This window comes from Juglans regia, chromosome 16 (assembly GCF_001411555.2).
Source record: "Juglans regia cultivar Chandler chromosome 16, Walnut 2.0, whole genome shotgun sequence".
NCBI classification, from domain to species: Eukaryota; Viridiplantae; Streptophyta; class Magnoliopsida; order Fagales; family Juglandaceae; genus Juglans; species Juglans regia.
This window is the reverse complement of record NC_049916.1, coordinates 2,315,936-2,388,024: the sequence shown is the minus strand read 5'-3', so window position 1 is coordinate 2,388,024 and position 72,089 is coordinate 2,315,936. Positions and strand designations below refer to the sequence as shown.

The 72,089-nt window shown below is 35.6% G+C and overlaps 6 protein-coding genes across 6 annotated transcripts; 3 read left to right on the top strand and 3 right to left on the bottom strand.

The window, feature by feature from the left end:
• Nucleotides 1-12,397: 12,397 nt before the first annotated feature.
• LOC108979706 lies at nucleotides 12,398-13,108 on the bottom strand. Its single transcript, XM_018950428.2, has one exon. It carries the CDS (start codon nucleotides 12,975-12,977, stop codon nucleotides 12,522-12,524), a length of 456 nt encoding a protein of 151 aa, XP_018805973.1. The 5' UTR covers nucleotides 12,978-13,108; the 3' UTR covers nucleotides 12,398-12,521.
• Nucleotides 13,109-17,546: 4,438 nt separating this feature from the next.
• On the bottom strand, nucleotides 17,547-30,868 carry LOC108979708 (ABC transporter G family member 7). The gene is made up of 12 exons (XM_018950429.2): nucleotides 30,467-30,868; nucleotides 29,825-30,015; nucleotides 29,557-29,707; nucleotides 29,004-29,136; nucleotides 28,234-28,435; nucleotides 27,206-27,482; nucleotides 26,653-26,784; nucleotides 25,240-25,460; nucleotides 18,903-19,115; nucleotides 18,683-18,767; nucleotides 17,897-18,197; nucleotides 17,547-17,825 (listed from the first exon to the last, which is right to left on the bottom strand). The coding sequence occupies exons 1-12, from the start codon at nucleotides 30,755-30,757 to the stop codon at nucleotides 17,815-17,817; spliced, it is 2,208 nt and encodes a 735-aa protein (XP_018805974.2). The 5' UTR covers nucleotides 30,758-30,868; the 3' UTR covers nucleotides 17,547-17,814.
• Nucleotides 30,869-39,632: 8,764 nt separating this feature from the next.
• LOC108979709 (beta-glucuronosyltransferase GlcAT14A-like) lies at nucleotides 39,633-49,305 on the top strand. Its single transcript, XM_018950430.2, has 4 exons — nucleotides 39,633-40,790; nucleotides 48,043-48,118; nucleotides 48,206-48,321; nucleotides 48,427-49,305. The coding sequence occupies exons 1-4, from the start codon at nucleotides 40,304-40,306 to the stop codon at nucleotides 48,939-48,941; spliced, it is 1,194 nt and encodes a 397-aa protein (XP_018805975.1). The 5' UTR covers nucleotides 39,633-40,303; the 3' UTR covers nucleotides 48,942-49,305.
• Nucleotides 49,306-50,100: 795 nt separating this feature from the next.
• Nucleotides 50,101-52,033, top strand: LOC108979704 (pentatricopeptide repeat-containing protein At1g71060, mitochondrial-like). The gene has a single exon (XM_018950426.2). It carries the CDS (start codon nucleotides 50,222-50,224, stop codon nucleotides 51,914-51,916), a length of 1,695 nt encoding a protein of 564 aa, XP_018805971.1. The 5' UTR covers nucleotides 50,101-50,221; the 3' UTR covers nucleotides 51,917-52,033.
• On the bottom strand, nucleotides 52,003-53,777 carry LOC108979705 (putative fasciclin-like arabinogalactan protein 20). The gene has a single exon (XM_018950427.2). The coding sequence runs from the start codon at nucleotides 53,542-53,544 to the stop codon at nucleotides 52,342-52,344; it is 1,203 nt and encodes a 400-aa protein (XP_018805972.1). The 5' UTR covers nucleotides 53,545-53,777; the 3' UTR covers nucleotides 52,003-52,341.
• Nucleotides 53,778-65,961: 12,184 nt separating this feature from the next.
• LOC108986619 (heavy metal-associated isoprenylated plant protein 20-like) lies at nucleotides 65,962-67,936 on the top strand. Its single transcript, XM_018959296.2, has 3 exons — nucleotides 65,962-66,194; nucleotides 66,339-66,414; nucleotides 67,370-67,936. Exons 1-3 carry the CDS (start codon nucleotides 66,123-66,125, stop codon nucleotides 67,660-67,662), a joined length of 441 nt encoding a protein of 146 aa, XP_018814841.1. The 5' UTR covers nucleotides 65,962-66,122; the 3' UTR covers nucleotides 67,663-67,936.
• The last annotated feature ends 4,153 nt before the right edge of the window (nucleotides 67,937-72,089 follow it).

Below are 72,089 nucleotides of genomic sequence, written 5' to 3'. Positions count from 1 at the left end.
TGACTTTGTTTGATGACTCGGATAGGTAGATTGGATAGAGTTCAACTTTACCTTACCCTAGCAAAATAGTCTAGCCCGTGCATTTATCCTTCACAAAAGAGTGGGAGTCAGTCAAAAGGAACCAGCAAGAGTTGTCAGCACAAAATCTTTGTATGGATAATAAATTTTTAGCAACAGAAGGGCAATGGAGGATGCTATTCAATTTAAATGATTCATTGGAGTTATGAAGCACAGTGGAACCTCTATTGGCAATAGACAAACATGTACCATTACCTATGCCACCTCTTCATCACCTTTGTATGGTTCTTGAAGGGATAAGTTTTCCAAAACAGCTATTACATGGTTGTTGGCACCGCTATCTGCATACCAAGGCCACTCTTGAGTTTATTTTGTTGCACAGTTGGCTCTAGCTGCCATAACAACAAGATGGGCTGGTGGATGTTTGCCTTGATAGGCAAAATTCAAATGTTGGTAGCAATCTAAGGCTTGGTGGTAAGTTTTTCCACAAATTTGCCAGGGGCTCGATTGATTGAATCACCATGAAAAGGATTCTTGAAGGAGTTGTTGCTGTCTAATCTTTTTTGGTTATGTTTAAAGTGATTATTGTTCTATTCTGAAGACTTTCCTTTGTAATGAGAACCAAAGTACTTTGGCTTATGAGAGTAGAGTGCAAAGTTACCTGAGTTAGTGTTGGAAGGTTTCTGATTTCCCAGTAGAGCCTTGAAGTTGAGAAGTTCTGCTTGAAAGACTTGAAATGACATGGAGAACTCTCGAGTGGCAAAGTTGAATGATGTTATGAATGCTGTGTATACAGGGTTGAATCCACCAAGAATGTAGGAGATTAGATCATCATCTTCTACTGGCTTTCCCATAGCCATCAGTTGATCAGACCAGAATTTGGCTTGATCAAGATATTCAGAACAGGTTCAAGAACCTTGCTGCAATGTTTGAAGTTGGTGTTTTAAATAAGCAACTCTAGATCTTGATTGAGATGCAAACCTAGAAGCCAAAGATGTCCACACTTATTTTGAAGTGTTCAAACCATAGATGGAGGACAAAATACTGTCAGAAAATGTGGTAGTAAACCAGCCTAGGAGATACTGGTCTTTCTTTTGCCACATATCTGGGTTGATTACAGTGGTTATTTTTCCAAATTCATCAGAAAGGACTGGGGTGGGCATGGTTTTGAGCCATCGACAACACCCATAAGTTCATGGCTTTTGAGAATGGGCAAGAACTGTGACATCGAGTTCAAATAATTTGATACATCCAATTTGGTGAAAATGTGGTGTGTAATGCTAGATAAGGTGAATGTGGTTGTGGTGAGTGCAATAGGTGTGGTATGAGAAGATGATTTCATATTCAAAGTAGGATCAGAGGAGCTATCCTAGGACAACTTTGATGTCATGAAAGAATACAAAGCACATGATGAAGAATAATTTGGTTTCTGCACTACAGAACTAGTATTGCATTGATTCTAATTTTATACAAATTGTAGTGTACAAGAATAAGGGAATATACAATCAAGAGAGTAACTATGAATATTTTAGATCATGTACAACTATATACAAATCTAAGTATTAATGTAGCAAGTCAATGGTTGGATATTTTCTTGTGTGTCTTGTGTATCATTAGTGAATATATTACAGAGTTTTTTTCTCTGTTTCAGTGTTTTGCATCTTCTCTCAATCTCAATGCATAGTTTTTGTTGATTAACTAACCGTTAGGATAATTATCTTTATTCTATCTGGCGTTAGTTGGCATAAGAGATTTAGTGTTTTCTTGGAGTGATTTATCATCAGCTTTCATGGCTGGTGGTATAGGTCATGGTCGGAGTGGGCAGGTTCCGACTGAGGAAGCTTGTCACTGTGATCATAACTTATAGGACGTGATGATTTTAGATTTGTAAAAGCAGAAAGCGGAATTAACCCAACATCTAGAGGCACAAAACCTGGAAGATCAGATGTATGATCATGATTCTGACTCCAGTTTTGAAATCTCGTATCACATTCGTGCTCTATTTCGGGAGTACTGTTTGGGAGGAACAACACGAAGACCATGAACATTCTTCCATAGAGTGGAACTCTACACCTTTCTACGATATCCATCCCGATGAAGATGATTTAGTAAAAGATAAAACTATTTTTATTGAGAACTTAGAAAATTTTAAAAAATAAAAGGGTGAAGAAGTTTTGAAGTTTGAAGATGAAACAACTTTTGACACAATTAAATATGCTAATTTTCTTGGACTTGAGGGTTTTTTTTTTTTTTTTTTTATCAAACTTTAATTCTCCTATAAAAAAAAATGTTGTTTTTGGATTTGTGATGTGAGAAAGAAACTTGATTTTGAAGTATGAGAGATAATCATCCTTAGTCTATCTGGCATCAACTTCTTTTTTAAAAAATAAAATTTATAAATTAATATGAGTTGATATGATAAGTTAGATTATAAAAATCCTTTTACTATAAGTACATATATCTGATTTATCATATTATCACATCAGTTTATAAACCAGTTATTATAAAACTTATTTATAAATCTAGCACTTTCCTACAAATTTAAACTCGGTTGGCACGTCTTCCGCCATCTTTTCACTTTGATTCATCAATCCAAACCAAACGTGAACAATGTATATAACATCCTCTACGCACATTAACAATGGATGTATATGCAGGTCGAATCCAAAAATCTGCTTATCTAAGAACGTAAGAAATTACTATAGTTGTTTTAAAAAGATTTAACTTAAGAGAGAGGGTAATAAAATTTATTAATGTTTAAATGGTTACTGGTTTAAATACAATCTTTTGCCAATTATCATACAAAATCAGCTCGTATGGATAAATTACTTCATTGTTCTATATATGCACACATTAATAATCTATGATGATTTTAATTAGTAAACATGCAGTGGCATATGTTCAGTTTGTATATGTTTACTAGTATATGTTTACTAGCTATTTACTGAATTATTGATAACTCACCTATTTACTTCCATTATATAATATATTTATAGATGATCTTGATTGTTGAACTGGGAATAAAAAATAGGCAGCACGTGCGGGATTAATTTAGCTGTTAGCATAGTGGATTGAGTACTAAAGGGTACTATAATTATTGGACGGTCTTAACCAGTAGATTTATCTTGTTCTGTTGGTTAATTGGGTAGTTTGAGAGATTGACATTATTATTAAGATTTTGTGGAATTGTTGATTTATTACGTTGGATTATTCTATTGATGTCAATATATATACACACAACTATTTTTATAATAGCGCTTTAAATTAAGAATATTTTTATAAAAAATCTTGCATTTAAAATAAAATTACATAAAAATTTATAAAAATTGTATCTATATCATTTTATCGTAATATAGAGGTAACCCCCTAATATTGTTTTTGATGTTCGAGTACATATATATGGACTTGGGGTCGTAGGTTGCAGGACATCATGACTTGTATTATATTTTTGAATTTATATATATTTTTAATATTTCTCTGTTTTTTTAAAGAAAACCGTAGACATTCATTCATGAAGAAGATAATTACATAATTCATTACAGATCAATTACAAGGCAGCGTCTATAAGAACTCTAGAGTGAATAAATTTTGGGCAAGAATGCCACCATTGTAACATACCATCTATAAAATAAGCATGTCTTGCAATTAGGTGGGCAGCTTCATTCCCTTGGCGACCAATATGGAGTACATTGAATGGTACAAATCGAAAAAGAAGAATTTAAATTTCTGCAATCATAGAACCCTGGTTAGATAGATTATGTTCTTTTGAGTGAATGGCTTCAACAATATAGTAAAAGAATCTCCTCCCAAAATTAGATTAGTCACACCCAATTGTAAAATTAACTATAAATTCCTCATAATTGCTAAAACTTTAATATTATTAACTTCAAAAATACCATGTTCCTTACTACTGGAAGCCATCAAAATAGTTCCATGATCAACTTGTAAAATGATTCTAAGGTTGTGTTTAGATGTTGAAGTGAGTTGAGTTGAGATGATAAAATATTATTAGAATATTATTTTTTAATATTATTATTATTTTGAGATTTGAAAAAGTTGAATTGTTTATTATATTTTATGTTGAAATTTAAAAAAGTTATAATGATGAATTGAGATGAGTTGAGAGGAGTTAAATAACCAAACGAAACCTAATACTAGCCGATGCAAAGGAACGAAACAAAGCACAATCAAAATTAAGTACTTTCACCATACCTTGAGGAAGAGTTTTCCAAGAGAGCAATTTTTATTTATACACCACCTCATGCTAAATCTTCATGTCATGAAGATCATAACTTTCAACGTACGGAAAACTGTTATCAACTACTTCTAAAAGAAAGCAATCAGACTTCTAGAACATCTTAAGGCTACTCTATATTTCCAAATATCGCATGAAATGGTAGGGAAAATAGAAACTAACTTAATATCAAATTTCAAAAATACCATACTACCTTTGAAAAGCCCAACTTGTTATATTATTTTACGTACATATGATTAATGTCTTACGTGTTTGAGGATTATAGGAAAAACATAATCATAGCTACGATGCATAACCATTTTGTCTTATATCAAAAGAACTTACTTTTTTTTCGTTTTATGGCTCACACTTTTATAGAAAAAATATATATATATATTTATATATTTAAAACTTATACATAATATTATTCTATAATACTAAATAAAAGAAAAGAAAACAAAATAAAATATTTATGAAATCATGTGTTGTTATGATTACCTTTCAATTTACTCGTATTGAAAATCATCTTTATAGGCAGAAAAATTAGTAATAAAATATTTCAATACAAAAATATTAAGATATTTTTAACTGAAGTTACAATTGCTTTTTTTTTTTTTCATGCAATAATAGTTACAATTGCATATAAGTACGATAAAGCACGATAGTAAAAACTATTCTAGCCAAATATTTAATAAATATAATGCATGAACATTCACTCGGCATTTAGTTAAAATATCTCCTCCTATATATATATATATATATAAATTTTATTATATATTAATAACTATTTATTTTCACATTTTATATTTAACAGTTTTTTTTTAATAAGACATAAAATGTGAGATAATAAACACCGAAGAATTATTCATATTATAATCACTGCTGCCACTGGTATGAAAGACAAGCGTGAATGATTACGCAGAACTAAGTGAAATGACAAGACGTGGGTACTTTTGGTTAGAGATTCTTAGTTCTGTGATGAGTCCAATACAGTACGAGACTGTGAGTAAGACTGCGAGACATAACAAGTCACCCAACACATCAATGTCTCTAAAGAACGAGCTTCTGCATAATCTGCCAAAAGTAGAAATGTTTTTTCGCCCAGAACTTTGAACGATGTTGTCCTTTCTAATTTATATATGGTTGGAAAGGAACTAGCTTGGTTTGGTTGGGATGAAAATCAAACCAATAGCCATTTTGATAGCGGCTGTCTGTCAATCATGCACTGCATCGCTTCCAGGGGCTCTCAGGGCTTGGGATTGTAAATGGGAAAATGACTGTGGTTTTTGTGATGAAACTGGCCTGGTTGGGATCGAAATCCAATCATGGGTAGGTAAGCATGCAGAAGCCAGGCTGGAAATGGGGAAATGCCTGCTCCTGGGGAATGAAGTCGGAGAGCATGAGCTGCTTTTAGTTGGGCTTGGGAACAATATATAGCAGGTGGATGTCATCGAGTACATGTCTTTTGTCGATCTTCATGCATGAGCTGGCCTGTAAAAATAATATATTGGATGGAGAAATGATAACTAGCCAGCGCATGCATCCGGTAAAAATAAGGATAATCTACTTTACAATCTAATATCGTTACGATAAGGGTTGTAATTTTTTTTTTAAATAATATTTATTATTTAAAAAATATTTTTTCACATAAATCTTAAATATTTTTTTTTATTTTTTAAAAAATATATAAAATTTATACATTTTATAACTATAAATATAATCTCTCATTTTATAATTAACGTTAGAATCACCGCAGAAAATATGAGAAATATAAAGTAAAAAATTTATACAACCTCTTACTATTTACACAGTCTTTACACATCATATTTTTTTTAATTTTTATTATTTTTTTCTTTTTATCAAATATTTAATATATGAATAATAAATAAAAAAATTGAATTAGTTTAAAAAGAATAAACTTAAGAAAAGTTAAAAAAAATTAAAATTTTTTTAAAAATATAATATGTGAAGGTTGAAAAGTTGTATATCATTACTCAATATAAGGTACCTCTATTATTTACACAATTAATTGTCACTATATTTGATTAAAAATCATTAGTTTTATTTTTGGGTTCAAATCTCAAACAGTTTAAGACAATAAATGACTTGGAAGCTTAAGATATTGCTGACGTCCAATCTTAATTTATTGAGTTGGTTAAGGTTTGGAACCTCTGTATATAACAAATAATTGAGTTTTGGCTTTTAAAAAATGAACGTCCATTTAATTATAAGAAACTCAAACATAATTAAACATATTGTTCCATTCTACATTGTGTTATATAGTTATTTTACATATAAGATGGTATGGAAAATATATCTTTTACGCGGCTCGAGTGGTAATATTTAAGAGTAATATTAGATACAAGTCTCAAATAGATAAGTCTCATATAAGTCTTTTGTAAAAAAAAAAGTCTCACTAATAAAGAATAATTTTTTTTTACACTTTTTTAATTTAAGAGTCTACTTTTTTACAATGACTTGTATGAGACTTGTCTATTTGAAATTTGTATAAATCATTTCTCAATATTTAATATGTAAAATTCAGTACTTTTTTTTAATTTTTCTTACACATGTGTGCCCTCCAAACTAACTTACAAATATAAATTTTCTATATATATATATATTATATATATGTTCCTAGCAGATGCTCATGAAATCCACAAATTTATTACTTCCTCACATCTCTAGTACTAAGGCTTCTTCAAACATTTTTCAGAGAACATGAAAAAAAAAGGGTGGAAACAATTCAGAGTTATCGAACAGTACCAATCCACAAGAAGTAGCTAGAGATAATCCATTAATCCTTGAGTGATCAATCTGAGAATCAAAGAATCGATGAATGAATGTTGTTTAATTCCTAGTTCTTGCGTGTCACATAAAATCATTTTAGAATTATATATATGAACTCACAAAAGTCATAGTGCATGCAGGAGAGCATGCATGTGGCGGAGTACACGAGAGATTCTCATTCAAGTGGAAAAATCAAGGATCGATCCCGGAATATTATCAATGGACGAACAGTACTGGTGACCAGTAAATGCGAATCTCAAGGTATTGATCAGTTGATCCGCAAGTCTCTTACGAGCCTTTCTTTTTTTTTTTTTTTTTTTTTTTTTAAAGAATGAAACATACTTATTTCATTAATAAATCGAAATTACAAATGTGACTTATTAATATAAGAAATTCTAATACACAGAAAATCCAGTTATAAGCCAACTAACTCAACAGATCTGTAGCTTCCCCACACACAAATACATTTGCGGCGGATATTGTCTTAACTTCTAATCAAACTCTCTCGAAACAGAGAAAGCGCTCTGTAAAAACAGAGCTTAAAGGTCCTCTCTATCCTCCCAGGGAAGAAGAGTACGGGACACTGCTAAGGACATCAAATCTAAAGCCTATTCCTATTTTATTATAACTAAACTAACAAACAACTATCAAAAAACCACATTAACAACTACAAGACCACAAGCTCTGGTGAGACCTCAGACGACACGCCCACCGCAAGCATCGTCATTTCGAGCTCTGGTGGAACGAGCACCCAGCGTACATACAGACCACAACAGCCCGGCCGTATAACCACCGGCCGTAGCATCGCCCAACACTCTCGAAATCCTTGCCCCAGATTACGTCCGATCTAAAGGCCCAAACTTTACTCGGGTCAACAAAAACAACACCAACATCATAAACAAGACAAACTACAAAATACTGAAAAGGACAACATAGAAACGAAACAAAAGACAGTACAAAAAACACAAAACGGATGAACAGTACACAATGGTCGGCATTGTTTCGTGTAGAACTGTTCACGCTGGGAGGAAAGCCGACGGTCAGACTTGGAAGATCCGGAGCCAGCGGTTCCACAGCAACCGAGCGTGGTGTCGGTAGAGGGTTCCTCGGTGGCGCGTAAGGGCCACGCGCCAACGCTGCCCGGATTTTCATCCTGCGCGTGCGGTCTACGCGCCACTCCGATGGACGCCGGATTTGGAGGTTTTGAAGATCGGCGGCTGGGCGTCATGCCGGTGGGGCGCGTGTAGAGAACTGGTGGCCGGAAGGTCTCGAACGGCGATCCTCCCTTATTCGGCCTAAGAACACAAAAAGAAATAAAAACACTACACAGAAGTTCAAACTAGACAGAGAAGAGGGAGAGGGCAAGGGGAGGGGGCGAGGAGCTGAAGCTCCCACCCCCTTTCAGCAGTTCTCTACAAGAAAAATATATATATATATTTTTGAGCTGTAGTACTCGTATGCATGATCTTCATATTGTTGTAATATATATATATATATATGTATGTATATTACAAGAAAAATATTTATTTATAATAATAATGATTATTTATTACAAAAAAAACTACTTTAGACAATAAATAATTGTTTTAAATAAAAAATAACTGACTACAGATAAATAATTTTATTATAATGATATATATATATATATATGAGTAGTACTGTTAGAAAATATTTTGAAAAATAAAAGACATACTACACCTTTTACCAACTTTAATACAACTATGTTTTAAATTTCAACATTTACACCATTTACACATGTCATGATAATTTGATATGTAAAATTTAAATTTCAAAATTATTTTACAAATTAAATTATGTCGTGTGGATTAATGTATATGCTATAAAGACTTTCAAATAGAATTACATATATATATATATATATATATTACTCGCTAGATAAAGTTTTAGGATGTGTAAGTCTTGAGCATTCATTTTAAAAAAGGTGGAGTTCGCCATTAAAAAGTAATTTTTATGTAGGTATTCAATTTATATATTTTTTTCAAAGGGAGTGTACGAGATTTACACATTCTATGAGTGTAAATATCATTTATTTCTCTATATATAGAGAGAGTAAAGATAAACGTATAACTTTTTTTACAATTAATTTTTTAAATTGAAAGTATTTTTATAAAATGATGTTATTTTTATAAGTTATTTTATAAAAATACATCAACTTAAAACATAATTGTGTAAAAGATTGTGAAAAGAATTGTATGCGTATTATTTTATAAATATAGAAATATATATATATATATATATATATATAAAATTGCATTGAAATAGATTTCATTATTTTTCTATCCAAGTTATTATATATTTAACCTCATACAAAGCTGTTGTTGAAAACATTTATTTTATAAGTTATTTCTATTCATCGAGGGCTGGTATTGTGAAGTTAAGCCATGCTTGAAATAATTAATATAATTATTGTATATGTTGAAACATAATTGTAATAATTAGCTAATTTAGCATTTTACTCATCATGAGTTGGTTTAAATAACATCTTAATTGCATGTTATTGACAATGTGAGGAAAGGGCTATTAACACATTTTGCCAATGAGTATTCAATTCATGTCTAATATTGGGTTGTTATGCTAATATTACTTAAAAATGAAAAAGAAAAAATTGCAATATTGGATTGTCATCATACGATCGAGTGAAGGGGAACGCCTCTCTCTCTCTCTCTCTCTGATCTCCATCCATGACTTTACTAATATTGAATCAGTTAAAAGCAGTTGCAGAACCTGTTATAGCATTACCTGAGCTTTTCCTTTTTAGCCTGAACCGAGTAGACCCTAGTTCATGTCTTCTTCAGATGATGAACATTGTGCTCAAGTCTAGGGTTGTTTGAGCCACGGTGCTTAAGGAGAAAAGAATCACAAAGGAAGAAAAATCTAACAAATTAAAATCAAATAATCATTTTTATAAGTACAGAACCCACTCACGTAAGTATGTTTAAAAGTTATTAACGTTTATAATTGATTTGTTTTTAAATTAATTTTATATGTCTCTTTTGATGAACGGGTGATCTATTATTATAATAATAATAATAAAAAAAAAAAACCCACTACCACTCCACTAGGATAAACGTTGATAGAATTGAGTATATAAATATATATATATATATATATATATATAAATGTATGCGCTCTAAATATCAGGTGTACGGGCCATCCAGCTGTATGATAAGATATTACCAGAGTACGAAAAATGTAGAGTTGTCAACTTTATGTTGAAGGACACGAGCAGATAGTTCGTATATTCAAAAAACATATGATTTACATGATGCCACGGACATATCTCCATCTCAGGCTGCATCTAGATTTGCATGTCGGCGTTCACTTTCTTCCCATATATAGGCCACTTGCCTCCTCCGCATTCCTAGAAACCCCCTTCATGTTTCCTCTTGATCCTCAGGGCAGAACTTCATTTTTCCTCTTCGCAGCAGATAATATTGTTCCCCTTGTTTGTGCAGTCATGCAAGCAGCAAGCTTGATCAAGCTTCTGCTTGCATTGCTAAATAAAATATGAGAGAGAGTTAGTTTCAGGTTATGGGAGAAGGAGCTCTCTTCAGTCCAGTCCGAGGCAGTTCGAGGGGCTGACACTCAGCTGCTGACTCGTTGGTTCAAGAACTCATCAAAATGTACAAGGAAGGTGTGTTTTTGATTCAACGATGCAGGAGCTGTGTTCACTTGCAGCTGTCACGTCTTGGACTGAAGGGAGCTCCCTTTAGTTTCATAACCTTCACCCTTCTAGTTGTAGATCATGAAGTGTATAATTCATCACAATAAGTAGCTTGCATTTGAAACAGTAGTTTTGAGTTTTTAGGATGGGTTAGATCCTTTATTTTTATTTAATCTGTGTTCCTTGTAGATACTTTTGGTATTCTTTACATTATAGATTAGTAACGTGGAATAAAACTAATTACAGCGATCTTTCTAATTACTTTTTTGTATTATGCTATGTGTGATTATCAGAATCATGTTTGCATAATTTTCGAAAGAAAACGAAACTCATACGAGAAAATTTAACATGCATCAACACTCATTTATAGGATGTTAATCATGAATAACTCAAAACTAAAAGATACATAAGATGTTTTGATATGGAGTTGAGGTGAACATAGTTCTAACAATTTCTTTTTGTCTGATCTCAGATCATGTAAGGTCTACAGGCTACAGCAAAGCAAGGAGATGCAGCTATTTTACGATTTTATTTATTTATTTTTGTTTCGATCTCAGAAGTATTGGTCTACGTACGTACAGTAATGCAAGGAGGTGCAGCTATTTTAGGATGTTTGGCATAGCTGTGAAGCTTTGACTAGGTCAGATATGTTGCTGCAAGAGTTGCTCTACTTGTTGGGTCTCGCGCGTTGATCACATGAGTTTAGTACTGGTGAAAAGACCATCAGACTTTTTATCTTCTGAATTCCTTGTTTTTGGGTTGTTGTCTCTCCATTCCTCAGAACCTTCAAAGTTCGTATTTGCCATTTTTTTATCATAAATTCACGAATGGTGCATGCATGGATCAGCTAGCTGTTTCCGCCCTGCATCAAGTTTTCAGAGTCTGTTTCGATACTCTTCAATATTTAATGGAAGAAATATCGATCCTAATGTCCAATAATAGTCTCTGTTCATGGACATCGTAATACTCGTTTGTTTTGAATTACCTTCCAACTTCATTAATCATGAGTACTTCCGTTGATTTGCACAAGGCCGGGCAGGCTAGCTGTTCACAAGTTTTGCGCACAGGACATTATATATATTAATACACAGGCCAGACAGACTTCATAATGTTTTGTGGTGCATAACGGAGATGATACATCTTAGAACAGTACAGATTTTACACATATATTGTGACCCTTCATATAGGAATGTAGAAGGTGAATAGCCTTACTGTTAGATAACCATTATATATATATATATATATAGAGAGAGAGAGAGAGAGAGAGAGAGATCATAACAACTCTACATGACTCACTTCTTTTGTCATAATAATTTGCTTTGATTTGCATGCATAAATTTCCCAGTTCATCCATTCATTTTGCAAGCATTCCTTTAAGCTACGTCCATTTCAAAACTCATCTCTCTTTTAATATTACTCACTGGCTGGCCTACTCAATCATATTGATAAGGCTATATATTCAGGAAAAACGTAAACCTCAATCATATGCTATCGATCGATCGGCCATCAACTCGATCGATCGGAAGTAGTTGTGTACTGCAATTAAGCAAGTATTCATTATTTATTGGTTAAATAACTCAACAAACAGTACTTGGCCACATGTATATAGTAATTAGAAGATCAAATAATCATAGCTTAAAAGAAGTCAAAAGGGGAAAAAGAAAAAGAAATTAACCAAATCAATCATGCATGGTGTATGCTGGGTTGTCTGATGATCATACATTTAAATCAACATGCATACAGAATATATAAATTCTGATGCATGCACCAACTCCAATACTAGCTAATTAATTACTAAATGTGGTGAATCCCAGCCAAGATCCCCTTGGGAATAATCTCCATCAGATGAAAGAAAACCACAGCTGCCGAAGTTGGCACACTGAGAATGATTAAAACTAACATTCCCAAAGTCAAGCTTGGCCTGCTATTCATCATCTGGGATTGCAAGAAACCCATCACTCCGCATATAAACGAATCGTAGCTGGTGTAAATTCGCTTCTCCCAATCCATCCAATCCGACGGTGGCTCGTAGTTCCTCTCCACCATCTTCATCTCGTGGATTCGCTTACGAAGAACAATCATGTTTTCGTCCACCATTCGGCTGCTGTGGTTTTGGTCATGGGCTTCTTTTCTTGAAGCAAAAATTCTAGTCCTGGATGCTCTCTTTGGATCATGGAGGCCATGTTTGGAGCTACCCGGAAATGGGTGAAAAGAGAGAACAGATGAAGAAAGAATAGAAGTCGACACCATTGCTTGCTGTAGAAGTAAGAAAACAACAGTACTAATGATTCTCAAGAACGAATTGTGGATATATCTCGGCTTGGCTAGGAACTATACATGATATACATATATATATATATACACACATATGTAATTTTTCTTTCCTATGCTGCTTATAAATTATACTTTTCCATATAGATATAAGAAGAGAGAATTCTTCAAAAAGTAAAGAAAAGAGCATTAATTGGACATGTGATTGAACGAATAATTTAATTAGCCAACAAGGAATCATTCAAAACCGTGTGATCAATAACCGGCCACAGCCGAACTTTTAGCGTGCACGTAAACTAACTAGTTAGCTATTTTGATTAAGAAGCACTCTCAATGGCTTTTATATTATATAAAGAATTATTCTAAAAAAGAGTTTCATACCATTATGCAAAATGAACTTTAAAATACAATTAGCTATAGTAACCCGCTACATGTAGCGGGTACTATTTATCTTGTAATTTTTTTTTTTATTATTATTGATATTTCATTTACTCCATCATTTTCTTTTATTTTAATTTTTATCATGTAAGCAAATCCTTTTTATCGTTCATTATTTAAAATACATATATTTCATTCTCTTATAAAAAATATCTTGGAAATCTTTTTAAACCAATTTTTTTCATAATTTGATTGTATTTTTAATTTTGATTAGGCTTATATATATATATTTTTTACGTGTATAGGACTGAATTATTTTACATTGTATATAAAAAATTGCAAATATAAAAAAATATATAGATATTGTAAATTTATTGGTAGAAATGAAATATTTAAGAAGAATAAAAAAGAACAAATATTTTGAGCGCCTTGTAGTATATAGAGAAATAATAGATAAGTTGATGGATGACATATTGTATAAGTCAGTATGTAAAATAGAAAAAGTAAGTTTTGATGATGTATTTTAAAGGATATGATAATTAATAATCCATTGGGAGTGCTGTAGACAAGTGTTATACAAGCTTTTAATTAAAAACTTGATTCCATTAATAAAAAATAATTTTTTTTATACTTTTTTATAAGAATTTGTATCAAGTTTGTTTATTTAGAGCTTGTACATAAATAATTTCTTTTTGATTAATGGAGAAGGTGTCATGTACTTCACCTGGCCGGTGACGTGTTGGGCATATCTGTGTGGAGCTTGATTATGTTTTGTGACGGCTTAATTGATAACTCGACTTAACAATAATATAATATGGGTGAAAGAATTTTGATGTATTTGGACTTGATCCGGCCCAACTATGTATAGGCTTTGCTTTATATATATATATATATATATATATATATATATATATATATATATATTGTATTATTTCACGTCTGCTGAGCTGCCGCATTGTATTAGCTAATCATCTGAAATAAAATCTTCTACAACTGATCCGTGGATATAGATATATTGTCGAACCACATAAATTTGTATCGGGTGTAATTGATTCTACTTATTTTCTTTTTCTCTTATGGTCCTTAACATGATGACATACAGATGCTTGGATGCAATCAATATCACATTCATCGGATCAAAATGAAGGAAGGTTATCCTCTTAATTAATTTGAAGTACCTAATTGCGCCGATCTCAATGTTTCAACGTATACATAAATTTTGATAATTTAGTATTGAAATTCCAACAAAAATATATTACTAAAACTAAAATTAAAATGTCTAAACGGTGCATGATTATATAATTTACTCGTATATGATTCATGAGTTTATATATGCTGGTTTTGACAAGAGGGATCATAAGCGAAACAATAAAATTTCAAATTAAAATCTGAATTACAAATACTATTTAAGGCCAAAGTTTAGGAAGAAGCAATGAATGGAGCTAGCTAGCGGCCTCCTTTGCAAATTCCTCATACTTCAAAGGCCGAATTTTATGGTAGAAAATGTTTTAATAATAATTGAAAAATGTTAAATGTATTTAAGAAAAACTTAAAAAAAAAAACTTATTTTTCCATATGTCAGTTAATCATGATATGCTGAAAATCATGAAATCTGAAATTCAAAATTTGAATTTTAAAAGAAAACTAACAAAATGAGTCTTGTAAATAAAATTGCAAGTAAAAATATAATACATGTAGCACTACTCATAATAATTTAGCCACCAATTGAGGAATAATGAATATTGCAAAGGAGGCTCAATATTATTTCCTTCCATCTAGCATAAATAAATAGTTGCTAAAAGCATAAGTCTTACATTGTTATTATTATTATCAGTTCTGCTGAGTACAAGCAGGGTGTGCAAGCGGCAGGTAACCGGTTGTTTATTCGGTCTTATGTGGAATAAAAAAATAAAACAGAGAGCAAAAAAGAAAAAGTAAAAAAAGAAAAATAAGACCTCTCTCTTTTTCCTTCCCATGGCGGCTTGACTTTGCAGCATTCGAAGATTGTTCCATCTCATACATTTGCACTCATAGAACTAGTCCAAAAGCCTAAACCCAGAATCAAGAAAAGTTAGAGAAACTTCATAGGCTTAGATCGAGAGCTCTTTCAACCTTGAGTTCGCCTTCACTCCCTTAAATCCTATGCTAAATACCAAAACGTTAGAAAGCAAAACAAAATCCAATCTTTTAGTTACTCTGTGCTCAAATGCAAATAAAGAAACACCGAAAAAGAAAAAAGAAAAATAGTAATTAAAGTTTGTTTAGAATGGTGGCTATCTGCTTATATGGAGAGGGAGAGGGTGGATGGAGGAGAAAGGAGAAGGATCGGTCGGTCGGAAGCAAGGAGAGGGAGGGGTTACAACTGAAAATCTCGAAGGAGATAGAGAGAATGAATTAAGAGAGAGAAGGAAAAATGACAACACACTAACATGGCTACGCCGATTGCATGCCGTTTACACCATGTGCTTGCAATTAACATTTTTCTACTATTACTAGAGAAAATATATTTGCAACCGTAAATTGTACAATCACCACGTAATCACTTTGAAAAAAGTGAATAAAATATTAGATCCACATGAAAAAAATTAATTTTTTAATAATAGATCCCATTATTTTTCAAAACGATTATGCAACGTTTACATATTTCACCGTTGATTATAGAAATACTCATTAATTATTATTATTTTATTATTGTTAATTTAAAGCAGAAGTCTTCCTGACTCGATGACCCTAGAAAGGACTGGACGGCGTTTGTTTATATTTATTAGGACCCTGAACGGCGGTATCGTTGCTATTATATTATTACATTACTTTTCTTAAGTCGGCCGGCTTCAATTTTCTTGGAATAAATAGTGGGATTGGCGTCAGAGATCGGAACAAATTATGGAAGTGGTGAATGAATGGTAGGGGGCGAGACTTGGGATAGCTTTTGCTTGGATCAGACAAGTAATTAAGATTGTCATTGTGATATTTATCTCCCACATTCGTCATCTCTTGATTCATAATGATGGGTTGCTGCTGACTTTCTTTCTTCAAATTACTGCCCATAATGATTTTATATAATACTGATAATCTATGTTGTCACGTGTTAATCGGATTACACCAAGTTCAATTCAAATTTGTTTATTTTTAATCAGTTATTTTTGTAAAATAATTTATTCTTGTTAAAATGATTTTTTTTTTATTAAAAATAACCATTCTCATCGTAAATAACTATTATAAATACTCATTTAATTATTTAATCGATGTCATAAAATTACATAGTTTACTTTTATATAATCTCTTTGTGTCTATAATAATTCTCTTCAATTAAATAGTCAGACCCATCTAGTTCTATGAATTTCAGTTACATTTGTGAGTTGGGACAAAATTTGTTTGAGTTTATTCGACACATTTAATTTTGAGACGTGTCAAGTATTATTTTTGGATCATCTATGAATCAATTTAATTCGAACCATCTGATTAAAGGGGTCAAATCTCTCAATCCTAACCATTAATTTTTGTATTGAATTTATGTCCGGTATCCTCTAACAATGAGACAAAGCGGGCCCTTAAACGGGCATTTGTATGATTCTCCAAAATAATAATAATAATATATATATATATATATAAATATATATATCTCTATATATATAAAGAGCCTATAAAACAAAATTTTCTTGTTTTAACATAAATTTCTTGTTTTAACGGAATATACTGATTTTCATTAACTTTCCATCGGTTTGTAATAATTACAGAACACAAGGATACAATTATATTTTCATTTACATTCTATTTATGGCTACTTTTATGATTTTTGTTGATTTCTATTCCACTATTAATATCTTTAAATATGCTAATAAAACAGATTTATTATAATAATAATCATGGATTCAATTTTCAATTTAAAAATACGTTATAACAGGAAAACAGATTTATGTAGATTTGTCTTTTCGTATTTATTATAATAGGAAAGAATTATAATAATTTACAAATAGCCTATATTTCAATAGCTTTTAAGATATATATTAGTAATAAAATAATAAGATATATGTACTTTATTTTTATTTTAATAAAATATATTAGTGCTTTGAACTGCGCATACATGCCTCAGGCACGTAACATCTTACTAGTATATATATATATATATATATATATATGTATATATGTTTTGACTTTTGCTCAACAAGATAGGAAGCATATAAAATCTACATTAGGTCCTGAATACCGATGGCCAATAGTTTTAAGTACCTTTTCCTCTCCAGCCGTAATGCTTAGGGTGAGACGTTAAGATTGGAATTATGAGCCATTACATGTACCATTCATTCTAGAAGAACTTCCCAAGCCAATGAGAAAGCATCCACAATCAAGACATGAATGTTTCCAAAAGTACTATAAAACAACAGGTCATTAGCTCATGAAATTCACGAGGCTCTCCTTTATTGCAAAGACATCTTCTCTATTTAGCACCTGTATGAGATAAATCAATGAATAGTTGTACATCTAATAACGACATTATTAATACCCAAGTAACTACAAACCTTCTAGGATAAATGGTCGGACTTGGTCAATTGAAGGTGATTCAAGCTTCGGGTTTGATTCGACTTGTTTGAGCAAAGAAGGTTCGAGTGGGCTGTTTTTTTCGACTAAATCGGTATCAAGAGGCTCGTGCTGTGGCTCTGGTTGGATTTGGTCAGGAGGGGGCAGTTCAAGCCGCTGGTACTTAGGCCTGTTTTTCTCGAGGAGAAGGTAAGTGGTGCAATACCAAAATAAGAGTATCCTACTCTGAGCGATAACTGTCTCCTTAATGCTACTACCTCCAAAGGAGAGCCGCTCCAGTGCCTGCAAAATGCAAAGGAACTTATTCTAATACACGCTGTATCTAACACAATAAAGAAAACAAAGTATAGCAAGAAATAATTGTTTCTGAAATGGATTTGAATGTAAAGAACTCATAAATTCTAATGTAAAGAATGCTGTGAAGATGAGCCAATGAAGATTTAACGCGAATCTTCATGGGCTCATCTAATTTCACAATTATTTAAACTACAAAATTAAACCCAGTACTGCAATGGTCATGTTCCAATTTCCCAAGATTCAGCTCCGTACTTATTCCCAGGTGACTTGTTTCCAATTTTTTCATCTGGTATCTTGCAATATGTGCTAAGGTTGGAAGATGTACGAAAGTTTAGTTATACACGATGCAAATAGCTGCACTATTTTCAATATAGGGCACACATTGTTACATGAGTGTTCTGTTCTCTTAAGGACAGGATATCTATTTCATTACAAGTTATAACAGCACAATATTATGTGCACCCCCTTACCTGTTCTCCACTTTGAATATCAAAAGAATTCTGATGGTCAAACTGAAGGCCACTAAACTCATTGATGCAAAGCCCTTGAAAGGCCCTGAAAGTGCAAGATGAATAGAGGGGTCATCAATAAGAAAATATGAACATATTCGACCTTAATACCTACTATAAAAATACAAATTTTGTATAAATAATGCTCCTTTTTTAAACCTGGAAAATAACGATATATTACCATCTTATAAGAGAAACGCGAGGAATCCAACGAAATATTATTGGTGTGTTGTCAGCATTGACATAATAACCTCCAAACACAAGAAAAACCGTCATAAGAGATGGCCCAACTGCCATAGCTGCTTCAGTGGTTGGGACCATTGCCCCAACCGTGAGACCCATGGCAGATGCAGCAAACGATTCCACAGTCACGATTCCACAAAACTTCCCAAACCTAGATGTTAGAGTTCTGAGTCAGTAACTTGAAATAGATATAGAGTTCACAAAGATCAAACAGTAAAGAAAGAAGTACGCAGCTAGTGAACTATATAGAGTGTCTACTTAGAGGTCTTAATAAGAGACAGAGACACCTTTATCAATTCAGCAAATACTGTAATGGACAAGTCAAGCTTTTATAAACAATTCTAATACATCTTATTTGTTTACATCTCTTATGGGTCTTTTAGCGATGCTTTCACATGATGAAACACCTAGGCCTCCTAGACCCAAGCCTCAACTTTCATATCCCAAGAACTAAGTATTACCTTTCTGCTCATATAAGCAAATCTGCCTACTGTCCCCCACAACCTAAAGACATGGAAAAACGTATGCCTCATTCTAAAGCTACCTTACACTGCAAGCGCCAATGCGTGAGAGATGGAACTGCGACTAAACAGCTTCCAAACGACTCATTTTAAAACTCTTACCTAGGTCCTACACTTGAGTGAAGCAACCTGACTTTTTACCCTGATAGTGTAGTCAATACTTAAGTTGTAACAGCTTGAGAAATTTATCAGGCCCAGATGTACGACACTTTGTATTTCAGGCAGATGGAGGGGAATATATCAATCTGTAGGGCCACAAATAGAGAACAATATATGTTGTTGGTAACGTGCAGAATGGCTTCAAGTCTCCTTGTGCTTAGGGATAAAGCAGTGTCTTCACCTTCAATTTCACTCCTCACTCACCTAACCTTCCCACCTAGGGGGGAGAATAATGGAAACGACGAAAGTGGGAGCCATTCCTAGCCTTTCCAGACATTTTTATATCTTTTCCATCAAGCAGCTGTTTATGAATTTTGCAAAAGAAGAACTAAATGGCATATCCACTTAATATAGTCATCAATCTATTCTAACCCTGAGGGGTAGCTCAGCTGGTCCGGCCTTGGGTTTGCTCCCCAATGGTCACTAGTTCGAGTCCCCTTAGGGCCACTGGAGGTTTTCCTGGTCGTTAACTTCAAGGCCTCATGGGATTAGTTGAGGTGCACGCAAGTTGGCCAGGACACCCACAGTTATATGAAAAAAAAAAAAAAAAAAAACTATTCTGGAATATATTTGGAGGAACTATTTTCTATACCATTTAAACCATGCTTTCAAAGCAATCATTGCATTATTGGGAGTCCTTATTTATTTATTTATTTATAAAGTAAACAATTGTATTAATAGAATAGGCATAGCCCAACGTACACAAGATGATATACAAGAGGAAAACACTTATCTAGGATGAAGGGAAGGAAACAAGAAATTCATTCAGGTCTAAACCATTAAAATCTATAGCTATAGATCATATGTATAACATTCTAACAAAAAAAGATCTAAGATCCTCAAAAGATCTCTCATTGTCTTCGAACATCCTGTCATTTCGCTCTTGCTATAAGCACCATAGAATACAAATAGGAACCATCTTCCACACGGCTTTGATTTTTGGAATACCTCCTAGATTTGTCCAACAAGCCAAGAGTGCCTCCACTGTGGCAGGCATAACCCAAGCTAACTCTAATCGGCTGAACACCTTAACCCATAGCGCTCTAGCAACATCACAATGCAGTAGAAGATGACCCACAATTTCACCACTCTTCTTGCACATCCAACACTATTATGATCACCCCACGTCTTCTTAGATTATCCGTCGTCAAGATCTTTCCAAGTGAAGCTGTCCATGCAAAGAAAGTTGCTTTCGGAGGCGCCTTATTCCGCTAGATCCTCTTCCATGGAAAATGAGTGTTTTGCACCTACGTGAGAGACTTGTAGAACGATCGAGCTGAGAATGTGTCTTTACCAACTGGTACCCACCACAACTTGTCATTTCCTTGGATGCTCAGTCTCACAGAATACAAAAATTTGAAGAACTCCTCAAAGCTACCAACTTCCCAGTCTTGAGCCACCCTGCTAAAGACGATGCTCCACTGTATTTGATCTCTAGCTATCACCATAAAATCAGCCACTGAAGCTTCTTTCTCACATGCAATCCTAAATATTGAGGGGAATAAATCTCTTAGTGTATTATTTTCACACCATATGCCGCTCCAGAATTTTATTCTAGAACTATCTCCCAACACAAGTCTAGTATGAAGAACACCACCTCCAATCCCCGACTAATATGCTTCCAAGTCCCCATTCTGTGAGGCCCATTTACCTCTCTGCTACAACAACCCCCCACACTTCCATATTTATAATCAATCACCGACTTCCATAGAGCTTCCGGTTCCATATTATATTGCTACAACCATTTCTCAAGTAGCGCCCTGTTGAAAATCTTTAGGTTTCTAATACCCAACCCTTCCACGGGAAGTGGGGAACATACCTTATTCCATTTGAGAAGATGAAATTTAAAGTCACCCCCCATGCCACTCCAAAGGAAGTCCTTATACAATTTCTCAATCTGGATCACCACACTTGCTAGAATTGGGAATAGAGATAAAAAATACGTTGGTAGATTAGAGAGAGTACTTTTGATTAAAGTGATCCTACCCCCTTTCGACAAGTACAATCTCTTCCAACTAATCAATCTACGTTCGATCTTCTCGATCACTGTATCCCATATTGTTATATTCCTTGAGGCAGCCCCCAACGGTAGACCCAGGTAATTCATAGGTAGGGCAGCCACCTTGCATCCTAGAGTGTTAGCTAGTTTTCTGATATTACGAACATTATCAACTAGAACCAATTCTGATTTTCAAGGTTCACTTTTAACCTCAATGCCGCTTCAAAGCAAAGGAGTGCCCACAATTGGTTTTGTTCTGCCTCACAGAATAAGCGTATCATCTACAAATAACCAATGAGAAATGTTAATAATACCCCTAGAGAGGTCACCCACTGAGAATCCAGTCATGAAGCCACTGCAAACCAACGTCAAAGTCATCTTGCTTAGTGCCTCCATAACAATGACAAAGAGGAGTGGGGACAGTAGATCCCCTTGTCTCAGATCTCGAGAACTGTTGAAGAAGCCAATTGGACTACCATTTACTAAGCACAGAGAATCTCAATGTTGATATGCACCATCTAATCCATGAGCACCATCTCTCTCCAAATCCACACCTCCCAAACAAGTAGAGTAAGAAATCTCAATTAACATTATCATAAGCCTTCTCCATATCTAACTTACATAAGATCCCCGAGTTACAAGATTTTTGTCTGCTATCTAGACACTCATTGGTAATAAGGACTGAATCTAGGATTTGCCTTCCTCGTAGAAATGCGTTTTGGGGTTTTGTAATAATCTTTCCCCAACACCTCCCCTAAACGGTTTACAAGCATCTTAAAGATGATCTTATACACCCCACTAACAAGACTAATGGGCCGAAATCTTTGACATTCGATGCTCCAATCTTCTTAGGAATTAGTGTTATGAATGTGGCGTTAAGGCTTTTTTCAGATTTTCGAGCCATGAACAGTTCCCAATACACCTTCATCAAGTCCTCCTTCACCACTTCCCAACAAGTTTGGAAAAATCCCATAGAAAAACCGTCCGGCCCAAGTGCTTTGTCTTTGGCCATTTTCCTCACCACATCATGAACCTCCATCTCCTTGAAAGGCCTCTCCAACCTCAAGACATCCTGTGGGTCAATAGAATCAAAAGCCAAACCATTGATTTTGAGCCGCCACCCCCTTTGGTTTGTAAGCAAATGTTCAAAAAATCTAACAACATGATCTCTAATTACAGGGGCCTCGGTACATGCTGCACCCTCTATATTCAGCATTTCTATAGTATTGTTCCTCCTGTGAGAATTGGCCATTCTGTGAAATTTTTTTTTACTTCGATCCCCCTTTTTCAACCACAAACCTCTAGATTTTTGGCGCCACGAAATCTCTTCCAGCAAGATAACCCTTTCTAATTCAGTAACCACCTTTGAATTTCGAGAAATTTCTTCCAAGGAAAGAACCCAGCCCTCTTGTGTCCTCACTAGCTCTTGAAGCTCTTCCAATATGGACTTCTTTCGTTCCCCTATATTGCCAAAAGAATGTGTGTTCCAAATCTTCAAATCATTTTTTAAAGCTTTCAGTTTACATGCAAGAATGAAACTAGGGGTTCCATCAAACTGATATGAGGACCAACATTGCCGAACCCTATCCACAAAACCTTCAGTCTTCAGCCACATTTTTGAATTTAAAATACTGACGCCCTCCTTGGATACTATAATCAAGCAAAATTGAAAAATGATCCGAGCATAGACGAGACAGCCTCCTTTGACATACTTCCGGATATTGAGCTTCCCAATCCGAGGATACTAAAAATCTGTCCAATCTAGACTACGTATGATTATTTGACCACGTGAATGCCCCTCCCATGAAAGGGATGTCCACCATATTCAAGTCAAAAATAAATTTTGAAAATTCTCTTATTGCTGGTCGCATTCTACTATCTCCTGAGCATTCACTTAGAAATCTTACAACATTGAAGTCACCACCTATACACCATGGTAATTCCCACCAGCTAAATACTCCAGCTAATTCTTCCCATAACATAGTTCTATTGTTGTCTAAATTTGGCCCGTAAATACCAGCAAAGGCCCACATAAAGTTATCTTCCACACTTCTAAAAGAAACTGCCACTATGTACTCCCTTATTAAGTCCTCCATTCTCTGCACCACTCTTCTATCCCACATCACTAATACATCCCCCGAAGCCCCATCAGCTGCAAGACAAGCCCAATCCACATATGTACAGCTCCAAATACTTCTAACAATTCTTCTTGTAACATGTTTCAATTTGGTTTCCTGTAAGCATACGATGTCCGCTCTCCATTCACAAAACAAATTTTTTATACGAATACGTTTATTTGTCTTGTTAAGCCCTCAGACATTCCAAGAAACAATTTTAGGCTTCATAGAACGGGTGTTATACCCTTCTGTTTAGATCTCTCACGACTTGCACTTCCATCTTAATTAGTTAGCCTCTTTAACTCCCTTTGTTTTTTAGAAACTGATTTTTTAGGATGACTAGCTTCAATGGTTGTAAGCAGTGCCATAAATTGCTCCTCAAAACCTTCACACTCCATCCCTACACAATACTGAATTTCTTTTATCTTCTGTAGAACCCAATTCGAAGCATTAAACTGCTCTGGAAGCATACAGTTTAGAGGAAAGGGTTCCCCCTCCCTGTTGAGCCATTGCGAAGCTATCGGCATCCTCAACTCACCCGCCACATAAAAATTCCCATACTCCCATTCTGAATGACCTTGTATCGGTATGAGGCTCTTAGAAGACCTTAAATCTGCACCCACGTCCCTTTTTTCCTCTAGAAAAATGTCTCGGTTAACATCTGTATCTTCCATTTGCTGCGTAACCTTCGCCGGAGAAGATGCCGTCGTCAGAGGGGTGGCAGCTGCCGCCTCATCCTCGTCATTCGTCGGCGTTGTCTGGCTTAGATGCGCCGAAGATCCAGCACCCAGGCCCTCATCGGCGTTATTTGGCTCGGAAGAGCCGTTAGGTACCATGGCAGGGGCCTCTGTCAACACCTCTCCCGCCATTGCCTTCACCATCGGCATCTCCGACGAAGACTCCTCAGCCTATCGCACGGTCAACAGTGCTTTTACCGGCGGGGATACCAGCCTCCCGTTGGACAAGGGCCCATGGTCATCCTTTGGCCTAATTCTCCACACAAGCTTCACCAAACTGGCTCACGGACTTGAGCCCAACCCCATGGCCCGTCTGCTGGTGCCCATTAGTGACGCTGGTTCCAGTGTACGAGCCCACGCCCACTGTGGGTCTAGTATGCAACAAGCCCATGCCCACGCCAACACCCAAGTTTGTTGGTAGCACGCAAGGCCCCCTATCGCCTTCGCTTAGCCCATCACCCAGACCCAAGCCCACCCCCACCCCTTTTTCCGTCTCTGTCTTCCATAAAGGTTGGATGCATGTCTATTTCTAGTCATTTTTTATCATTTTAAAGAAAAACTCAAACTATCATGAAAATGTTTACCCACATTAATGTTGAGATTGAAGAATTGCACTTTGTGTCTGAAAACCAAAAAGGTCGACTTAATACTGAAATACATGTTTACCCACACTTGGTTTATAGAATAATGCAGACAATGCAAAACAACATCTTATGTCAGTTGGTAGACTTATCATACTCACCTGGCCAACCCTGGATGAAGACGAGCCATGGGATACAAAACAGCACCAAATATCAAAGGAAATGCAGCTCCAACAGGAATCTCAGCCAACAATTTAGAAAGCAGATAGGGTCCTAACTTGTAAGATCCCTTTGCACGCTCTCTCTCTACTATTGCACGTTCCTTGGGAAAGACACCCACAGTCTTTGTAAGAGCAGCCATCGCAGTGTTTATTGCTGTAACCTAAGAAACAATGAAAAGTACATTTGAATTAACCAAGAAATATTGCCATTTAAGAAAATGGACATGCAGGCTTATGGGAGAAGTTTCTGACTTTTAGTATGACAGCATCACATGATTGAATTTTCAACAACGGATGAGCTGCAGGAGAATTAGGAGGTTTATGGACATGAAAGGGTATCAAAGAAAGTACAGAAGTGTGATAATTCCTAAATACACTTGAAACAACTTAGTCATGGTTTTCTGAAATTCTTGAATTAGCCAAGTCTATTGAATACAGCTGGCTAATATATCTATGATCAGAGAGCTCCGATATGTTCTTTTTTTGTTTACTGTGTACTTCAACATAGAGTATTTTGAAAGATGGTGCTACCACTCTGCATTCCACCAACAAACACATGCACACGATTATCACGCATACAAATCACTTCAAAGTATGATCTAGCAAGAGACATCTCCAAAGCAGAAAATTCATAGATTCAAGAGATGCCATTTGGAAGTGTATAACCACTTTTTGTTTATGAGATGACATTTTTTGACAATATGCAAGTAAAATTTTTTATCAACATGGTTGAACTATGGTTGATATCATCAGGTAACGCTCTTTTTACCCTTCTAAATTTTCTGATTCAAACTTTTTACCACTTATTTCAAATTAAAGGATGCTTGGGGAATGAGATGAGATGAGAATTATGTGAATAGTAGTAAAATGATTTGTAAATAATAGTGAAGTTTAAGTTAAGATGTTTTATTGAGTTTTGAGAAATGAAAGAGAAAAAATTGAATACAAATATTATAAAGTTAAAATATTGTTAGAATATAATCTTTTAATATTATTTTTGTTTTAAAATTTGAAAAAGTTGTATTATTTTTTGTGTTTTGTTTGAAAATTTGGGAAAGTTGTAATGATCAGGTAATCATTAGATGAAAAGGTTGATGATTTGAAATTGAAAAGTGTTTGTGTTTGAGTGATGTCAGCCAAGCATACCATAGAACAGAATAATGTCACCAATTATGCAACAATAGGAAGCACTACAGTTGAAAATAGTTCCAAGGCTCTGCCAAATCACACTCATCGGAGTAGCTACCAAATAGCAAGGTGACCAAATACTGCACAATTACTTGTGTAAGCTTGCAGCAAAATAAATCACAAAAAGGAGCAGGGAATTCCAAGGGTATTGAGAACATTCCACACCTGAAGCAATCCCATTCTGTCTTGTATCGATGTCTGAGATCTTGACATTCTCCAGAAAACTGATCCAAATATGATTGCTGATGCAATTGACATTCTTGCCCGAACTTTATTTGTCGGTCCATCACGAGAAGCCTAGTCAGCCATTGAAAAGCATCAATCAATAGAACCTAGAGCTGAAGTTTCATTCACATGGGAACAACCTAACTCATCATAAAACCAAATATGCATCTCTCTAATTGTAGGTCCAGTGCAAAATATTTGAGTAATTGAAGATATAAATGTGACTTAAAGTTGTCAGAGACTTTGCCTGACTTGTTAAAGGATAGGTCTATAAAACAATATAAAAATAAAGTACACAACAGTGAATCAATTCAATGCCATCATAGTAATTCATGCCTTGTCTCATTGATTGAGAATAACTGCAAGAATATATCTCCTCAATTTAGTGTTGGTGGATGGAACTAAAACATATATCCAGATCCCTACATGTCACTTTCATCTGAGCAATACATAAACAGATACCTGCATAATAGATATTAGTAGACAGACTAACCTGCATCCATGCACGTTTAAGGAGCAACCAGAACTGCCTCAACCAACCTCCCTTCCTCTTGATTACAATTTTCTTGCTGAACTTTGGGCTGCTTTTGGAGATTTCCCATTTGGTGATTGGTGTAGCATAAAGAATTGTTGATGATTGTTGTGAGAATGACTCAACAAGACCATCTATCCTTTTCTGAGAAGAAGAGACACCCTCAGCAGAACTGTAGTCAATGGATATGAGATCGGCTAGGAATTCAGCAGGATTAACATGATCTGGACAATGGTGCCTGTTGAATCAACCATCATCAAACTTTCAGAAGTCATCACTCATTATGTTAGAGATTCACAAACCATTGATTAAATGCCATCTAGATGCACCATTGGAAACACTTTTTCTTCTCAATCAGTTTTTCTTCTTCCTTTTTTGGGAATAAGAGAGAAGTTGAAGAGGCAAACACCACAGCAACATATGGGTGTTAAAAAATATATTGAAATTGAAGATCAATTAATATTAATCAAAAGAAAACTTTATCCATCTCTAGCTCCTAATTGTAACTAGGTCAGTTGTATACTTCCTGTGTACTTGGGCTAGGCATAGTTCTTGCTTTAGTAAAACTTTATTCTTATAAAAAAATAAAAAAAATCAAAAGAGAAATTTTTATGTGTGGAACCAAAATCTCAAAAGGCTATGTAAGACCTTTGTATTAAGCCAACCAATAGATTGAATCGACTATGTTCCCTCACTGTTTCATGTGGCTAATAGCCATTATTCATTGCAAGGTTGAGTAGCCTCAAACACAACTGAAATTATCAAGAAAAGTCAAACATGCCAGTATTTTGTCTATGGAACAAAACATTAAGGGAGAGTTTATGTGTCTCGTGCCATTGATGGGTTCATAACATCATGTCATTGAGAAACCAAGGTTAGAACTTGATGTAGAGATGAAATTATTAGCCACATGAAACAAAGAGGGAACCATAAAAAACATCCAGGGAACAGAACAACGAATATAAAGTTAACAAAGTTCAGCTAACTACCCAAATTTAGAGAAGTATTTCAGTGGTTCTTCATGTGCAGGACCAGCATAAACAAGAGCACCATCTGTTAGCAATACAATGTCGTCAAATTTACCATACACAGACCCCCTAGGCTGATGAATGGAGCAGATTACGGTATGTCCATCTAGTGCTAGTTGTCGAAGAGTTTCCATCACTTTCTCTGCCTGGAAAGCATCAAGACCTAAAGGAAACACAAGTAATTTTGTGAATAAGAGAAACAGGACTTTGTTTTGTTTAATAATCGAAATAAGGACTGATGTGCTAGCTTGTAGTTTCCGATGGATACAATAGTAAAGCTCTTTGAACATCATGATTTACAAATTGAGACTTCTCATATCATGTGTGTATCCCAAAGAGAATTTACCTATTTAGATAAGAGATCGTAGGTTATAGGCTATAAGTGGTCACTACCATGGATAGAACTCATTATATAATTCTCTACCTTGCATTGCACTACTCAAATTTACACTACATCATTCTAGAGAAAAAAAATAAGAAAAAAACGTTTCTCTCATTCAGAGGTACTATTATTCATCTTCATGTCTGGCAAATGGAAAAGTTAGAGAATCACTACTAACCATAACCATAGTTCAAATATAAACATGAACATGATTCATTCTATTTTTTATCAAGTATGTTTACATGCCAGCTAAAGCGTCTTATCTGATACATAAGAAACATAACATTATGTAAGAAGAGAGAGCTAGTGAGGCATATTGCATGAGCAGAATTTAAATACGTATGCTTACCAGTTGTCGGTTCATCAGCAAATATGACTGATGGACTTGCAATCAGTTCACAAGCCAGAGATAAGCGTTTCTTTTCACCCCCACTGATTCCACGAACTTTTGCATCACCAACACGGGAATCAGCACAATTGACCTTTTGATGAAAAAGAATTAAGCGTCAATGGCCAAAACAAAATTACACAAGAACCCAAATTTCTTATACATATTTGATTGGAGTAAATTCTTTCATTTCCAATTACTCTCAATGGGAAAGCAGAAACTACTTAGAAAATCAATGCATGGTATTCTCCATAGCATGATTTTCCAATAAAAAACACAACTATTTATCATTCAATTAGCATGTCTACTGCAAAAGTTGGTGAACTACAGGTCAAAGCCAGCTACTCATAAGAAGCTGAAAACAAAATTCAGGAAATCAGCCCTACACCTGATCTTGCTTCTGCAATGCAGGGCATATACTATACGTGTGGCATGCTCATAAACTATCCAAACGTTTGCTTCTGATACAAACTATTACTTACAAATAATTAAAATTAAGTCCAGGCAATCTCACCAAGCCTAATTTGAATAGGAGGTTGTTCACATATTCATCTCTCTCTTCCACAGATGATATTTCAGGAAGCTGAAGCTCGGCAGCAAGAGAAAGTGTTTCCCGCACAGTTAGCTGCGAGAAAAAAAGATCCTCCTGTCTTACATAAGCAAACCTGCAAATACCAATATCAATGATTTTTTTTATTATTTATAAATAAGTAATGAACCCCCAGCAAAATTAAAAAAAAAAAAATTCCAAACAAAACAATAATTGACCAAACATCCATTACTTATAAGCTTTGTTTGAACTAGGTTTTCCATTGACCTCCAGAAGGCCTGATAAATGCACCCGAGGCGAAGCTGTCAGCTGACCGGACAGAACGTTGAGCAAAGTTGTTTTTCCTGACCCTGATGGCCCCATTATCGCCAACAGTCTTCCTGGTTTTGCCTCTCCACTCACGTTTTGTAGTAGAAATCGAACCTAAGGATTAAGATTCCGTCACAAGCAGTAGTGAATATTGGTAAATTATTCAAGTAATTCAATATGCAGTAGTGAAAATTTAGCCACTGCAATTAAAAATTCTCTATGATATTGTAAGCTAAAACTGGGAGCAGACCGCATCCAATCCCATATTTCAGCATTCAAAATTTTTTTTTCTAATTATTTGTGGAAAGAAATATCAGAGGTCTTGATGATGCAGCAAAGTTTTTGAAAACCAAACCATTCTATTCTAGTTTGGCTGAAACGACCTAAGCCAAACAGTTACAGAAGGATCAGCTAAGCTTCAACATTTGTTTTCCGACCTTTAACTAAATGAAGAATCAAGCCTCATCACGATTGACTCATTCGCCACGTTTTTCTCACCAACCATACGGTCTTCCACAAACATGAAAAAGATCCATAAGAGAAGAAAAAGATAAAATGAAGTTACCAACGTGGAGGATTTATCGGAGAGGGAGCAGGTGATGTTCCGCCACCGAATTGTCACCGGTAAAACTTTTCCGGGGACCGGAGCTTCACCAGCATCTCCATCTCCATCTCCGTCGAACTCTTCGTTGTCTTCGCGGTCTTCTGGCTCGGTATCCGGCAAGAGAGCTGGACCGGGGCCCGAAAACAGGCGGAGCAGGAGGGCAGCCGCAACCGCGACCAGAACCCGGCCTACACCGTTACCGCCAAGTCCAGTCACCACCTGGCCCACCTTCTTCCCGCCAAAAACCACCATTATCACTCTCCTCCTCCTTTTTCCTCTTCCTCAGCTCGAGTTGAGTCCCTGAGCTCGCTCGCACTTTAGCTTCGTTGCTTACAGTAAGTAATCCATAGAGGTATGAAAATGTGCGCTGAGCAGTTGTTTATAATTTATAATTTTGTGTTTAAGCAGACGGTGTCGTTTTTTAACGTGGCCGGAAGTCAAGTCCAACATCCTCCAACGGCTGTAAATGTTTCAACGGATTAGCTGCGCATGAGTGACGCGTGTCCCACCTTTTGAGGATAAGGTGCGCTTGGGCTGATTGGAAGCCCATTTTACCACCTGGTTGTTTAACATTTTTCACTCTCGAGCCTCTTCTTCCCTTCATCTATAAACCCCTTCTCGATATTTCATACTTTAGTATACACATACATTTTCCGTTATTAGGAATGTAATCGGTCCGGTCTGATCTGATTTTAAATAAAATTTAGAATTAAATTAGTATATACCAGTTTTATATTTTTCAAAATCGATTACGCATCGGTTATCCTCTTAAATCGGTACTTTCGATTTTATCGATTTCCAGTCCGATCCGATCCAATTTTTCAATTTTTTTAAAATATAAGTTTTACAATTTATCATTAAAAATTTATTTATAAAAAAAATCTTTTTGATTTAAAAAAAATTATTTTATATTTTTATTAATATATTAGACTATATAATAGTATTAATATTAGACTATTAGTATAATTATAAGTTATATATTAGTATTAGTTATAAACTTTTAGTATTAACATTTTATGTAATAATTTATAAATTATAATAAGAAATTATTTCATATATGAATATATATATTATATATAAAATTTCACATAAAAATTTATAATTATATATTATATATAAAACTTATATATATTAATATTTAATATATAAAAAGTATTTTGTATAAAACTTACATATAAAAATATATATATTTTTTTTTAATTAACCGGTCCGGTTCGGTCCGGTCCGGACCGGTTTTCCGGTTTGAGTTTACACCTCTACCCATTATCGTGCTTTTGCACTTCATAGTACTTTGTCCGCTAGGCGAGCACTTTGCTTTATCGGATTTTTGTTTTGAGGGTGAGCACTTCTTTCCTTCTTGGTGGTACACACATGGTGGGTGTACACTTTATTTTCATGGTGCTCGTCTAGGAAGCAAACTTTGTTGCACTCATTGTGCTCGCTTGGAGGCGAGTACTTTGTCTTATCTCTCCATGGTGTTCGCAGGTGAGCACTTTTGATCTTATAGTGCTCGTCCTAGACCAAGCACGTTGGACCTCCCTAATGCTTGCCCTAGGAACAAGCACTTTGATTTTCTATTCTGCTTGTTGAAATGGCTAGTGTTGTGCTCGTTAAATTTTGCTTGCCTAGGGGCAAGCACTTCATTTTTCCACTATGCTCCCCGAAGGCATAAGTTTCATGCTCCTTGACGTTGTTGGTTGAGGGGCAAGCACTTTTGCTTTCGTGGTGCCTACCTATGGACGAGCAATTTTGTTATAATTGATGCTCGCCTAGGGGGTGAGCACTATTGCATTCCACAGTGCTTGCTTGGTAGGTGAGCACTTTACTTTCCCAGTTTCTCATATGGGGGCGAGTAATTTTTTTCTCCCCTGGTGCTCGCATGATTGAGGAATACTTTGTTTTCCTAGTGCTCGCCTAAGGGAGTGAAATTTGTTGTGTGCATTGTGCTCGTATGGAGGCGAGCACTTTATCCCTCCCTTGTGCTTGCCTTTAGGGGAGCACTTTGCTTATCCACGTTGCTCATCGAGGTGTCAAATGTCATAATCCTTAACGTTGCTTGCCTGATGGTGAGAACTTTACTTCTCTACAAAACTTGCCGATGTCTCAAGCTTCAAGTGAGCAACATGTGGAGCAAAAGGAAAGTTCTCATCATCTCAGCTAGCATCATGAAAAAGAAGTGCAAGCCCCTCGAGAGCAAACAAGCAAAAATGCTTATGATTGTATAATATTATCTATTTTTCCTTATATATAAAGTATGAGCACAAGGGAGATGTTGCATCACTTGGGCAAGTAAAAGTGATAATTTAGGCTTTAAAGTGACGAGCAAAAATGCGAGCAACCAGTGTCATGCATGTACTCAGGGGTGAACCCTTTTACTCAAGACTAACCACATATCATCAATATTTTTCCAACCACAACAAGTATCATTCCAAATAGTTGATAATTTACATAAAAACTCTCCAAGTAGATCTTCATTAACTATCAACTCGAGGCCTAATGATCCAACTTCCACACTCAAGACATAGCAAGTCAAACCTTCTTATATAAAACTCATTTTCACAATTTGGCAATAACAAATCCAACCAACCAGATCTCGAAGCCATGATTTTATACCAAATTCACTCACAAGTACTCCACCAGATCTAATATTTCTTTCTTACTCACCTACCTCCATCTCCAAGTCAAACAACCAAATTCCATCCAATCCCATTGAAACATTACCACAAGAAACCATTACCACAACCGGACCCTCTAAACATCAACCAACTTATTGTTGGAGTTGAGATACAAAAAGAGATCGAGGGAAAGTGCGATAAACAGTTATTAGCAACAAACTAGAGGTTAGGCAGCAAGGTGGAGCAAGGGAATCTGTGCAATGGAGGAGCTTGGTTGACGACACAACAAGAGAGATCGAATCGAAGAAAGAAGGTGCAAACAAAGAGAGTCCGAGGAAAAGAAGAGACAAGTAGAGTTGGAGTACTTACTGTGTGCAGAAGACCGACAGAAATAGAGGCAAATGATGTGGAGTGCTACGAAAAACATAGAGGATGAGAAAGACCAAAAGAGAGACAGAAGAGAGGAAGTGAGAGAGCCGTTAGGGGGTTGGGGGAAAGAGTCGCTGGGAGGAAAAATATAAGGGAAAAAAATCGCTTTGGCAAAATGATGCGTCTTACACCTTTTTTTTTTTTTGTACAGACTAGGCTTTGGTTTCTCAGCATGGGGTTGGGCCTAAAAAATTTGGGTTATGACAACCAGCATGACGGGCAATGTGCCAGCGCATCATGAAAGTTAACATAACCCTTGTCGAGCAACAAAGTACCCTCACAAGCAAGCAATGAAGCTTGCACTGAACAATGAGTGTAGCGAGATTAAAAGAACGAGCACGAAGATAAACACCCGAGCAACCAACATGTGGACACTTAGGTTGGTCATGCTCTAAAAACACCCCATTGCTACCTTCTAATAGTCGGAACAAAAATAAAAATAAAGGAACAAGGTGCTCACCCCCGAGATAATAACAATGGGCAACCTACCCGCTAATAGGGACAACTCTAGACTAACCTCCCTAAGGCCTCTCCTTGGAAAGCTCGCCCCAAAGCCTACCTACTCACAATGGATTGATAGGATGGAAAAAGGTCCAAGAGCGAAAAATACAACAAAGGCGAAAAAATAAAAATAGCTCAAGGGTTCAATTAGACGTTAGTTGCATTGGGAATAATGACAAATAACGAAACAAGTTTTTTAAGTCTACGCAGAAATGATATGAAAAACACGTTTTACTTGAAATTAATGAGGTAGAAGAAAAGGCATTGTTCAACATTGCCAGTAGAGGAAAAGCAGCCCTTACTCGATAACTGGGAGAAGGCTTTGTAAGATTGCCTTACTCGGTAATCCAAAGCCAAAGCTTATTTGTTCCTCTCGTAATTATGATGTGATCTTGTTGATCGGACTAGCCTGACTCAATAATCTCGAGTAAGGGGTTAGAGTTTGATTCCTCATCGGAAATCACAAGGTGGCCTGTAGTCAGTAATGGTGAGGCAGCATTGTAGAGATCAGTCTTTCTCAATAATCCCATGCGAGGAGGGATTTTCTTCTACTCTGTAAATTTGAGCAGTGTATTGATTCGACTATCCTTGCTCGATAATACTTAGGATAACAGAGCAGAAAGAAAGTATGTCCTTGCTCAGGACTAGGCCATCTTCACAAGACTCCACTCATGATCACCGAGCAAGAAGAAATGATGCCTTTACTTGGGATAACATAACCCCTTGTTAGGGAGCACTGAGCAACGCCATTGTCTAGCTCGCCATTGTTGAGGAGGGAGAAACGATGCCCTTGCTTGGAATCACAGAGCAAGGCCAATCTCTATAAGAACTTGCTTGGGATGCTCGGGGATCATCGGTCAAGGTCAATGCTTGAAATCACCGAGTAGGAAGAAACAAAGCCATTGCTTGGAATTACAGATCAAGGATGATCTCACGATTTCCGAGTAGGAAAAAATTAAGCTCTTGGTGAGTTCATTTTCAATAATTTGGGAGCTCATAATATAATCACTTTACAACATCCATGTAGCAACAACCATAAAAATGAAATTATAGGGAAAAAAATGTTAGAAAAAGTAACAAGACAATAGAGATATAGATGTAGAATATTGTGAATAAAATAAAATTAGTGTTTTTTGGCTCAAAAAATATTGATAAAAAAAAAACATGGAGGATTTTCTTGATTGCTCGACAAATTTTATACGAGATGGAATCAATTTTTAGTGTCCTTGATGTAAAGGGAAAACCATGCCCAAATCCATTACAAACGAGATAATCCTACCAATGTAAAATTGCATCTAATAAAACGACAAAACCCATCTTTCTATTAATAGCCATTTGAGATGCTTGGTCTAGTCCAGGTCCCATTTTTACACATCTTGCACACTCAAATCAATAAACAAATAGGAAAGCCAAGAAACTGAAAACACGAGCTTAGCATCAACATATTAAATAATAAACTAATCTTGTGCCCAATGTTTGAAGAAACGAAAAATACATCGTTGCTCCTCTTGATTTTCACAAAGGGAAGGGTCATGATATGTTGTTTTCCTCTTATGGTCCCATTCAATTGGGATATACACTAACCCGAAGTAGGGAAGAGGCAAAACTCAGTGGTTTATCTCACCATTCAAACACAAGCATTTTTTGTTTTAATTTTAATTTTCAACTTTTCAGCTTTTTCATCTAATCTGTTAGGGACTAAATTGACTAAGTCCAGTCCTTTGAAAACTTATCACTAATAATAAGGGAAGAGATAAGACAAAGAAGAGATAAACCAAATGAAGTTGGTTCAGACTCCTAAAAGGTAAATGTTTCACAATGCAAGTTGGACTTTATCACTCCAAGGAAGAAAACGGATATCTATAAAAGGAGGAGATCTCTACAAATGAAGGATAGACTCTCCGCAAACTTGTGATGACTTTTCTACGCTTGGACTAAATTCCTTCATTGTATTGAGCGATATGTGAAATCATGAGAGATTGTAAAATTATCAATCATATTAGATTTTATGGGTAGGAACCGATAGAACCGGCAGGAACCGGTTGGGATGCGGTGGGAATTTGAAGAAACCGACATTGGTCCGGTTCGGTCCCGATTTGAACCAGATTCAAACTGGTGAACCGACCGATATAATTATATATATATATATTTTTTTTGACATATATATTTAAGTAAAATGACGTCGTTTCAATTTAAGTTAAAAGGTGTTGTTTTATAGAAACCGTGTAGAAAAAGGATAAAACCTAAGTCTGAATCGACGCCATTTCAGACTTGGTTTAATCCTCCCCCGCGTCTTCTCTTCATCTTCATTTGTGTTTCTCTCTCTCTCTCTCTCTCTCTCTCTCCCTCCTTTCTAAGATGGCGGCGACACATCTTCTCCCCTCCAAGTCCAGCCTCTAGCGGCATCGAGCCTAGCCTATAGCCATCCCTCTCCACCTTTCCCAGTTCAGGCAAACAATGTTGTTCTCTCTCCCTCTCTCTCAGATTCTGCAGACTGCGCCTATTATTTTGTTGATTTTGTTGTGAATCAATCTTATGATATTTGTTGTAAGATTTTCTAATTTTTTTTGTTGTGAATCAATCTTGTGAATCAATTTGTGAAATTTGAATTATTGAATCTTTGTGTTTTTCTCTCCCTCATTCCTCTGTCTCTCTCACTCACCATCGACAATGTTGGCGAACCGACCGGAAGAAAACCAAGACCGACGTTGACGATTTTCTTCCCCTTCACCAACCGGTTTTGGTTGACATGTTGGTATTTTCAGCAAATCGGTGTGGTTTCGATTTTGGACCAAAACCGCACTGACACCTTCGATTTTCACCCTTAATGGATTTTGCCTCCAAACAACCAGTGAACGTAGGCTTTTATGCCGAACTATGTAAATTCCTGTATCTTTATTTATTTATTTTTATTTACTTATTTATTATTATTTCATGAATGAACGCGAAGAACATCATATCGAAGCTCGAATCAATATCGTGGGCCTGATGATTCTTTCATCCCTTTTGGTATGTTATGCGAATTTAGGCATTAACATAATCATTATAATTTTTCTAAACTTCTAAACAAAATACAAAAAATAATTCAACTTTTTCAAATTTTAAAAGAAAAATAATATTAAAAAATTATATTCTAACCCTCTTTTAACTTTATAATTTTTTTATTCAAATTTTTTTTCTCATTTCCCAAAACCCCATAAAAATCTTAACTCAAATTATTTCATTATTATTTACAAATTTCTCATCATTCTCATCTCATCTCATCTATGTAACCAAACGAAGCCTTTTGTCTATATAAATAATTTTGATTATATAATATATAGTAATAAGACACAAATATTAGTTAATTAATATTGTGGGAGTATTTAATAATTTTTATTGCAAGGAATAAGATCTATTTCTTGTCAAAAGTTAATATCTTTTATTAGGAGAAATTTGAGATTTTTGAAAACTCTTTAAGATATTTTATTTATTGGATATTTTAAAATTAGATAAGAAAATTTGATTAAAACTCTTTTAAAATATGTCATGTATTAAAGTTTTTATGTGTGAATAAATAGAATCAAAAAGTTATTTGAATAAGATTTTTAGTAGCTTTGTTTTAATTTTTTTTAGAAGTTACTTTCATCTTTGTGTTTTTCTACCTTTTACTAAAGAGAAAACCTTCCCACCGGTCGGTCTGTTCATACCCAAATAACAGCCCTCTAATAAAATTTTTCCACTTAAATCCTTCATTTTACATTTTGTGCACCTGACTACAGCTGATCAAAAATTCACAAAACTCCTCCTGTGCCCTTTCCTCTTCATTTTACACCCAAGCCATCAATGTATTTGCTGATGCTACTGAACTGCCAAAGCCCATGATTAAGGACCACCCTCACCCACAACATTGCTTACAGCCACCGCTTCAAATGGCTAACAAAGTTTACCTTGCTCTTGCTCTTGCCTTTCCCACCCCATTCTCTGGATTTTTGTGAAAAGTGATTAGAGAAAAAGGACACCAACTAAATAAAAGACCGAAGGAATCTCTCTTGATAGTGTTCTCATGGAGCATCTGCTACATGACTGGATTGTAGAAGTAGAAAAACAAGCATTGCCAGAAGATGAGGTATTCGAGCTCACATTTCTTTCACGGTTAAGAAGCTGTATGAGTTGGGTTGATTTTGGTACATAGCATTTTTATACATCATAAATAATCCCAAATTAGTACACAAATAAGACAAAATGAACACAAATCAGAGCAAGTCACGGGGAGGAGAGATGGAGGAATTACCTTAATGGAGGGCGACAGGGAAAAATATCTTAGTGAGGGGCAACGGAGCTTGGTGGGACGATGAAGGTTGGTGGCGGCGACCGAGCTTGGTGGTGGCAATGGGTCTAGTGTGTCAAGGTGCAACGACGAGTCTGGTTTTGCCGATATGAGAAACTGCTATGCTTTCGTTAGAGCCAATGAGACACGAGTGAAGGGTCTTTCTCAAATGGGTGTGTTCAAATGCAAAATGATCTACTTTGCAATGATAACGGATATCGACATCGGAATTAGATGGTGGTGGTGGAACCTTGAAAGTATTCGGTGGTGGGCGGTGGGCTTGGTGGTGCAGCACTGAGGTGGGTTGGAAATGCTTGGAGACAACGACGAAGAAATGCTTGAAACCAGATTTCTGTGAATTGCTTGTGGTGATTTTGTGTGGTGAGGTTTAACTAATTTATTGTATTTTTGTCTACGTGTCGCCGTGTGAATAGAGGGTTGCTATTCTCAGTTTAATAGCCGGACCACTCTGCAGGGGAATTGTTTACTAAATTTTTGAAAAATGATTGGACGTTTTAACTAAGTTGAATAACAAGATTAAAAAAAGAAAAAGAAAATGTTAATCAAACATGGGCATAAAATGTCTATATATTCACTATTAATTGAATTTTTTTTTCAAATTTTCCCTCCATTCATTTAAATGAAAGAGATGATATATGAAGTAGAGTCCATAATATTAATGAAATATCTAACATGGACAATTTTAGATAAAAAGTAATAAATATCTAAACTTAAGTTTTACCTATTTCATTCGAATTTAAAAATATCTTAGTCTTGGTTTAGATAGTAAGATGAGATATGATAATTTTAGATAAAAGTTAAAAATTGAATAAAATATTATTAAAATATTATTTTTTAATATTATTATTTTAAAATTTTAAAAAATTAAATTATTTAATATATTCTATGTAAAAATTGAAAAAAATTGTAAACAAGCCCTAAATCTAAAAACATTCAAGTATAAGAAATATGATCTCCCGATGAAATAAATCATGGAAACAAATTGCATATTTGAGATACCGTCATATTATAAAGTGAAGTAAAATAATCAATGTTTATCTGTTATGACAGATAAATTTGAAACTGAGGAGTGTTAGGGCTAATACTTCAATTAATTAACCTAATCAATTAATCAGTTAATTAAAGACACATGTCTTATAAAAAAAAAAAAAAAAATTGGAGACACATGTCCTGATCCTTTCCTTTTTTTTCAAAAAAGTGTGGCGAACGTGACGTGTTCCGGTGATAATGGAAGTTTGGAATTTGTTTCCACTTTCAAAACTTCTATTTCCAGCAACTCCTTTGCCTGGAAGTAGAAAAGCTCCCATTGCTCGAACACATCACCATCTCCTCTTCCCACCTTCCTCGCCTGTACGTGTGGAAACCACTCCACTGATCCTAAATTAAATCATGGAGCGTGCAAATTCCTCGCCTTGATGGAGGTTGTGAGAGAATTAGCTGAGAACTGTTCATATACTACGCAAGCAAAGTGAGCTTTTCTTCTCTCTTTTTCCTTCCTGAGATCAGACCGAATCAGTACACGAAGAAAGGAGAAGCGAAGCTCCATTTTCTTCAAATACCCAAAAAATCTTAACCTAACGTTATTACAGTCAGTCTGTCGCATAGAGATGGGTTAAATTGTATGAGAAAAAGTAAGCTGAAAGATTCGAAGCGATAGAGGGGAATGGCAGGAGAGACGAAGTAAATAGTTTTTTGGAGAGAAAAAATTGTCACTTTCTGATCTAATGTTCAGCACCCTCCAAAAGCTCAGTGCCAAATCCACAGAAACCGTGATCCTCGCTGACCCATTTCCCCAAACTCCCTCTGGACGCAAATTCTGCCACACCCACATCACCGAATCCTTGTTTTGACTCCCCCCATTATCACTGCCCAGCAGAGAAAAGAAAACCCAGAACCGACGACGACAACAATAAGCGCATCACCATGGGAGCTGAGAAGAAATGGCTCTTCACGCTGTTTATTGCGGCATTACTCTCTCTTCTCCTTCTCTTGTTGCTCACCTCCCTCTCCTCCTTTAGCTCCCCAAAGCCCTTCCCTCCGGTCGTACATCACGGTGCGCACTACCCCCCTGCCTTCGCGTACTACATCTCCGGAGGCCGCGGCGACGGGAACCGGATTCTCCGCCTCCTGCTCGCCGTATACCACCCGCGCAACCGCTACCTCTTGCACCTCGCGGTGGAGGCCTCCGACGAGGAGAGGCGCCGGTTAGTCGCGGCTGTCAGTGCCGTGCCAGCGATTCATGCTTTCGAAAATGTGGACGTGGTCGGCAAGCCCGATCGCCTTACATACATGGGCTCCTCAAATGTCGCAACCACGCTGCACGCCGCCGCGATACTGTTGAGAATGGATGGTGGGTGGAATTGGTTTATTACTTTGAGCGCAATGGATTACCCACTTGTGACTCAGGACGGTATGCCACTTCGGTTATTTTTTGACAATTGCTGCTCGGTTATTGAGTTGTTGTGTTACTTTCTTTTGATATATTGGATTGGTTGCAAGTTTTTCGTGATAGGTGATTTATAAGAGAATTTAGGTATCGAAATGAGTGGACAATTAAAGTTTTAGGAACTTGGGGTTGACTTTTGTTCTGTTTTTTGCCCTTTTTTCTTCCTCCCTTTTTTGAATAGTCCCTAGTACAATGGGACGGATATTATTTACTTTAATTATGAATTATGAGATTGGTGTAGGTTCAATGCAATTTGAATGAGTTGGTTTGGTCCAACTTTTTTGTTAACTTATTATAGTCGTGCTTTATACCTAAGAGTTTTCATTACTATTTTAAGCATCAGGTTGACTGCTGTGTTTAAAACGCACTGGAGTAGATGTTTGGTGGAGTAACTCATATTATTTGTTATATTTGATGCCATATATCCTTCAATCATAGAAAATGATGATGTGCTTTGGAAATTAGGCTCTGTAAATGTTGGAAATAGTTTATATCAATGATGCTAAAGTTGGTTACCTGTCCTAGTGAACACTCTATATACTATGTTGAAATGTTTAGAAACACGATATCGATCTGATATCTTTTAGAAAAAGTTTACGATTTTATTCTGGTCCTTGAATGTATTTTAATTTGACAAAGCACTTTAAAATTTTCATTTCATATTAATAGAAGCTTGGGCTGAAGCCTCTGTCTATTTGTGATCCATTCCCACATAACCAGAAATATATTAATGAGTGCATTCAGATAGGACTAAATTTAAGAACCGTTTATTCTTACCCAGGTTAAACTATGTTTCAATTTGGTACTCTAGGAGATTGAACTAATAAGAAATTGTGCATTTTTTGATCTGCATACTTCCTAAAGTCAAAGATAACATAAACTCCAGCATCCCATCAAAGGCCAAATCCTATTTTCTTGGTTGGACCCAAGATGTTATTGTGGTGCATCCTTTTCTCATTTGATTATTTTTTATTAATGTAGAAAACCCATAAAGTCATGATAATTACCTTAAATTATGTCGTATTTTTTGTTGGAAAGAATGTCCATGCCTTCTGTTATAGTGAGTTTTTGAATTCGGGTCAAATTTCATTGATGGGACTGTTGCTAGGCTATTTGGATATTGGAATTCCACAAGAATAAATTGTCTTTGCAGTAGCTAGGCTTTCTTTTATTATCTTTAGCAAGGTAATCTAGGTCATTGGCGGTGAAGAGGCTTTATGTTGGTGTATAGCAGTGAACGAGTGTTATATCAGTTAGTAAAATCATTCGTTCTTCTACCGGTTGTATTCAAGTAGGGTGGTTGAGGTGGCGAAGATACATTGATGGGGGCCATCTTAGAGAGAATTGTTTGAAAGAGAAGGCCTTTGCAGGATACTAACAGACACAAGTATGGTATCTTGGGGTAGGGGCTGGTTGCTCTTTGGAGGAACATTAGAAAGGTGTTAGGGGGGGTTTTCTCTCACTTCACTAAATTTGCAGTGGGTGATGGTTTCAAGATTCTCTTTTGGTATGATGCGTGGTGTGGAAATCTATACTTGAAAGCTGCTTTCTCAGAGCTATTTAGCATTGCACTTTTTAAGGATGCTTATGTGGCAGATCATTGTGCACGATTCTCATCAGTGTTGTGTTAATTTTGTTAGTGGGGCCAATGGTTGGGGGTGGATCCTAGCGCATCGTTCGTCTACCGGTTGTATTCAAGTAGGGTGGTTGAGGTGGCAAAGATACATTGATGGGGGCCATCTTAGAGAGAATTGTTTGAAATGATGTGACGTAGCGGAAGCAATTAAAAAAAAACAGAGGATTCCTTTTACTTCAAGTCCAACACCACCTCCTTTCTTTGAACTTTATTATGAGTTACGACATATATTCTTTCCATTACAGTGTCGGTCTTTTTTATAATACTGGAGACTTCTAGTCTTCTAAGGAAACAACTTCTCAAATGGAAAGTAAATAAAACAAGAAAGAAAATACTGGCAAAGAAAAGTAAGCATATAAATGGGAAAATCTACTGCCTTATTAGTGGTTATTCTGTTGCCTTATTAGCTTTTATTTGAAAATATACTTCCTCAAATTCTTCCAGAGAAAGGCTTCAATTGGTTCCCACGTTGGCTGGTGTTGTGTCTGCATCATGATGTAAGCTCATGATAGTGCTTCTTTCCCTTGGAAGATAATATGACGCAACAAGGCTCCCCAAAAAGTAAATTTTTTTTCCTACGAACAGTAGCCTTAGGGAAGATTATTACTGTGGATAATGAAAGGAAGCAGCAAATGATAGTGGTTAATTGGCATTGCATGTGCAAGAAGAGTGGGAATCAATTTATCACCTTCTATTTCATTATGAGTTAGCAAGTATCTTATATGAAACATGATCTTCACCTGTTTTGGGATAGATTGGGTCTTGCCATCTCGAGTGGTGGATCTCCTAGGATGTTGTAAAATCTGTTTGTAGGCATCAGTCTGTATTGTCGTGGAAAATGATCTCAGTTTGCGTGATGTGGACTATATGGAGAGAGTGAAATGAGCATAATTTTGAAGATTGTGAGAAGTCAGTTTTAGACCTCAAGTCATTCTTTCATAACACCCTGTACCATTGGATAGTGGTCCACATTAGTGCTGCGTTTCCTATTTCTATTTTTCAGGATTTTTTAGATAGTTTTCCTTGTACTCGTGTATACTTTCTATGTATAGAGAATAAGTCACTGCAAGGTGATTTCAAAGGAAACTTTCCAAACACATGTATTGATCCTTTACAGAGTTTTTTATACAAGGCTAGAATCCTATCTTAGGAAATATTTACTCTTTATGACTTAGAATATACAGCAGTAAATACAAATGTATAAGCTTGATTTTCGGCTACAATAATTACAGAATATTCACATGAATCTTGGCTAAGAATCTTCCTTTGTGAGCTGTCCTTGATCCGTGTCAACTTCCCTAATACGCCCCCACAAGATTGTGCTGCCATCGGCAAGACCAATCTTGTTTCTCAAAAATTCTGTATGCTGCCTTGACAGTGGCTTTGTCATTAAATCTGCAAGCTGATCTTGTGTGTGTACATGCTGAACATTGAGTGTTCCTTTTTGAACTAGATCACGCACAAAGTGTAGATCAATTTGAATGTGTTTCATCCTTGAATGTTGTACTGGATTGGAGCTTAGATGTGTTGCACCAAGATTATCACAAAGAAGTGAAGGTGGTTCCTTGAGTGTAAATCCAAGTTCTTGAAATAGAGCTAAAAGCCACATGATTTCAGATGCTGCATTGGCAAGGGCACGATATTCAGCTTCCGTGGATGAATGTGCAACGGCTCATTGTTTCTTGGAACTCCATGAAATTGGATTGGGGCCAAGGAAAGTGATATAAGCCGATGTAGAAGTCCGATCATCAATGTTCCTAGCCCAATCGGCATCACTATATGTTGTTAAACATGGAAGGGAAGATTTTTTAAGTTGAATTCCATGAAATATTGTTTGCTTTAGATATCGAAGGAGCCGCTTAGTTGCTATCCAATGTGTGACTGTTGGCTTGTGCATGAACTGTTACAACTTGTTAACCACAAAGGAGATGTCTAGATGAGTCAAGGAGAGATATTGCAGGCTGCCAATCACACGTCTAAACTCAGTACTGCCCGCTGCAGTAGTGCCATCCACCAATTGAAGAGAGGCGGTAGATGAAAGAGGTGTTGAAACAACTTTTGCACCGACCATATTTGTGGATTTTAGAAGATCACGAACATATTTATGTTGTGATAAGAATAACCCTGCAGTAGTTGGAATAACTTCTACTCTTAAAAAGAAGTGAAGAAAACCCATATTCTTTAAAGAAAACTGCTCACCAAGTTTCTGAATAACAGATGCTGCAAAATGTTTATCACTTCCCGTAATAACAAGATTATCGACATAAACAAGAAAGTAGCTTGTAATAGAAGCATGTCGATATATAAACAGTGAAGAATCAGCTTTGCAACGACGGCAGCAGTTTTCGAGAGCATTGGTGGCGTTTATGAAGGAGAAGGAACATCCCCGTGCACTGGAGGAGGTTGCGAAGCTTTGAGAAGAAAATGGCACGGGTCCTGCAAAGACGATGAAGATGAAAACAGGTTTGAAGAAGATGGGCTTTCTTGAATGAGTGGGCTGTGCAATGAGGTTGGGCTTTGCATTTCATCAAATGTAACATGCCGTGATATGTACATCCGGTTTGTGGTTGGATCCATGCATTTGTATGCATTTTGATTTTGAGAATATCCAAGAAAGATGCACGGGATGGACTTTGGCTTTAATTTGTGAGTATTGTAAGGCCTTGTGAGTGGATAACAAAGACACCCAAATTTACTTAGTTTGAGATAGTTGGGCCTTTGACCAAAAAGAGTCTCAAAAGGGGATTTGTTTTGTTGAAGGGAAGTGGGTTGTCGATTTATGAGATATGTGGCAGTTTGAAAAGCATGAGGCCAATATGAGATAGGTAGGGAGGCATCATGAAGTAAAGTGAGACTTGTTTCCACAAGATGACGAAGACGACGACGATGTTCAGAAACACCATTTTGTTGGGGAGTGAATGGTGCGGTGGTATAATGAATAATACCATGAAGTGAGAGGTATTTTTTAAGACTTAACAATTCACCACCATTGTCAGAATATAAACTTTTTATTTTTTACTTGAAACGCGTTTCGACAAGATTTTTGAATTGTGGAAAAATGCTAGATACACCAGATTTGGTAGCCGTAGGGTAAAACCACATGTATTTCGTGTAGTGATAAACAAGAATAAGATAATACCGAGAGCCATCAAGACCGGTATAATGAGTGGGTCCCCAAACATTAGTATAAATAATTTCAAGAGGCGCAAAACTTTGAAAACTAGTGGAACCAAATGGTTGTTGATGTGCTTTATTAATAGAGCAAGAAGTACATGAAGATGACAATTTTGCTGTGGTAAGCGGAAGAGAAAAATGATTAACAAGGTTTTGAACAATTTTAATGGATGGATGTCCAAGACGCTTGTGCCATCCATCAATCGAGGTTCGTTTATGCACATCAGCAACCATTTTGGAAGGAGAAGCCCACCAGTGAGTTCGGAAACATGTAGACACCATTTTCACACGCACCTCTTAGTAATATCGCCCCCATTGTTTGTGATGTTCTTTCACAAGAAAATAAAACGGATGAAACTCAACAAAAATATTATTTCGTTTTGTGAAGTGATGCACAGAAATTAAATTCTTGTGAATATTGGGAACACAGTGTATCATGGAGATAAAATGATTTTTGAGGTGAATGTAAGGCTAATGAACCAATATGTGAAATAGCCAAACCTGTACCATCACCAAGAACAACTTCGTCAGTTCCATCATATTTAGAATGAATGGAAAAATTTGTGAGATCACCAGTGATATTATGAGAAGCGGCCGAATCACTAAGCCATTTATTTTCATTGGCATTAGATGTGGCAGCGCAATTTGCAGTCATTTCATTGGACTGCAACTGTGGGTAGGACTTTGCCGTGTGGCCCGTTTGGTCACAGAACTGGCACTTGGGTTGGAAACACCTTTGATTTGAATTTGGGTGGCAAGAGTTGTTGTAGCGTTGCTGGTCCTTGTACTGCCCATTTGCTGAACGAGTGGAGCCTTGTTGACGAGAAGGCCCAATTGACTTGTTAAAGCCTTTTGGCTGATGACCACCAGAGGGACCAGATTTTCTGGTCGTGAAATTTGCAGCGGCAACAAGCTGCTGTGTAGCTGCCTCCATTCGTCGCAGGTAACTCTCGTGATCGACGAGCAGATTGTGGAGTTCTTCAAAGACAACAGATGTTTCTCTTGCTCAAATAGGAGCAGCGATTTCCTTGAAATTGGGACCCAAGCCATTGAGGTTATAGAGGGTTAGGTCATCATCGGAAATGGGGTGATCTATGATTGCGATTTCATCAGCCAGAGCTTTGACAGCATGTAGATAATCTGGAATCGATCAATTACCTCGCTAGATCAATGTTAGTTCTTCCTTGAGTTGCATTGCCCTTGTACGTGATCGGCTTGCATACATGTTTGTTAATTTCGTCCATGCCTCATGAGAGGTTTTTGCTGTGGCTATGAGTGGTGTTATAATGGTGGAGGTAGATGCAAGATGAGCACAGAGAATGAGCTTGTCTTGCCTAACCCAGTATGTTTTTTGGGAGGAAGATAGGGGAGTGCCATCTGAAGAAGGACACTGAGAAACACCATTAACATAGTCCATCAAATCGTAGCCAATTAGAACTGCTTCAAATTGAGCACGCCGTTGTGGAAAGGTTGAGGGTGTGAGTTTCTCATTGATCTGAGAAGTGATATTGAAAACAACAAGGGGGTTTTCGTTGGAGGAGGAAGGCTGAGTGTTTGGGTTGGTTGGGAAGACATTTTTGAATTTTGGATCGTGATCTCGTTAGAGTCTGGGTCTTCTGATACCCATATAGAGAATAAGTCATTGCAAGGTGATTTCAAAGGAAACTTTCCACACACATGTATTGATCCTTTACAGAGTTTTTTATACAAGGCTAGAATCCTATCTTAGGAAATATTTACACTTTATGACTTAGAATATACAGCAGTTACACAGCAGTAAATACAAACGTATAAGCTTGATTTTTGGCTACAATAATTACAGAATGTTCACATGAATCTTGGCTAAGAATCTTCCTTTGTGAGCTTTCCTTGATCTGTCAACTTCCCTAATACTTTGTACTGCTGCAACACCCTTATTTTCATTAAAATCTCATTCTCCTCCTGCTCCTTGTCCTCCTCCTCCTGCTCCTCCTCCTCCTCCTTGTCCTCCTCCTCCTTCTTGGACAGTTTTGTTATGCCCGAAAATTGCCTGCGGAGCTCATGGCTTATTGATATCAATTACACCTTGAAACATTAGATGCCATGGCTGGTATTTTTGTTTTCCTAGTTTCATATTTTCCACCTATGGAAAAATATGGAAAATAAACCGTATTAACTATGGGTCTCTGTCATTTTTATTTGTTTATATTGTCAATGTATCCTTGAAGGTGTACTAAAATGTATCAGATTTCTCTATCACTGTCTTTTTTTTCTTAATAGTCAATTCTTACTTTCTGATGCTTATTTTTTTCATTACATGTTTCTGAAGTTTTTTAAATTTTTATCTAAATTTGCATTTTGTTGTTTTTGTTTATCTTCGTATGCAATTCTTACTTTATGATGTTTGCTTCTTTTATCCACTTTCAGACCTGTCACATGTGTTTTCTTCTATCGGTAGAGACATCAATTTCATTGATCACACCAGTGACCTTGGATGGAAAGAGTAGGCAAACTTGTCCTAATTTTAGCAGCTTCTTCAAAATATTTAATTTGAGTTCAATCTGAATCTTGTTGGTCTACTCTGATTCAGATCTCAAAGGTTTGGCCCTATAGTAGTCGACCCAGCTTTGTACTTGGCCAGGAGGAGTCAAATTTTTCATGCTACACAGAAGCGGCAAACACCTGATGCTTTCAAAGTATTTACAGGCAAAGTCTATTCACTATAATAGGCTATTTTTTCAACATAAAATTAATGTATGGGTATGCTTTATGCTTGGTGGGAATATTCAATTCGCCAATCTTTCTTTGCAGGTTCTCCATGGGTCATCTTGAGCCGATCTTTTCTGGAATTTTGTGTACTTGGTTGGGATAATTTACCCCGAACACTTCTCATGTATTTTACTAATGTAGTTTTGTCCCAAGAAGGATATTTTCACTCTGCCATTTGCAATTCACCAGACTTTATGAACACGACTGTGAACAGTGATTTGAGATTTATGATCTGGGATAATCCTCCAAAGATGGAACCCCTCTTTCTCAAGAGCTCTGATTTTGAACAAATGGTCCAAAGTGGAGCCGCTTTTGCAAGACAATTCCAGAAGGATGACCCTGTGCTGAACATGGTTGATGCTAAGATTCTCAGGCGTGGGCATAATCGAGCTGCCCCAGGGGCATGGTGCTCTGGGCGGAGGAGCTGGTTGATGGATCCTTGCTCCCAGTGGGGTGATGTCAATGTCTTGAAGCCTGGGCCTCTAGCAAAGGAGTTTGAAGAGTCCATCACAAATCTACTTGACGACTTGAATTCACAGAAAAATCAATGCAAATGAATCTGCTCGTGTTAAATGGATCAGATATTTTGATATGAGGTGCAATTCATTCGCATCTGAATTTGTGACCGGTTAGAAAGACTGGCATCAGTTGAGATTGATTCTTTAGACACGGCCTAATTTGTTGGGAGTTCTGGGCACAGGCATCACTAGTGTTTATTACCGGGTATAGTTGAAGGCTAGCAAGTGAATTCACTTTGGAGGGAGGGGGGCTAGAATTTATTATAGAGCTACCTAGTCTTTCAAGCAATAAGTGGATATCCCACTTTGTGCTGCTAATTACGGTTGTATGTTCTACCTATTATCATATTGTAATAGGCACGCTTTTGAATGCTGATAGGAAAGTTCATTGCTTCCATGGTTCTCTCTCTCTCTCTCTCTCTCTCTCAGCGGCCACCTTCATTAGCAGAAGAAGAAGCAGCTATTTCATTAGATGGCATCTTACACTCCTATAAACTATATATACTTAAAGCTTCCATTTTTGTCAGGATCGAGGAAGCAACTAAAAGCAATAAAGTTCGGTGGACCAGATGTTCTCAGAATTTTGCTTTATGCTTGAAATCATCAGAAGGTGTTCAATGCCTAAATGACTAAAATTGGGGGGGTCCGTACAGATCTGATACAGAAGAAATTCTAAGAGGAACCTCTCCGAGAAATGAGAATATCTTTGAAGTGCATGATGACGGTGGATACGTATGAAGTTAGGTTAATATGAAACTAATTGGTATTAACATGAACTCCCTTACGTTTTGAAGATCGGAGGAGCCTCAGTGTGGTCTCTTTACAACATTTTCTAGATCGACTTGGAAGTTGGAAAGGGCTCATTTTTAAAATCAGCCATGAAAGAAATTACACTTTTACTCAGTTCAGGTATAGAGAAGTACAAACTTTGGGTATCCCTTTTATGGGTAGGAGGCCATAAACGTTTGACTATTTTTAACAAGTCGCCATACAAAATCTTCACACTCTGCATACCTTCATATCATATGAAGTAGGAAGATAAAAGAATAAAATTATATATTTTTAAGTAGTATTGTAGGGTTTATGTTCAGAATTTTTTATTTTTAATAAGAATTAATTTTGTATTATTGTATAATAATGTTTGTCAGAGTGTGTAATAATTCCGTAAAAATTGTGCAAATATCATTTTTCAAACCGCTACGTTCGGAAGACCTACGCTGCCTTCCATACACAATTTTTGAGTTTTACTCGAAGAGAACTTTCAACAGTATCTCCTCGCCTCCTAGTTGGGGTTTACTCAAAATCTCGTTGTTTCTCAAATGGGTCTCTCTCGCTCTGGGTTCCTCAATTTCATACCAAGGGCGTCCAGAAGATTCACCAATCCCTTACTTCATCTGATCCCTAATGTTCCCCGTGCATCAAAAACTCAAACATTTCCGATTACATCACTTGCTAGTACTTCTCTCATCGCAATCGAAAACCAACTTTGGGTTAGACATTCAACGCCCCGCATTCAAATCCCACGTGGGTCGTTACCTGAACATCGGTTGGGCTTTTACAGACCATTCTACGATGGTGCGGGCATGAACCCAGTGTCTGTTAAAGCCATTGACAGTAATGTAGATGTTGTTGTACGCGATAGAGTCCCTGAAGAAGCAGAAAGCATTTGTAGAATGCTATCGAAAAGCTCTGGTTCTTCTATCGAGGCCTCCCTCGGTTCTATTACGGCTCAAGTATCGCCGCTGCTGGTTGTGGAAGTTTTAAAGAAGCTGAGCAATGCGGGTGCTCTTGCACTGTCTTTCTTCCGCTGGGCCGAGAAGCAAAAGGGGTTTAAGTACAGTACAGAGAGCTACAATGCTTTGATTGAGGCTCTGGGCAAGATCAAACAGTTCAAGTTGATATGGGATTTGGTGAGTGACATGAAACGTAAAGGGTTATTGAGTAAAGATACATTCGCATTGATTGCACGGAGATATGCAAGAGCGAGGAAGGCTAAGGAAGCCATAGAGGGGTTTCAGAAGATGGAGAAGTTTGGATTGAAGTTGGAAGTGTCGGACTATAATAGATTGATCGATACTCTAAGCAAGTCAAGACATGTACAAAAAGCCCAAGAGCTGTTTGATAAAACGAAGAAGAGAAAGTTCGTGCCGGATATTAAGACATACACTATATTGTTGGAGGGATGGGGTCAAGAACAGAATTTGTTGAGCTTGAATGAGGTTTATAGGGAGATGAGGGAGGAAGGGTTTGAGCCGGATGTCGTGACTTATGGTATAATTATCAATGCCCATTGTAAGGCTAGGAAGTATGACGAAGCAATTGAGTTGTTTCATGAAATGGAAGCAAAGAATTGCAAGCCGAGTCCTCATATATTTTGTACTTTGATTAATGGGTTGGGTTCTGAGAGGAGGTTGAATGAAGCCCTAGAGTTTTTTGAACAATCCAAGGCTTGTGGTTTTGCACCGGAAGCACCCACCTACAATGCTCTTGTGGGTGCTTATGGCTGGTCGATGCGAATGTATGATGTGTATAGGGTGGTCGATGAGATGAGAAAAAGTGGAGTTGGTCCAAATTCTCGAACTTATGATATAATTCTACATCACTTGATAAAGGCTAGGAGAAACAAAGAAGCTTACTCCGTTTTCCAAAGAATGAGTAGCGAGCCAGGCTGTGAACCAACTGTGAGTACATATGAGATCATTGTTAGGATGTTTTGTAACGAGGAACGAGTGGATATGGCAGTAAGGGTTTGGGCTCAGATGAAGGCCAAGGGTGTCCTTCCTGGAATGCATATGTTCTCTACATTGATCAACGGCTTGTGCCATGAGAACAAGTTGGATGATGCTTGCAAATACTTTCATGAGATGTTAGACATGGGCATTCGACCTCCTGCACAGATGTTTGGTAATCTGAAACAAGCTCTTCTTGATGGAGGAAAGAAGGATATTGTTCTTATTCTGGATCAGAAGATTGATAAACTACGGAAAACTGCATTAGTTGGATTGGGCAAATAACCTAAGCCTCTTATTCGATAATCGAGTTGCTTTTCGTGTATATGAATATGACCCTAATATCTGGAGGCTATGTAATCTGTTTTTGTTTCAATTCAAACAAATGTTTTAGGGCTTTCATTATTTCTTTCGTTTCCAGTTGGATATTGAAAACATGAATCAGAATTAGAAGATATTCAAGGCCAAGAATTGCAACGAGCTTAAAAAGCATGTTTTCATGCTTTCTAATCAGGACCCGTCGATTTACATGTGACGTACAGAAAAGAGGTCAAGTCCGGGAAACCAAACATCTCAAACACCGCCCCCTCAATACAGCAAAAAACAGAGTTAGTGTTATGTTAATGCATGTACCTAGACTGAGACGTTGAACCAGACGAACTATGGCTATGGTCACTATACCAATCTGTACAAAACAAACGCAAAGTGTCCTAAGGAAAAGTAGAAAAGTGGTAATGTCCTATGGCATTCTTCTCGGCACTGTTACCTTCTTCAGATGAAGAATTTAGTTGTGCTGTTTTCTCTGGCACCTGAAATGAATAATCTGCTACTACTTGATATGAATAATCCGCAAGTTGCTCTGTCTGATTTGGCATCTCCGGTGACGATTCCGGCTCTTTCTCTGTTTGCTTTGGAACCTCAGCTGGAGGTCCTAGCGCTTCCTCCTTCTGCTTCGGCGCCTCAAGAATGTCACGAATGCCATGAACAACCAGCCAATCGCAGACATACATGTCAGGATAGATAACCGGAACATTGTTGAGCACCAGTAAGTCATGGGACCCGGTGACATTGATCGTAAAACCATCCAAATAAGTCCGTAGCACCATACCATCCTCCATGTTCACTAGATCACCCCACAAAAGCCTGCACGGGACAACGTGTCGACGAAAAATCGACGACGAAAAGTCTATGAAACCGCTAAAACGATTCTTTATCACTCCATCAACTGGAGCGAAGACCGTCAACACGGTCCGTTCTTGAAGCTCAAGAAACTGCATGTCAAGAAACGAAGCCATAACAGAGCATCCTTTGGATCTCAGCGTCGCACAAGCTTCATGGAACGAATAGGCGCCCGAAAGAGAAACCACTGCATCGTTCGGGGTTGACGCGAGGCACTCAAGATTGGGGCTATGGCTCGGGAAGGGATCCAAAAACTGAAAATTGGGGTCGAAGAACTTGTCGATCCCAAAGATTATCAAAGACCCGTCAACGTATATCGGAGACCAGGGGATGGTGACGTTGTTTAAGGAAAGTCGATAATCTTCCATTGATGTGGTGACTATCAGCGGGTTTCCCGAGAGCAGCGTGGAGATCTTGGCTCCGTTAGGGAGGGATTTGAGGCTTTGGAAAGAGAACGCGAGGGGGAGTAGGTGGTACTGGACGAGAGACAGCGGGAGATAATCCAAGGGAACGAACGCAGAGTCAGAGGGGGCAAAGATGGTGAGAGAGGGGGACTGTGGAACAAGGGTTCGGGAGGCGAGCTCCAGAGTTATTCCAGCCATTGATTCGTAGCCGGAAGCGGAGAGAATTTCATAGGCTTTGAGGATGGGATCGGAGGGGAAGAGGGAGGAGAGAGAGAAGGGAGAAAGGAGGAGGAGGAGAGATACAATGAGGAGCACTGAGCTGGAAGCCATGGATCGACGGAGCGTTAATGAAAGGCTTTGTTTTAGGAATTTGGCTTTGTAACTCCGAGTGTATCTGAGGAGAGGGTGATCAAAATCTTTATAGATCAAACTATTCAAGAGCAAAAGGACGTTAATTTTGGCGGGAAGGACAAGTGGCAGGACTAAGTTGCTGCTTTCGGATCAAGGGTATTATTATATATGAATAATGCTAGTATGTCTCCTCAATTTACTTTCTCGTTTTGACTGTTTATATATTTGATTTTTTTTTTTCTTGACGGTTAAGGAAGTGACTATTAATATATTTATATATATATATATATATTATTTTTTAAAAATATTTAAACATGATTAAAAAATATTTGAAAAAAAAGAAAAGTACAATTCGTACTAGGCGGCATAGTAGCATGACTTTATATATATATATATATATATATAAACAAGAAAAATTCTAAACATAATTCAATATAAAATATGAGGATAAAAAAGTAAAATCACATGTTTTTAAGTGGGTGTGCAGGGTGTGGGGCTTATGTGTAGCACAACTTAATATGAAATATGAGGATAAAAAAGTAAAATCACATGTTTTTAAGTGGGTGTGCAGGGTGTGGGGCTTATGTGTAGTACAACTCATATAAACAAATGATGTTAGATAAAAAAAAAAAAAAAGGGTTGCTTATGAAAGACCTACTAGTGGTAATTTTAATAAGGAATGTACCATTTGTGTATTTCTTCAATACACCATTTGGTACCCATAGAAGAGCCCTATGAATATATGATTATATTCTTAATTTTGATTTGACCTATCAAACTTTCCGATCTTGATATTAGTTATCGAGTTGTGTCGTGCTATCTGTAAAACTGTCATATCACATTGATTAGGATGTAATAACTCAAATATGATGTGTATCAATTGTCTCACCTTGTCAACATAATAGGTGAATTTTATACAAATAACTGAATCGAAATGTCGGATGCATTATCCCGTGCACTGATTTTTCTTTTCACATTATTGTAAACAATGCATGCAATCCCATAATATTTAGGATATTATATATATATGGTACTATACTGACGTTGCTGATCTTATTCAAATCTTGTAAATATGAACTTGCTTTATTTTCTCCTACACTTATGAAATTACTCATGAGATCTCAAAACCATATATGTGAGGGGGATATATATATATATATATATATATATATATTAATTATAACCAAACCCACGAGAACTACTGCCATGATCATGATCACCACCTACATTGTCCTGACGATCCCATGGAAAATTTATCCAATCAGTAACAGCTTTCTGAAATATAGTAGGTCCCATATCGTCCTCCATGGTGTACGGTGCATTAATGTAAGAATTGTAATGTTCATAATTTGTTTGCTTCTCTTCAATAATATGATCCGATGGTGCTTCTTCTGTCACAGTACTTTCAGGGTCTTGCTCATGATAACGAGGTGATTCCATTGATGCTTTCCGAGTTTCATCAGGAGCTTTACTTTTAAACTGAGAGCTGGCAGCTCCCGATCGTCCCGATCGTCCCGATCCTTTCTTCTTCACGTTATGTGAGCTATTTACTGATCTGCCTTCTGCTTCAACAGTACTATGATCTGTAGTACTTTGTCCACGACTTTCAGATTTTTTGGAGCTTTTCTTTCCTAGAAATCAAAGAAAGATCATTAGGACCAAAACTTACATATAATATATAATTCATGACCACGCGGTATGAAAAAACGTTTGAATAATTTGAAGTTTTCCATGCAATTAGTGAAAACATATGATATAAAAAGGTTTGTGACTTTCTAATTACCAGTTAGAAAGAATTTCTTCATCTTTTTCAGAAATTCTTTCTATATACGAGAAGATCAATTAGCTAGCTAAGGCCACAACATGAACAACTTATAACTTGTAAAGAATGATTAGATTTCGCCTGTATTTATAATAATCGTTACGGCCTGATCAAGCGTGTGTGTGTGTGTATAAATTTTATATTACATGCATGCTTATGATTATCATTATCAATAGCATTAAGTTGGGTATATATATTAATAACAAAAATAACTAATTTATTTCTAGCTAGCAGGCCTTTGATGAATCGTAGAAAATAAGAAATTTTTCATTAATTAGTAACATGCTAATAATTAATTACGATTTTACGATAGGAATTTAAATGAGCTAAAATACGCTAGCATGCATGAAAGTCCTCCTAGAAGAAGGTAATTAACAAAATTGAAAGAGCTGGATGCATGGGGACCGATCGTACTTATAAACTTAAATATATATATATATATATATATATATATTCCCTTTATATCTTTCCTAGCTAAATAAATAGACTAAATTAATTTCCTTTTTATATTTTATTTTTTGGTTTTTGTTTCTTAAAGCTAGGTTTGTAAATTAACTAATTAATCTGTATGCATATGCAGCAAGAGAATACACACGTACGTAGGTACAAAACCCTTTAGCAATACGTGCATTTATTAATATTATATATATTAATAAGTTTCTTCCAAATAGTAATTAATAATACAGAGCTAGCATGCATGCAGTACGTATCATAGAATACAGTACCATTTCTGTAATTATGACAATGAAAGCTGGGAATCTACATGACTTCTCAGCTAGCGCTCCAACTAATTATTAGTATAATACACATGCATGAGGCATATCTTTATTTGTTGAGAGAATATATATTGAGATAAATTTGGATATTAAATATTTTTATTTTTTATTCTACATTTAAGTTTGAAACTTACTATATATTAGGGGTATAGAACTGAGCCAGATTTTTTTTCTGGTTCGGTCTGGAATTCGAAAATCCAGGCAGTCATCCAGGCGGATTAGACTCAAGCAGGTAAAAAAAAATTCAGTTTTTAACCCGGTTTTCCATAACCGGTTTTTTTTCCTCCTCCTCCTCCTCCTCCTAAAAAACACTATTTTTGTTGCAAATTTGATAATACAAGCTATTTGATAAGTAATTGTACAGAAAATATTCAATAATGTTATTTATTTTGCATTGTTATGTATTAGTTTAAATAGTTGTGATATATTATTATTTATTTTGTTCTTTAAAAATTTATGTTTTGCATTGTGACGTAACAACAATATTATCTATTTTGTATTTTTATTTATTTTGTTCTTTAATTTATTTATTTTTTATAAAAATCTTCTAAAAAAAGTTTAGATTATTTTTTTAAAACAATTTGGACAATTTAAGCATGATATCAGATTTTTTTTGTTTTTTTTTTTTAAAAGTTATATCAAAACATTTTTTTAAGTTTTAAAGTCTTTTTTTTTTTTAAAAAAAAAAAAGTATTAAAAATCCATATTAAATCCGGTTATAACCCGGATATCTAGATTTATAGTAAAAAAAAGTGAAAAACCTAGATATCCGGTTACAATCTAGATATTCGGATTGAATCCATATTAATTTGGGCAGATCATAACCTCCCGAATTTTAGCATCCGGATCCATACCCTTATTATATACTTATGCACACTTTAAAGTAATCTTTGAATTTTTGTTACTTCGTTTCTAGTGATGTAGGGTCGTCGCGATTAGAACCTAAAATGCTAATTCTAATTACTACTTGAAATTGAAGACGTTAATTTTATATTTGCTCGATCGCGTATATATTTATATTTCCTCACGATTCCACGAGTGATTGCCTAGAAATATATATGCTACTTAAAAAGGGGATCATTAGATTGATACATGATAGCTTCAATTAGTTGACAGAATGTTTTTGATGTTCACACTGTACGTGAAATACTCGATCGTTCGGCGATCGTAATTAAGAAGTTGGCCAGCCTCTAGCATGGTGACACATCGATCGGGTATGCATGGTTGATATGTATGTTGATTCTCTACTAGAACCGAGAATACCATAAGCATGTTGATTTTCAAACTATTACATGGGCCGGGGCTAGAACTATAGGCATGGGCTAAAGTAAAAAAAATCACATTTTTTTTTTTCACAGTTTTAATATAAGAAAATGATAAATTACAACCATTTTTTTTATAATTATTTTACAAGAAAAAACCCCATATATTTTTACCCTCGAAAATCATGTTCCAATGATAGGAAGGGTTTAGAGGCTGACATACATATCATATCATAAATAGTATTTTAACTATTTTATAAGTGTACGTAATGGATCCCACACAAATGGTGGGTTTACACATAGCTTATAAATAGAAAATTTTATTTTATAATTATATTTTAAATAAACGACATCTTGTAAAACAGAATTATAAAAGAGAAATGATACACTATCATTTAATTTACTACTCTTAAATTACTATTGAATAAAATAATATTTTTTTAAAATTTGATTTTGCTTTTTGGTTTTGATTTGATGTATCTAAAATTTGAAAAAAATTAAATTTTATAAAGAAGCAGTAGGTAGATAAATTGTAGATGGGTTGTTAGTGTATCACAACTCATTATAAAAAGAGAAACGTTTTTGGCATGTGTCTCCTATAAAGTGGTCTTATTGAAGACTAATAGAGAGTTGCCACGTAAACATTTTTCAATTGTGACACTGGGACGCATAGCAGGGGATCATGTGACTCATTCTCCTTCTTCTTCCCGATTGACTCTCTCTCTCTCTCTCTCTCTCTTTCTTCTCTCTCACACGGGAAAATGCCTCCTGAAATCGCTCGACTCTCTCTCTCTCTCTCTCTCTCTCTCTCTCTCTCTCACGAAAACCCTCTAAACTGTCGAGGACCTGCAACTGTTGAGGACCTCAGGTACCTGAGTAGTTCACATTGTAATCTCTAATTTTTTGTAATTCCTAATTTCTTATGGTCTGTGTTTTGTTGTAGGATTTTTGGCGCTTTGATTTCCCACTGTCCGCATAATGACGAACCAAGCATTTCACAATGTCTGTGTTTTCTTATTCTCTAGTTTCTAGTTGTTACAATAAATGAAAATCCATGATTTGATTAGTTTGTTACGTTGTGGTTGAAAGAAGATTTATTTATCTTTAGATTTAGCAAGAGCATATGCGAGATAACTCGGTTAGTTCCTTCAGTGAGCTAATGTTTATTTCTTATGTCTTTCCAATTTTTTTCTTTGGAAATTTCTCTAATGTTCAACTAATTCTTACTATTTTCCTATTATGTTCAAAATCTATTTTTACTTAGTTATGTATTTATTTATTATTTATTTATTGCATTTCATTTTCTAAGCAAATTGCTATATTTGTTATCCTCTTTGTAGGATTCTGAATATGAGTACTAATAGTAGAGAACTTAAGGTAATCTGATGTAGTGATGGGCTTGTGCAAAGTTAGTGTGTTGGTTTCAGTTCTTTTGAAATGAAAGTGATTTTTGTTGTTTTGTTTCTATTAATTTCCTCCAACATACTTGGGGCATATGCTGTGTAATGCTTGTTTTGGTTCACCTTCTGCACTTTTTTCCTAAGGCAATAGTGTGAATTTGCATAGTAGTTTGAATAGTAATTTGATAATATTGAGGTTCTTTTAGGAACTAAACTTTTAGTGATTACATTGTTTTATGTCGGGATGAAAGATTTTGGGTGGAGTTCGGATAATGATGATGTTGAGATACTAACGACTAGAAACTGTCCACAAGGTGTAAAATGAAACTATTGAAGATGAAACCATGGAAAATCAATGCGATGTGAATGCGGGAGATGAATTGGATATAGGAGATGATGTGAATTTGGGAGACTTTGATAATGATAGAGTGAATGAGATAGAGATGGAGTCAATTTCATTTTCACTTATAGTAGTGATTTTAACATTGATTGTATTGGAAAGGACGTCAAAAATTAGTTGAGAAATAAAAGAAGAAAACTATTTGAAGAGGGAGATGCACAAATGTTGTATGCACATTTTCTTGAATGACAGTGTAAAGAACCTAGATTTGTGTACTCCATGCATGTCGATGAGAATGAGTGTATGAAAAGCTGTTTTTGGACAAATGCAAGATCAAGGTCTACATATCAATATTTTGGAGATGTTGTCACGTTTGATGCGACATTCCTCACAAATGTTTATAAGATGCCATTTGTGCCGTTCTCAGGAGTTAATCATTATCACCAAACTATAATATTTGGTTGTGCGTTGTTAGTCAATGAGACAGCTGAATCCTATATATGGTTACTGAGAACATGATAGAAAGCAATATTTGGGCGTGCCCCTTCAACCATTATAACTCATCGGTTGTGCTTGTGGCATATTTTTACAAAAATTTATAGAACATTTGGCACATGTCTATAACAAGTTTTCGGATTTTCAAAAAATAATTTCATCATTGTATCCATGATACAGTAACATCTGCTGAGTTCGAGGAGGAATGAACTTCAATACTAGTGAAGTATGGTTTAGTAGGTAATGATTGGCTGCAAAATCTTTATAACCGACAAAAGAAATGGGTTCCGGCTTACCTACGAACCACATTTTGTGCCGGTATGTCAACCCTCAAAGGCGTGAGAGCATGAATAAATTTTTCAAGAATTATGTGTGATCGAACATGATGGTGAGTGATTTTATGCATTAATACGAGAAAACCTTAGATTCACGCTATTTGAAGGAGAAAGAGAAGGATGTGAGAATGAAATTGACTAGGCCGGTTTTGAAAACATCTTTTGGCTAATTGAAGAAAAGGCGGCCAAAATGTATACAAGGAAGTCATTCAATATCTTTTAAGATGAGCTATTCAATTATTAACGGTACAAAGCAACAAAAGTTCAAAAATAGGGTGAAAGTAAGATGTATGAGTGGCACCTAAGGGCAATGACAAACGTATTTATTATGTGACTTTGGATTGTAGAGAAGCAAAGACAATATATACATGTCATATGTTTGAGTTTCTGGGTATTCTTTGTAGACATATCCTATGTGTCTTCATGAAGAAATCAAATTTAGATTGTTTGCTACATCACTATATTCTAGAGCGATGGACTATCAACGCTAAGAGTCGACCTATCTGTGAAATACCAAATTTCGAGGGTCATGCTTCGACACAAGAAGACTCGATAATGCAAAAAAACCATTTGATGATGCAGTTTTACGATATTGTAGAACTTGACTCACATTCAAGGTTTAAAACGGACCACCTTTCCCTTGCATTGGACAAGGTACACAACGAGTTGCTTTTGATGGATACTATCGAAGAACAAAATTTAGAAGGTGAAGACATGTCACACAATGATTCCCCTGTCTTAAGATCACAAGTAATATCAGGTCTACAATATGCTATGAAAAATACTTAATTAGGACTACATTCTCTCATTGGTAGATCTAGATACAATGCTTTCAACAATATATTAGATAGAGTTAGAAGTAGGATTAGTGGATGGAAGACAAAGTTGTTATCTCAAGTAGGAAAGGAAACTCTATTGAAAGCTGTCATACAAGCTCTTTCCACGTATTGTATGAGAGTTTTCAAATTGCCTAAATCTCTACTAAGGGAGATTAATAGAGTGATGAATCAGTTTTGGTGGGGATATCAGCAATAGATGAGTAAAGTGCATTGGGTCTCTTCGAGTCAAATGAGGAAAGCTAAGAAAGTTGGAGGTTTACGTTTCGTTGACCTAGAATTTTTTAATTTAGCTTATTAGCTAAACAAGGGTGGAGAATCTATCAAAACCCTGAATCTTTGGCTTCTCAGATCCTTAAATGCAAATATTTCACTTTTATAAAATTTCTTGATGTAAAGTTGGGATTTAGGCCTTCATTTGTATGTAGAAGTATTTATGTAGCCAGGTTTTGAATTGAAGAGGATTCTTTATGGAGGATAGGGAATGAAATAAGCACAAAAATATAGAAAGATAGATGGGTGCCACAACCATCATCCTATAGAGTTAAGGTTCTTGTTAAAACATTGCAAGATGATGCAGTTGTAGCGGAGCTTATTAATCCTGTGAATAAGCAGTGGAGGAAAGAGATGGTAGAAGACATTATGGGCTCTGAGACTGCAACTATTATTCAGAAAATTCCACTGAGTCAGACTGGGGCAATAGAAAGGTTGATATGGTTGGGCACTAAGGATGGTATCTATTCTGTAAAAAGTGGATATCATTTTCTCAAAGAGAGGTAGAACAGATTACAGGGGTAGACATCGAATAATATACAATTACAAGAAAGATGGACATGCTGTTGGCAACTTAAGATTCCTCAGGCTGCTAAAGTTTTCACGTGGAGAGCATGTTTAGAGTCACTACCTACTAGAGTGAATTTGCATAAAAAAAAATTGTAGATTCTCCAATGTGCCCGATCTACCTCAACGAAGAAGAATCTATAGAACATGTTTTATGGAGCCGTAAATTAGCTATGGATGTTTAGAGTCAAGGACTTACTGTACTTCACAAGAGTTCACTTTGAACAGTGAAATTCAAGGACATATTTGAGAGCCTAAGTGCAATATGTGATCAACAAGTCCTGGAGTTTTTCATTATAATAGCAAGAGGTATATGGCATAGAAGAAACAAGTTGATCTTTGAAGGTTACTTCCAACACCCAACACAGATAGCCAGCCAATCAAAAAAATTATTGGAAGAGTTCAAAGCTGTGCATGACAGTCCTAGAACTAATAATAGAGGTTTACAAGTGATGAATATCAATTGGAATCCTCCACCTCTAGGTTTCTTGAAGATCAATTAGGATGTAGCAATTTCTGAGGTGAAGGGTAGGATTGGACTGGAAATAGTAGTTCGAGACCATGGAGATAACATTGTGGCTACAAAAAAAAAAAAAATTAATCAATCTGGTTTTAATGACCCCCTCCTGACAGAAGCACTTGGTGTCTTTCAAGCAGTTATGATGGCAGTTGATTTAGGAATGGACTATGTCTTTTTTGAAAGAGACTCATTCCAAGTTGTAAAGGACCTTAATTCTCATGTTGAGAGATGGGATAGAGTATGGATGGTGTTAATTGATGCTCGTATGCAGCTTATTACTTTTTCTAGTTGGGAGCTTTTGTTTGTTAAGAGAAGTGGTAATCATCTAGCTCATAGTTTAGCAAAAGCTTCTCTTCAGTTTGACGAGGATACGGATTTGAATCTAGGTTTTATTCATGTAATTTCTAAAGTTTGAATTTAATATAGTTATCTTGTTATAAAAAAAATTATAATATTCACTTCTCTATTAATTTATTTTTACCCCTTAAATCCAAATATACATTTGTTCAATTCAATCTCTTTTTGGTGACTTCTTAATATAATACTTTTAATAAGTGCTTTCTGAATTAACTTGGAGTGGAGCAGCACGTTTAGTAACATCAGATCGATAACCAAAGCTTGACAACGTGGCAGCATGTGTCGATCAGCAGTTCATGAAGCTTGGCTACCCGGCTGCCACGTACCTCATCATGTACATAACTCGGAGGTAATTGAGACGTGTCATTCACATTATATATATTTCGTGATGACAAAGCAAACTCGATGAATATATATATATATATATATAAAAATATGAATCATAATATTATTATTATTATTATTAGTAGTGACATGAGGAGGAGGATGATGCGTACAAGGACGTTTCAACAAACTGAGCCCAGCTGGCGTTTTTTGATTCAATCATCATCGTTTTGAAGTTATGGAGGTCATTAAATGTTTTCCAACGAAATTTGATAAAAAATATCTATAGATCATCACATGGCATGACTTGGAACGATTAACCTTTTAACAAGCTAACCAATAACCTTTATATATATAAAGCTGGATGATCTGATTTTTGATAGTGAAGGAAGTAGTACTCCAACGTCTCGATCGATCCTGCAAGTGCACTCAGAAATCTACTTCGGTATTATATATAATATGATTTTTATTTGATCAGTCAATAAAAAATATAGGACCAATTAGAATTAATGTTCAATATTCTATATATTAATTAGACATATATATATTAGATCACATGATCTAGAAACATGTACTCTTCTGACATATATCGGACCAAGAAATTAATCTAACTAGCTGTAGACATGCTTGGAACATTTCGAGAGCATGCATATATAGCGAGCCTAGAATTAAGGAATAAATAAGACGTGTGATATATATAATGTTGATGATATATAGTCATCATCTTGTAATTGAGAGTGCAAATTAATTATCAAAAAGCATAGTTTTGAATTCAATTCCCTTTTGGTTAGAACAATTGGAATTTCCCATTTGGTATATCATACGTACAATCTCATTTTAGTTTCATTTTAAATTTCGGCCATTTTCAGCGTGTTTTGGCCTATATTCCATTTCGGAATATTGTTTTAATGAAAATTTTGTAATTTTATTGAATTTGAATGAAATTTTTATAGATTTTAAATCTAGACATTCATATTATAATTTTAAAATAAAAAAGAGATTTGTATAATTTAAATTTTTATGTTATTTTAAATATGTCCCCCATTCTTTTTTCTTAAATCACATTATTTTTAATAATTTCTCAGCGGATTATTTTTTTTAATTTTTTTTTATGTCAATTCAAGTTTGTGATTTTTTAATATTATAAAAAAGTTAAATTTTAGAATGTAAATTATCCCTTTTGATAGTTAATTTGAAGTATAATATAGTTTAAATTGTAGATTGGTAGCTAGCTAGCATGCAATTATATACTCTTGCGTACGATTCCGTCATATATAGGTATTTGTGGTCCTTAATTGACGTTATGTTATTAATTAATTGGGTATATAGTGATGTTATGTCGTTGAGTTTAATTACCCTGATTTAGCTGGATGCAGCATATATGGCTTTAGATGCAATTAAACTGCACATTCACATGATCAATAATTGCGAAACCGTGTGTTACAATATTCTTAACGCGCGAGGTTTGGCATGCAGCTACCCCCCAATGATTGTAATCACAGACTATATATATATATATATATATATATATATATATATATTAATCCTATTGATCATAAATGTGAGTTCCATTAAATGATTTAAGCCTTCTTGACAAATACGTACAAAAATCTATTTAATTCCATGGCCAACCATTCGATTTAGAGGGGACCATTTTTGCATGCATAAATATCATGGGACAAAAAAAAAAAAAAAAAGGGCATGGGAGAGAATTTTCTCCATCTATATAGATCATCGATAACATGACCCGGCCATCCAATAATTCAACTTTGTAGCTGTGTAGTTAAGTGGAACCATCAGGATGCAAGCTGTATTAATGACACATATATATTAAAGTAATGATATATGTATAACTTTTTTTTATAATATTTTTTTTATAGTAAAAAGTCACTTTTACGTATTTTTTATACATTTTATTAATATGATTGTCTGTGTCTTTTTTTTTAGTATAAAATAATTTTTTTAGTCAATAATATTAATGAAGTACGTAAAGAATATGTAAAAATTAACATAATTTTTTTTATAATTATGTTTTAAAATAAGGATATTTATGTGATTGTAAAAACAATTGTCTAATAAATTATTAATCAGCCATATTGCAGTTGAAAAAAAACCTGATTTTTTTTTTTTTTTTGGAAGAAGATTAAAATCGATCTGTCTGGATCAGTAGTGTTTTCATGCTAGCAAATGATTCAAGACAGATGGGCTCCAGATCATTAATAATTATGATATGTTTGAACTCTCTGTATATGAATATCCAACTATCCCTATTGGTACCCCCAATGATCAATGCATGCAGTAGGAGGGTATATCAGGCAATAGTCACCATAAATTAAGAAATAATAAATCAAATTATAAAATTATATATATATATATATATATAAACTATTCCATAGCTAGGATTAATGATAGCTAGACAAGTTAATATTATAAACCTTTGAAGTCTTATCTTTGACATTTGATTTTCTAGGACAATAGCTAGCTAGTTAGGATGGTTGCAGCTTGAATATTAATCAATGACGTTGATTAGATTATGATAATTTTTGTGATTAATTAAGGTTAATATGGGTTTTAAAATTAAAAGAAACTGTGGGCAGTGCTACAGCTGTGGGGAATAGTCCGTTAAACCCTTGGGCAGGAAAACCGAAGGAGACGCGAAAGTACTTAACAACAATTCCGGTCTTTCGGCGAAAGTAAGACAACAAGACAAGGGCTCCCAATTCGAGAATCTGTCAAACATGCAATATGTTATACATTTTGATTTATATAAAAAAAGAAAAAATAAACTTTGAATGCGTGACACGTGTCAAGGTGACTTCTACGTCAATTTTTTTTAATAGTTTAAATAATGCATGGGATATTGTTTTATTTCTTAATTTAGAAGTTAAAACCAAATTAAAGATGTCCAGTTGTCGGGGATGCAGATATTTTGGAGAATGATCAATGGCATGATTTAGGGACACAAGTCACTGTCTCTGTACAATTAATTTATTATTTTGGTAACCACAATTTGCACCCCAAAGTTCCTGATCTTCCGCAGCCAAGCCATCGTTTATTTCCCTCTCTCTCTCTATATATAAATACAAGAAGATCAACATATGAGAATTCATGTACTACTCCTGTCCTCCCAAAACTCTCTCTCTCTCTCTCTCTCTCTCTAGACCCCCATACACGAAATTATAAACACAGACAAATTAACTAGAACTGTTCGCTAATTTGCCAGTACTGGTGAAAAGATCAGAAAAAAATCATGGGTGCACTCGACTTTCTCTCAGACTATATCACTATTTCCACCCCAAGGAAGAAACGCAAGGCAATGCAGGTATTGATCTTCAAAAACCAATTCCATCTCTCTGTTTCGCGGTGTGCCAAGTGGTCTCACGACCCGTTACTTTTCCATATATATGTGTGTGTGTGTGTGTGTGGAAACTGATCTCACTCGTCCAAAACTATTGTTGTGTCGCAGACAGTTGATATCAAGGTGAAGATGGACTGTGATGGCTGTGAAAGGAGAGTTAAAAATGCTGTTTCCAACCTCAAAGGTTCATCTCTCTCTCTCTCTCTCTCTTCGCCCATATTGATGGTGGAATAACTTTGTGATATGTTTTAGAAATTCAAAACTAAGAGAAGAAAATTTTTAAACTTTCATATATAGAATGAAATAACGAAGACGATGAAGCGGCCTCGTACGTATATAGTTCCAGCAATTCATGGAGAAAGTTAAATCGAGTGTCCCTTCATATTGTCTGCTCGATCGTTAATTCACATATAAATTATGGGAAAGGAAAATAAGTTCTATCACTTGAAACTGATCAAAATACTTCGTGCTTTTATGCTAAATCATGATATATATAAACTATATATCTATTTTAGTTAAAATGGAGAGAATTGTTTTTTGGTAAAGAAAGTGGGAAAGCATTAAAGCTCGTACACTACCATATTAAATGCTATATATATTGCAATGGAAAGTTCGTGGAGCTTTGGTCGTTATCTACTTATAATTACAAATAAAGTTGAGAGATCCTATTCCACCGAAAGGTCTTCACCTAAGCTTGATTGGCCTCATTTTTTTTTTTTTTAAGATGAAATGAATTGAAATAAAAATTAAAAATTAAATAAATATTATTAGAATATATATTTTTAATATTATTTTTATTTAAAATTTAAAAAAATTAAATCATTTATTTTATTTTGTATGTAAATTTTAAAAAAATTATAATAATTAGATGAGTTGAGATAAGAATAATTGTAAAAACGTCAAACGAGACAGATTTTTTCCTAATAAACTCTTGTGCAAGATGATATCCATGAAATCCTTGTCAAAGTAGATAAACAATGAAAAGTCTCCTCCATAATCTTTTTACTTTTCGCTGCAGAGTACAGTAAATTAATCTTATTGCCATTGAAGTAGTTACTACTTACTAACTTTATGTTTCCATCAATTGGAGGTGCTAACTGTTATGTATCTTCTTCGTTTGTTTGACATGATACTTAAAGGGGTGAAACAAGTGGATGTAAACCGGAAGCAAAGCCGGGTAACTGTAACTGGGTATGTGGAGCCAAACAAGATCTTAAATAAGGTGAAGAGCACTGGAAAGAGAGCTGAGTTTTGGCCATATGTGCCATATAACTTGGTGGCTTACCCCTACGTGGCTCAGGCCTATGACAAGAAGGCACCGTCTGGTTACGTGAAAAATGTTTTCCAAGCCCTCCCCAGCCCAAATGCACCGGACGAGAAATTCATTTCCCTCTTCAGTGATGAAAATCCACATGCATGTTCAATCATGTAAATTAAAGCAGATTTATAAGTATTGGAACGAGGGTCGATCGAGGATGGATTTAACACTTGTAGATCATCTTTTATGTTTTCATACATGAAACGCGAAAAAAACCATTTAGTTGTCGTTTTGAGGTGGTAGGTCATGTTAAAGTAGTTTGTATGGAGATGGGAAGTTTTGCTAGAGCGCTAGCTAATATGGATTTTCTTTGAGAAGTTGTACCACTAGTACTAGAAGTACTGTTTACCTTGGTAATGATAAAATACATGTTTTTATGTACACAAAATTTAATGTCATGTGGCCATCTGAATGGACGTATGGTTACTGTCTACCAGAAAATAACAAATTAGCAGTCAACATTTGAAAGACTTTTGGGTGCAAGCAGCTTCATGCCTGCAGGGAATGTGAAATATTGCCACCATCGAGGAGCCTAGCGAGAAACCCAGCATGGGTCTTCAGAGTTCAGACTAGCTAATGATCGATGATCTCTTTCGTGGAGATTGATCGATCATGCATGCATGATGGAACAGAGTCACAAACACTATATATTCATATGATATTAACATCATTAATAATCAATTAATGTAAACAAAAAATCATCGTATCTTTCTTTCCCGTTAAACTAGGGATTAGTGGGCCACCTTTATGTACGTACGCGCGTTTGAATGAGTGGCATTATTTGGGCGATAATTAATCAAGGACATCGAGATAAAAAAGAAAAAGAAAAAAGAATTAATCATTTATAATCATGTTAATCTCATGGTACCTGTCCCTTTTGACTTGTCCTAGTGGGACTACTGTCATACCATACAATATAAATAATTTGCGGCGGAACATAATGAAACGGTCCACTTAGTACCACGTACATAAGTACTATGTAAATAGGTTATTGAATTTAGTCTTCATAGCAGACTGGTCCGTACTCTTCCTTCCTGAGAGGATAGAGGAGACTTTTAAGTTCTGTTTTTACATAACTCATTTTTATATTAGGAGAGAGTTTGTAGTGAAGTTAAGATAATGTCTGTCACAAAGAAATTTATGTGTGGAGAAGTCCCAGAACTGATGCGTAGTTGGCTTATAGTACGGTTTTTTCATGTATTTATAAATCACAGTTGTAACTTTGGATCATTAATGAAATGAGTCCGTTTCCTTAAAAAAAAAAGTACTATGTAATATAATATGTGTGATCAATATATATATATATTATATTCTTTTTGCATTCACGCTTTTATATATAGAATAATAGATATCAACGATATTATTCAACTATATATTTTCCTAGCTAATCCTGCACCATCATTTTTATAAAGAAAGATATGTCACGGGAATTACCTTTTCAATTACCACCTGTACTTAATCTAGCTTATAATGTACGTGATAGATATATACCAAATTTATCAGAAAATGACTGCCACTTTGGTTGGGCTATCGATCGTGATCTTGTAATTAAAGCCATAGCTAATTGCCACTTGCTAAAGAGTAATGCTGCTACAATTTTTTTTTTTTTTTATAAGAAACTTTAATCTTCATTCAAGATTAACAATTACAGACATTTATCTAGTTAAACGGTCTGAGAAAGAGAGTCTGAATACAATCTCACCACATCTCAATACTATCAACCTTGAAAGCATTACGGACAAGCTGATGAGCTGCCATATTCCTTCTCGATACACATGATTAAAAGAACAAATTCTAAAACAACTTTTCAACCTTTGTACCTCTGCAAATAGGATCCCGAGAATAGAATCCTCCATATTGTTTACCTGTAGAGTTTGCACTAGCAACAAACAATCACTTTCAACAATTAAATTCGAAATACCCATAGTGCTACTACAATTAATAGGTCTTAACTTTAATGCCATTAATCTAGTTGATTCTGATGTCTTCTTAATCCTTCCCTTTTACCCAAAAAGATAACCAAAAAACTTGTACTGATTGGGTCAGTGTAATTTTCAGTATTGCTCACAAGTCATATCTAGCTTAGGTTAATGCTAAAAAAATCAGTTTTCCATTCAAAGATAGGCCAGCTTCCTGTAATTTTCAGGTTGTGGAAAATTCACTGCCGCACGCCATGCATGCATTGGTGGTGTCAATATTACTGGAATAGGCAATATTTTCTTTTAGTGATATATAAATTAGGACGATGAGCAATGCATATATAAACTGAGAGAGAGAGAGAGAGAGAGGAGAGAGAGAGGGGGGGGGGGGGGGGGTTAACTTTTGACTTTTGAGGGGCCTTGCTGAGGTAATATTTTTGCACTCTCTAATCCATTTATCTAAATCGATCGAAGTTTATGTATCTAGGAAAGAATACAGAAATTCATGCGACTTCATCTCTATCTGTTTAGGTATATATATCAGTTTTATATTGCATGCTGAGCCATCCATATTTAACCATCACTGCAAGAAAACTGTTCAGTTATGGTCAGTAATTTCTTGTAAAAATGATTATTTTCTATCAAAATGAGTCAGTTTTAGTCTCAAATAATCATTTTGATCGTATATAATTCGTCACAAATATTCATTTTTCTTCTAGTGCGTGGCAAATGATCTAAAATAATATTATTGGCACCTGCAGGATACTCCACTAAAGGGCATACAAGTAATTATTATAAACTTGTTCATATAATTGGTGTTCCAGAAAAGTGGGTAAAAAAGACATTCTCAAATTTAAAAAAAAAACTTTCATCCTGCAATCTATTCATACCTAATAATTATTATTAAATGAGATCAAATGTTTTGGCCACAAAGAAATTTTATAAAAATAAATTCACAAATTAACGTGGTTTGATGTGATACGTCAGATTGTAAAGTTGATTTTATTATAAAATACATCTAACGTATGCGTATCACATTATCATGTGGATTTATTTCTATGAAATATCTTTGGGCTATATATATATAGTATTTCTCTTATTAAATTTGAAGTTTGATAGTGTCATGTAAGTAGTTTGGTTCTGTTAACATGTCAATGTGCTATATATAAATAAACATGATTGTTATGTACGTTTTAAAGAATCAATGAGTTGATTAATGGGGAATTAATGCCACGTACAGTTTCTTTTAATTTACATCTCAATACTAGTACTCCACGAAAGATCAGAATATTAGAAATCAGAATATATAAAGAAAGAATATGAAAAAAAAAGAGAAGCCAGGTAAAAGAAAGTTATATATGAAAGATACATGATGTATGTACGTAGATCAGATCCCATTAATTGCATGTTACACTTCCTTGGGAAGTTTGAAATGAAAAAGGGAGGGAGATATATGCCATGCACGATAATTTGTGTCCAGCTAATGGAAGTGGAGTACGTACATGATGAACATTAATTATTCTCCCAAAAGTAATGCTAAACATTTATACATTTGCAGCTAATTCTTCATGATCTGTTATTGCTTTGTTCTAGATTCTTATGAAGAAGAATAAAGGCAGCCAAACCCTCCATTAAACCATTCCTCGCCTTCCATTACCGACCACATGAACTAGTACTTGATCATGGCGTACGCGTACTTATGATGAGTTCTTAGTTAAGCAATGCATCAATTCGGTTAAAATAATTGAAGATATTGTACCAAAACTACAAACTAGCTAGGGGTGATTCCATATATTAATATATGTCATGACACGTCTTCTGAATACAGCTTGGATTTCAGATCTTTTTCGATCTTCTTATTTCTTTGAACTTAAGGTTGTAGATGTGACTCATATTCCAAGTACTACTGTTGCGTTATACAAACAATAATAAATGTTGTAGGACCTATTTCTCTTCCACTTGAAACCTTCAAGTTCGCCGTCTAGCTAGCTCCTTATATATGTTCGGTTCCCAACAAGCAGAGTGCTACTATATATGGTCATACATCAGTAAGGAGGTCACCTCAGCTCAGCTTACCCCCGGCTTCCTTCCCTTTTATGCTGAAAAGAAACAATAAAATACTAAGGATCGATGTCTTTCCGAAAGGTCTATGAAGCTGATGATCATGGATTAGGACCCAAAATCATTAAGATGCCGGCCAAAAGGTTAATTTGTTGGTAACGCAAGTGATGATTATATCTTGTTTTTCCAAGCTTGAGTAGTACTCCGAGTCTTTTTCAAAAGCATCTCATGTCAAAAGCATTTTCAATATTCTAATTTTGATATTCTTTTATCTTTTTCTTTCACCGTTAACTCAGTTAAACTTTTTTGTTTTGGGCTCACTGATAGATCCCCAGGCACAAAAATAAAACTTTTATTCATCAAGTTAATCTATCAATTCCAGTAGAAGTTGGTCACGTTCAATGGCCCTAGTAGTGGGGTAAATGATCCTAGTCCACCAAACTAAGGAGATAAAATTTAATGAATTACTATATGATCTTAGTGTCCCAAATTCCAATGAAAATATGGAATTAATGATCGAAAATTATATAATAAACCATTAGATCATACGTACATCATGTA

What these genes read in the sequence shown, in the direction of transcription:
- LOC108979706 (XM_018950428.2), bottom strand. Translation starts at nt 12,977, where the DNA reads ATGGTGTCGACTTCTATTCTTTCTTCATCTGTTCTCTCTTTTCACCCA.
- LOC108979708 (XM_018950429.2), bottom strand. Translation starts at nt 30,757, where the DNA reads ATGGTGGTTTTTGGCGGGAAGAAGGTGGGCCAGGTGGTGACTGGACTT. An exon ending in AAATACTTCTCTAAATTTGG is followed by an intron (nt 27,483 to 28,233) that starts GTAGTTAGCTGA and finishes TTGATTCAACAG; the next exon opens with GCACCATTGTCCAGATCATG. An exon ending in ATATTCAAAGTGGAGAACAG is followed by an intron (nt 18,198 to 18,682) that starts GTAAGGGGGTGC and finishes TGCATTTTGCAG; the next exon opens with GCACTGGAGCGGCTCTCCTT.
- LOC108979709 (XM_018950430.2), top strand. Translation starts at nt 40,304, where the DNA reads ATGGGAGCTGAGAAGAAATGGCTCTTCACGCTGTTTATTGCGGCATTA. An exon ending in AGTGACCTTGGATGGAAAGA is followed by an intron (nt 48,119 to 48,205) that starts GTAGGCAAACTT and finishes ACTCTGATTCAG; the next exon opens with ATCTCAAAGGTTTGGCCCTA. An exon ending in TGCTTTCAAAGTATTTACAG is followed by an intron (nt 48,322 to 48,426) that starts GCAAAGTCTATT and finishes CTTTCTTTGCAG; the next exon opens with GTTCTCCATGGGTCATCTTG.
- LOC108979704 (XM_018950426.2), top strand. Translation starts at nt 50,222, where the DNA reads ATGGGTCTCTCTCGCTCTGGGTTCCTCAATTTCATACCAAGGGCGTCC.
- LOC108979705 (XM_018950427.2), bottom strand. Translation starts at nt 53,544, where the DNA reads ATGGCTTCCAGCTCAGTGCTCCTCATTGTATCTCTCCTCCTCCTCCTT.
- LOC108986619 (XM_018959296.2), top strand. Translation starts at nt 66,123, where the DNA reads ATGGGTGCACTCGACTTTCTCTCAGACTATATCACTATTTCCACCCCA. An exon ending in AGAAACGCAAGGCAATGCAG is followed by an intron (nt 66,195 to 66,338) that starts GTATTGATCTTC and finishes GTTGTGTCGCAG; the next exon opens with ACAGTTGATATCAAGGTGAA. An exon ending in TGCTGTTTCCAACCTCAAAG is followed by an intron (nt 66,415 to 67,369) that starts GTTCATCTCTCT and finishes TGATACTTAAAG; the next exon opens with GGGTGAAACAAGTGGATGTA.